The 72,089-nt window shown below is 42.6% G+C and overlaps 3 protein-coding genes across 3 annotated transcripts in view; all 3 read right to left on the bottom strand.

Moving 5' to 3' along the window:
* Positions 1-20,062, bottom strand: part of LOC306966785 (uncharacterized protein) — a gene marked incomplete at both ends in the record, with an annotated part of 30,899 nt that extends 10,837 nt beyond the window's left edge. The window contains 12 exon segments of the mRNA XM_079561602.1: positions 1-20; positions 2,301-2,441; positions 2,927-3,061; positions 10,389-10,971; positions 11,094-11,140; positions 11,240-11,407; positions 11,475-11,642; positions 14,370-16,212; positions 16,305-16,497; positions 16,593-16,632; positions 17,387-17,457; positions 20,003-20,062. The exon segment at positions 1-20 is cut by the window's left edge and continues 20 nt beyond it. Of these exon segments, the coding sequence (XP_079417728.1) occupies positions 1-20; positions 2,301-2,441; positions 2,927-3,061; positions 10,389-10,971; positions 11,094-11,140; positions 11,240-11,407; positions 11,475-11,642; positions 14,370-16,212; positions 16,305-16,497; positions 16,593-16,632; positions 17,387-17,457; positions 20,003-20,062 (3,469 nt within the window).
* Positions 20,063-40,452: 20,390 nt separating this feature from the next.
* On the bottom strand, positions 40,453-61,747 carry LOC306966784 (NACHT, LRR and PYD domains-containing protein 3-like; the record flags this gene model as incomplete). Its single annotated transcript, XM_079561601.1, has 9 exons — positions 61,595-61,747; positions 46,923-47,063; positions 44,523-44,562; positions 44,235-44,427; positions 41,876-43,832; positions 41,640-41,807; positions 41,405-41,572; positions 41,262-41,308; positions 40,453-41,030 (listed from the first exon to the last, which is right to left on the bottom strand). The coding sequence occupies exons 1-9, from the start codon at positions 61,723-61,725 to the stop codon at positions 40,453-40,455; spliced, it is 3,423 nt and encodes a 1,140-aa protein (XP_079417727.1). The 5' UTR covers positions 61,726-61,747.
* Positions 51,345-58,684, bottom strand: LOC306966660 (protein NLRC3-like; the record flags this gene model as incomplete). The annotated part of the gene is made up of 5 exons (XM_079561476.1): positions 51,345-51,348; positions 53,194-54,063; positions 55,008-55,030; positions 55,096-55,165; positions 58,542-58,684. 5 exons carry the CDS (start codon positions 58,682-58,684, stop codon positions 51,345-51,347), a joined length of 1,110 nt encoding a protein of 369 aa, XP_079417602.1.
* Positions 61,748-72,089: the final 10,342 nt, after the last annotated feature.

The raw sequence follows: 72,089 nt of genomic DNA, 5'->3' as shown, positions 1-72,089 counted from the left end.
GCTCCTTTGGGCCTGGCTCCCTGTGAACCAACAAACAGAAACATTAGAGACTGAGCAGAGACCACTGCAGCCGCCTTTGGACTTACTTAAACCCAACGCACAGAACGCTGCGCGCTGCGGCACGTCAACTGACGCACGTCCATGTGGGATTTCAACCCACACTGGAGCACGCTGCATCACGGACTGCACTTCAGAGGCTTTTCTCAAACTGTGCGGGGCTTTAAACATGTGATTTATACATTTATCATAAATCCACTGCATTCCAAATTATTATGCAAATTGTATTTTTGTCAAAAAGGTAAAAAAAAAATAGAAATGAATGAAACTCATGGATGGTATCGTGTCTTGGGGCTCTATGAATCACTGACATTAATCTCAGAGACCTGGGATGATTAGTTTTCAGGTTAAGCCCAGTTAAGGGAAAAACTACTGAAAAAGGGTGTTCCACTTTATTCAGCAGATCATCATTTTCAAGCAATATGGTAAAGAAAAAGGGTCTCTCTGCTGATGAAAAGTGTAAAATAGTTGAATGCCTTGGTTTAGGTATGAAAAGCGTAATCATCATGATAAGAGATTTGTGGCTGATTCAGAGGGTTTGTGCAGATAAAGGCACAATATGGACGGTTTCTGCCAGACAAACACATCAGATTAAGAGAACAGCTGCTAAAGAACAGCAGACAGGTATTTGAAGCTGCTGGTGCCTCTGGAGTCTCCCGAACATCAAGGTGTAGGACCCTCCAGAGGCTGCAGTTGTGCATAAACCTTCTATCTGGCTGCAGTGGCTCAGAAATACATGAAGACTCATTTTCAAACAGTCTTGTTCACTGATGAGGCCGTGTGACCCTGGATGGTCAGATGGATGGAGTAGTGGATGGTTGGTGAATGGCCACAATGTCCCAACAAGGCTGTGACGTCAGTAAGGAGGGGGTGGGGTTATGTTTTGGGCCAGAATCATGGGGAGAGAGCTGGTTGGCACTTTTAGGCCCTTTTAGGCTCCCTGAAGGTGTGAAAATGACCTTTGAAAAATATGTGGTTTCTGACTGACCACTGTCTTCTATGCTACAAAAAGAAGAGCCGTGCTTTCCCGAACAAAATCCTCTTCATGCATGACAACGCACCATGTCCTGCTGTAATGAATATCTCTGCATCACTGGCTGCTATGGGCATAAAAGGAGAGAAATTCATGATGTGGACCCCCTCCTCCCCTGACCTCAACCCTGTTGAGAACCTTTGGAGCCTCAACAAAAAAAACTTCTATGAGGGTGGGAGGCAGTTTTCATCCAAACAGCAGCTCTGGGAGGCTATTCTAACATCCTGCAAAGAAATCCAAGCAGAAACTGTCCAAAAACTCACAAGTTTAATGGATTTAAGAATTTTGAAGCTGCTCTCACACAAGGGCTCCTATGGTCAAATATATTTTCAATATCAATGTCAATATTTTTTTGATTGAAATAGCTTTTGATTTCAGTAAATATGACCTCCTAATGCTACAAATTCAACAAGTGACCATTTTCAGTTCATTACAAGCTTTAAAATGTATTGAAATGATGAGTTGCATAATAATTTGGAACAGTAGATTTTGAGGTATATATATATACACTATATTTATTTTTGAAAAAGATACTGTTATCACTGGGAGATTTTTTTCAACCACATTTAAATACTCCTCTACCAGTTAAAATTATGCTGACTCTCATTTGAGTTGACAATTTAGAAAATCTTAGAAAATGTCTTTTGCATAATAATTTGGAACGCAGTGTAATTGAAGGCACGTAGGTCCGTGTAGTAAGAGAGAGAGCAATCGTTGCTCTGTTTCGCAGGTTAGTAACGAGTTGGCGACAGACACGAGTTTAACATGTTTCCCCTGATGCCTGAGCCCTGACGATGGTTTCTCTGTCTCCACGGCTTCTCTCGTCCCTCCCAACAAAGTTTACGGCGGTCTCCCTGTCTGTCACAGGCCAGACCCGCCTGTGTCCCGCTGCAGGAGGTTTAAAGCCTGTGTTTTCCTCCGCGGCGCCGCCTCTGGATTCAGCAGATCTGAATCGTGGTGCGGGGTCCAGCGTCACTGCAACTTTGGTGTGTGTTCTCTCATAGAAAATAAAGGAGGCGGCTCTTTTGTCGCGTGTCAAAGTGTTTCGGTTTGCGTTGGCCTTAGACTCACAAGAAGCACCTCCTCCTGAGGACTCACCATCTACAGCTCACACCAGGACTAAACCAGCTCTGACTCTGAACCAGGACTAAACCAGGACTAAAGGATGATTCTGAGGGGACCCTAGTGATGTCCTGAGAACATGCCTTACCTCTGGTCTTCAGGAGGAGGTTCTCTAAAGTCAGGAGGTTTGCGTTTAGATCGGTCACTTTTCAGAGACACAGAGCTGGGAGTAGGTTTAGGTCTTGGTTTAGACCCAGGTCCAGGTCCAGGTGGATCCATGTCATAGGTGCTGAGAATCAGAAGGTCAGAATTTAGGTTTCATATTTGTATGTTAATGCTGAGCCCACAGCTTCGAACTCTTTACCTACTAAACTAAAATTGAGTTAATTGGTTAGGGTTAAGAATAAAATGCATCTAAAAGTCTCCATAGGGAAATGTATTCTCTGCATTTGGCCCATCCTGAGAAGCACTGGAGCGACAGCAGTGCAGTCTTTATTGGATTTTAGACTGTGAGATTCTGGTGAGCAGTGTTTTGATGTGTAAATTGTTAGCTGATGTTCCTAATGTAACTTACAATGGTTTGAAATTTGCTGCTGAGCTCTTGGCCAGGTCATCCATAGAAATTAGACAATAATCTTCAAGAGTTATATCTGATTAAATAAAGGTTAGTTTTTTCGTACATACTTGACTTGTATATTGTTTGATTGAGGGGCAGCTGACACATCCTACAATGACACTCACATTTGGTCACATTATTTTAACAACGTGCTTTACCTCTTTTCTTCAGAAGGAGGCGCTTTAAAATGAAGAGGTTCGCCTTTAGAGTGGTCACTTCTCAGAGACACAGAGCTGGGAGCAGGTTTAGGTCTGGGTTTGGACCCGGGGACAGGTCCAGGTGGGTCCATGTTGCTGAGAATCAGAAGTTCATTTGAGCAGAACATACAGTTATGTAGACCGTTGTTTTTGATAGAAATTTAATTTTAAAGACATTGCTCAACAGTAGAAGGACACCACTTGCCTGGTTTCCCTACATGTACATCTGGGTCTGATATCTGCATTTGCTGGGTGTAGTTTGGCAACGGCGGTGGATACAAAAATATCCAGAAATGAAAATTGCAACCCTGGAATGCGCAAGGAATGCCCTCAATGATAGTTGCTTCACTCACTCGGGCGCATTACATACGTCACGACCAAACGCTGGCGAAAATCAGGTCCAGTCGTTTCAAAGGATTTCACCCCTTTCACCCGATAACGTGAAGATCCAGACCCTTGTACGAAACGAAATGAGTACGAGAATATGATAAAACCAGGCTAGGACACCACCATCACGCGCTGATTACCTCTTCCAACGTTAGTATTTATTTCAGTTTCATAAAACTGCATTTCCCTTCATTTTATAATTCCTGTAAAGTTAAAACCTTCCGAGTCAGGATTATGATACAGCCCAAAAACAGGAAGATAATCCAGGGCTACACTTGGTCTGAGTCTGGACAAATCCATGATTAAACCGATAACAAACCAGGTGTAAATCCAGTCCTAAACCAGGAAATTGAGCGAATTGGTTTGGGTTAAGATCAATGTGTACTTTATTGTCTACAGGGAAATGTCTACAGTAGGCGACCGCAGTGCAGTGATGTCAATTGTTGATAAGTAATTTTATCCAAATTCTGAAAACATGTCCCAACAGCAGAAGGACACCACCGTCACGGGCTGGAGACCTCTTCCAACTTTGGTATTTGAGTATTTTTTTGCTCATGACTTTTAAGAAGGACTGGATTTCACGGTTCCCCTCGTGCTTGTGAGGGTCTCTGTGCAGCTATTTTAGAAAAAAGTGGTTTGCAAACAGCATAATTCCTGTAAAGTAAAACCTTCTGAGTCAGGATTATGAAACACTTGGTCTGAGTCTGGACAAATCCATGATTAAACCGAAGATAAACCAGGTGTAAATCCAGTCCTAAACCAGGATTTCACTCCAGTAAAAAACAATGCAAACAATCTGAGCTCAACCCAGGCCTAAACCCAAACTGCTCCAGTTCTGGACTAAAACATATTTCCATTTGGACACAATTAGATGAAATAATGTGACAGTTTTAAACATTGGAATCATAAAAACAAACTTACTGCGTCAGCGTCGTCTCTAAATGCTTTCCCTCTCTCACCAGTCAGACCTGTTCCACCTGGAGTCATGTGACCGCTCCACCTATTCTATTTCAGGCATTTATGTAATTAAACTTAGCTCCCTGTGTCTCTTCTGACTGAGCTTTTGTGGCTCTGAGGACGAGTCTGACTCCCTGATTTATATTATTATATAGTTATACTTAATATTTACATTTTAGCTTCATAAATGAAAGGGATCGTCTGCTCGGTGTCTGAAAACAGACACTTCTTTGTAGAGAAAAAGTGTCTGAACCTTCTGCACTGCCTCCCAGCAAGAAGGTCCTGGGTTCGACTCCTAGACTGTGACTTCTTCTCCTTGTGTCTGGGCAGTTTTCTCTGTCACTTAAAAACATGCACATAATTGGGAGTTTGAGTAATCCTGCATATTTATCCACCAGAGGGCGCTCCAACACAGTGAAAAGATGCTTTAACTCTGACACTACACTTCATCTGTGAATGCTGAAGAATAAGGAGCAGATTTATCGTATAAGTTATTTGGTGTGAGTGGGGATTATGCAGACGAGAGGTTCAGATGGAGCAGAAGAGATGAAGATGCTGTGAAACATTGGGAGTCTGTAATTGAGCATATTTTTTTAAGACTATACTTCCTTCACCACCTTGTCTATTGTGTATGTGACCCTGAACCAGGACTAAACCATGTTAATACTGAGCCCACAGTTTAGAACTCTTCCCATACTGAACTACAAGCTATTGAATCAGTTTGTGTTAAGATGAATGTTTACTTTATTGTCTCCGTAGGGAAATGAATTATCTGGATTTGACCCATCCTTTGAAGCAGTGGGCGACCACAGTGCAGCTTGTAGTGGATTTTAAAAGACAAACGGTGAGATTCTGGTGAGCGGTATTATGATAATGTACATCGACTCATAAAAACACAAAAGAAGAGACAAAAACATGTGAGCTTCAGTGACAGTTTGAAACAGCCTCATATCACTTTGGCAGTCGATATTTATATTTTTTTCTTCGCTAGCGCAAACTAGTGTATGCTTTAATGTTGCCGGGCAGTAATGTGAATCTTACCATGTGATACAAATGGACGAATCAGGAGCGAGTTACAGCACAAACAAACAAACTTATGGCGGAAACAATCAAAAAAACAATCCCGGCTAAATCTCCACGGTCCATCATTGAAACCCACGGCCAAAGCAGGTCTGGGCTTTGCAGAGGCCAGTAGTACTCCAATAATATAGTTACAATGTTTGAAAGAAGTATCCGTGCTCTTATTCCACAGTGAGTAAATCTTTAAGTGGCAAAGGCTTCATGTGACACCTAAAATAGATGCAGTTCATTCTTCAGAAAAACTGTTTTTGTTTATTTTCTGGCATTTGTGTTTTGTTTCTCATCATTGATGTCACGACTGAACAGGCCCGGTTCTTCAGGGTGCCAAAGGGTGCATTAAAAGGTTTCCCCCCTCAATTTTGGTTGCATTATAAATTATTTTAATGCAGAGAATCTCAATTTTCACCCTTTTGTGCCCTCAGTCATTTTGTTGAGGAGCCGGCCCTGCTGCTGAATCTTAAATCAGACTTTTACACAGTTTATCAGCAGCAGAAACGGGTAATACTCACATGTACGCAACATGTACTTGAGTAATGTTTTGAAGAAATTGTACCTCTTAGTTTTATCATTCAATACTTTTTACATCTTCTTGAATAAAATTATAATGCAGTGTCAGTTTCTTACATGAGTAAAAATAATTGTTACTTTTTCCACTGTGAGTAAATTATCTAAGCAGAGAATGCTTTATTTCGATTGATAAAATATAATTATTTTTGTTTTTCTGTATTTTTTGGGAATATCACGGTTTCCACATGATTTTATGTTTATTTATAAATCAGTTTTTTTCCGCTCAGTTACTCAATGCTCACAGTACTCAAGCAACCTTTCTCCGAGTACTTTGACTTGAGTAAAATTATTTAAAAGTAATGTTGCTACTGAGTAAATATTTCGGCCGCTCTACAGCTCTGGTGCTTTGTCCATGTGGAGAAGAAACATGAGGCACAGATACGTGTTTGAAAACAATTATATTTGTATTTTTCTTTGACTGGGGCTACTGTAAAACAATGCCTGAAGACAGTCCTATAAAGTATTTTATCTGCATTCAAATGTAATATCCTAGTGACTATATTGATTTTTTTTAGGGAATGATTTGATCTGCCAACTTGTGACTTTCAACATACTCTTTGTATGAATTGTGCTTTGCAAATAAACCCGCATAAAACTAATTGTCATCAACGTAGAGAAAACATATTGAGAATGTGTTACTTCAAATCACGTGAACTGAGAATATGGCGTCAGAGCGGCCCCTGCTGGTTGGATAATTGTGCACACAAAACTTTTTTATTCTTGACGTTTGTACGAGGATTTAGCAAATCAACTGACTAACAAGAAGATATTTAATAATTAAAAATAAATAGTTTGAATAAAAATTAAAAGTTCAACAGTGACGCAGTGTAACGTGCACGTAGACCAGCAGTGCACGAGCTCAAGCAGCGCGAGGTAAGAATCTCGAGATAAAAAACCCCCCGCTATTTTTAGTGATTTACACGAATAAAATGTCAAGAAAGTAACATTTATAACAACTACAAATATTTCTTCTTTATTGTGAAAATGCTGAACAGGTACGTGATGATATGAATGTATTTAACGTGCTCTCATAGCGCTTTCTTTGACGCTTATTTTAACGAGTAGCTCAATTATAAGCTTTCTAATTCTACATAAATATCTGTATTCAACAGCTTCCTCAGGACCTCAGCATCATGAGACTGTGGAGCGGCTCACCAGACTTTCACCGCTGATCAGAAACAGGTACATTTGATCTGGAGTCGAGATGAGATTTTTGTCCTGCTTTTAAAATGTGTTGAGCTGAACGCTTTTAGCTTTTTATGTGATTATGTGCTTTGTTTCCTCCAGGGGGTGCTGTAGCAAAGCCAGACCACAGGACCACAGAAAAGGCTCTACAGACCTTCAGACCTGGCTGGCTCTGTCTGGGGAAACCTTGCGGTGATAACGACCGGTCAGAGTTTGCCAGGAGGTGAGTACAGCTCTCATAAATGAAACAGAGGAGTGTCAGTTTCTCCAAATGGCAGAAGTTTGACTTCATGTCTTGTTCATTTATTTATTTATTGACCTTTATTTAACCAGGATAGTCCCACTAAGATTAAGAATCTCTTTTTCATAACTTTCATGTGTTAAATTAAGGATGTGTTTAATAGACCACAAGACTTCGTCATTAGCTTTAAATCTTTGAGACGCTTTATTAAAGGAATCGGCCACCGTTTTTCCATACTGAGATATGTTCTTACCTTAGCTTTGACGAGTTCTTTAGGACCTGTCTGGTCTTCACCCGTGCCTTCAGTCACGTAAACACAGCGCAGACGGCGTTAGCATTTAGCCTCTCTCCTCTATAGCTCCAAAACAGGTCAAGATAGAAGCTACCAAGCTCTTCCACGTTTTCCCTATTTAAATATGGTTACGTGAAGTGTTACACTACAAGTATAAATACACAAAATTAAACAATGTGGATTTTCTAAGCGGATAAAAGGGGGAACTATATTGTAAGGCGTAATAATACCAGGAGTAGTTCGAAATCCGCGCAGTAATCTTCACTATTTAGCTTATTAAAAAAATTCTGCGGCTATTCTGAGGCATTGGAACGAGGAGTGGAGCAGAACGTAGCAGCAGGTGCAAGTCTGTCTTTTTAATAATTATACTAATAATAATATCATAATAATTATAATGCTTTGGTTTTATATAGCGCTTTTCTGGACACTCAAAGACCCTTTACATTGCATAATTCATTCACTCCGTACTTGGTGGTGGTGTGCTGAACGTTTCCCAAACGGTCTCCCATCCAAGTACTTATCTTCTGACAGGATCCGGCAGGGATCTTAAAATGCCCGTCTAAGTAAATTCTCCTTTGCGTGACAGGGCTCGAAATTGCCATCATTTTAGTCCCATATGCTCGCAAATTTAAGCCTTTGCGAAAATAGAATCACTCCCATGTTTCAGACCAGCGTAAATGCTCCGGTCCACCTTAAAAGAATGCCTTCTCGGGTTACCTTAAAAAAAACTAGCATCATAGTTTTCATAAACGCTGCCTGTCAACAGCAAACTTTCTGTTCAATAATAGTTCGAGAGCATATCATAAACTAGATCTCTCCTCTCTTTTTGCTCAGCTCCGCTGTCAGTCCTTTCAGTCACACGCGCTGGGCCAACCATGTTCTCTATGCCTACGTATAAGTTCTTGTGCGTCGCTCTCATTTATCAGTCCACTTTCACTGAATGTGCCAATGACTTTACGCAACTGTAGTCTCTCTGATTAAACAGGGAGTATTTATCATTCATGAACTTATTGGACTGGGGGCATCTCTCAAATGACGCCCGAAACTTCACTCCCGCTCACAACCTCGTGCAGCGCTGAAAGTGAATCATTGTCGCGCTCGCAAAATACAAAACATAAAGTAACAAATACAATGTCAAACACGTCTTCAAAGGTCCTGGCAAAGGAGTTTGCAGCTTGTAGCACGTGTTATGAAGCTGTCTCCACAGCACCGAATGAGGAGAGTGAAGGTGCAGAGTGAAGAGACGATGTGCAGGGAGTGCAGTGAAGCAGGGGGCGGAGGGTGGAGCAGAGAAAGTCGGGGGTAGGTAGCATTGCAATGAGCAAGAATGTATTACAATAACGATTACATTTCAGAATTAGGAGCACACGCGCTACCAAGAAAAAAAGTTAATTTCGAGCCATGGCGTTAGAACTGTGCGCAACTTGATCAGTGTTTACAGTGATAAGAGTTGTCTGATAAGGGGTTGTGGGGAGGATCACTGCAGTTAGACCGGTGCGTCCCAGAAAAAATAATAAGTCACACCAATCACATTTTTAGGCCTATATGCGACCAAATTGGACGCAGTTTTGTCCCAGCAGAATGAAGGGAATGCCCCCTTTTTATAGAATAAAGGGGTGTATGGACCCCAAGAGATGAGTGAAGCAGTCAGTTCTTTTATCGTCTCAGGTTGTTGTGTAGCCTAAAGGAAAGCACTTAAGTAGAACAACTGCCAACAATGCTCAAACCTGTGCGTTAAGTAATACAATAATATCAGTCATATTGTGCAGCTTTATGGACCTTTAGCAAATGTAAAAAGGACCAGAAATGTTGATGAGTTTATTTATTTCATTTGAGGTTCTTTGATTGAAAAGGAAACTAAGAAAATCACAGATTTTCATTGGGAGCTTGGATCTAGTCCTCACAGTAAACAAAATGATTCAGAAATTAATAGTTAATCGTTTTTGTCTCCAGCACTCACTTTTCATCTGGTTTTTAGTCTCAAATATGGAATCATTGACAGAGTAAGTGCTAGTGAGACTGAGATGTGAACCGTCGACCTCGCGGTAACAGGGCGACGGCTCCACCTGTATCTGTCAGAGCCTCAAACACACAAGTTATGATTTAATAAAGACGTGTTTTATTTCAACAGTGAATCAGTGATTACAGGCGGAGCCAGCTGTGATTGGTCCTTACAGCTGTCAATCAAATGTGTGTCATAAAAGAGTTCAGTCACAGAGGTCCACCAGGGGGCGCTTTCCTCAGATCTACCACAGACACAGGCTGTTTCTCAATTGCCAGGATCCGTCCTCCGTTTGGCCACTTCGTTGACGTCCTCGGTGGACACTCCTCCAAAACGGAGCGGAGTGTCCTCTCAGCGCGGCCTTTGAGCTCAAATGGAACGGCCTCCGGGGTGAGCGGCTGCGTCATGTCACGTGTCAAATCATATAATCAAATGTCAATCTATGCTTACAAAAGTAACTGCTTTATGAAAAACAGAGGCCAGGAAACTGTTTATGTGGAACAAAACGTTTTTAAAGTGAATTCAAACTGATAGTTTTGCGAGAAAAGAAAAAAGAAACTATGTTGCAGTGCATCATGGGTAATTTCAGCTCGCCGAGGCAGCGGAGGATCCACACGTGTACCCTTCGTAAATGAGCCAAACGGAGGAGTCGAGCGGCGAGGGGGCGAGTGGTCCAGGTGAAATGGAACACCACTATGATGACGTGAATGACGTCCGAATTGATCGAGACGCCGAGGATCCTGGCAATTGGGAAACAGCCACAGAGTTACCTTCATCCCTCAGCCCAAACCCAGGAAACAGAGGCTCAGTGAAGGAGGAGGTGAAGGTGTAAATGTAGAACAGTTTTCCACCAGAGCCGACCTCATAGAAGGACAGAGCTCCAGCCTCAGAGTCCAGGAACACGCCCACTACAGCTGAGAAAGAGCGAGAGGAGGAGGGGGGGGAGAAGAGGTGTGTTGTTCTCTTGTTGTGACAAACAAAGTAATATCCGCCAAAGATCCTCAGACTCCAGGACTGATCATTGTTTCCAAACTCACTCTCCTCTCTGTGTCCTCTCTGTCTGATTCCTCTGTAACTCACTGCTATATCAACTCTCCTCCACCCGCTCCACTCCACCTCCCAGTAACAGCGCCCCCTCAGGCCAGTGGAGCTCAGGACCTGAGGCCAGTCCATGAACCTGTCCTTATGACGTGGATACTGCTGCTCCTCTCTCACTCTGGTCACAGTCCGTTTGTCCTCAGACAGAAGGAGGTTCCTCTGAGCTGTGTTTGGATCCAGAGAAAACTCACAGGAATCTGAGGAAAGAAACGCAACTCATAAAAGGCTGTAATAAGTACGAGCGTAAACAAACTTTGAAGATATAACATTAAAAAAAAGTTCAAGTTGTGTACATAAAATTAATAAAACACAGACTCACATTTCCTCAGACCTGGGACCATCCACTGTTCTCCAGCAGGATCCAGCCTGAAACACACAAGTCCAGTTTACTGTAGACCAGACCAGACCTGGACCAACCATGGACCAGAGACAAGACCCTGAGAGAGTCCAGGGGGGGGGACTCACCTGAGAGAGTGCAGGGGCCCCTGAGGGGCCCGTAGAGCGGTCAGGAGCTCGGCGGAGGGTCCTGTATGGTTGTAGCTCAGGTCTAACTCTCTCAGGTGGGAGGGGGCGGAGCTCAGAGCTGAGGCCAGAGAAGCCCCGCCCCTCTCTGAGACCAGACATCCAGACAGACTAAAGACACACAGCATTAGCCTCTAATGTGGACACAGAGACAGAGTGCATCATGGGAGCGTCTCACCTGAGGGTGTGCAGTCTGCAGGGGGCGCTCTTCAGTCCAGAACACAGCAGCTCCACTCCTGAGTCCTGGAGGTCGTTGTTACTGAGATCCAGGTGAGACAGACTGGAGGAGCTGAGGACTGAGGCCAGAGGAGCACAGCTGAGAGGAGACAGGCCACAGCCGCTCAGACTGAGGACAGAGAGGACAATTAGAGACGAGAGCATGGGTGCCAAGGTGGGGCCCGCGGAACAATTGTGTTGGCCCGTGCCTCATTTTCCATAAAAATATAGATTTTTTTTTGGCATAATTGCGCCAATTTGCATGAAGCTTTGCAACCCGTAACCTGCCAGAGCGGCCCAAATAGGTGGCGTTCACTATTTAGAATGTGATGATGTCATAATATCAGATGGAGGGCGGGGCCAACTCTATGGGAGAAACGCAGTTTTTGTAAGAAATCTCCAAGACGAAAACTGAGAAATCTTTTGCCTCTTCAGTATCTGATCGTGATTGGATTCACAAACCTGTGATATTATTTTTATGTCTGAAAGTCCTTTCTGTTGGACAACATCACGCTCATGTTTTCGTATTTTGTCACCACTTGGACGCGTGTCTTCCAAAACAAATAGTTGGAAAATACTGTACTTCAAAGGTTTATTTGGCATACCTCACAGCCATTGACAAATACACAGGAGTTTCCAACAGTAGACACGGTCAAAAAGATGTATGCCTCCATACTGCAACACCTGAGTGCACCTTCCTCACCGCTTATATAGGGCAGGTAATTATGTAAACACCATGTCAGGAGGATCAAAAACGTGGCTGAAATGGTCCAACAAAAGCCAATAGATAGCTATTATTTTTCCCAATTTCCAAGACATTATAACTTCTTATAATGAAACAGACAAAAACTTGACAAAAACCTTTTTAATTTTCTTTTGACTAAAATGTGACTAAATCATCAAATTTTGAAATTACTAAAATGTGACTAAACCTAAAAGCATTTTGGTCCATGAGACTAAGACTTAAAAGGGCTGCCAAAAACAACACTGATTTGTTGCTTTTGCAGCATTAGGAGGTCATATTTACTGAAATCAAATCATATTAACAGGTCAAGTTATATTTTAATTTAGGAGCCCTTCTTTGAGCAGCTTCAAAATTCCATTTAAATGGAATTTGGTTTTTTTTTTAAATGGATTTTTAAATTAAATCCATTAAATTTGTGAGTTTGTGTAGAGTCTGCTTGGATTTGTTTGCAGGATGTTAGAATAGCCTCCCAGAGCTGCTGTTTGGATGAAAACTGCCTCCCTCCCACATATATGTTTTGCTTGAGGCTCCAAAGGTTCTCAACAGGGTTGAGGTCAGGGGAGGAAGGGGTCCACATCATATGTTTCTCTCCTTTTATGCCCATAGCAGCCAGTGATGCAGAGGTTTTCTTTACAGTAGGACATGGTGCATTGTCATGATGAAGATGATCTTGTTCCGGAAAACACGGCTCTTCTTTTTGTACCATAGAAGAAAGTGGTCAGTCAGAAAGAGATCATTTTCACACCTTCAGGGAGCCTAAAAGGGCCTAAAGGGGCCGACCAGCTCTCTCCCCATGATTCTGGCCCAAAACATGACTCCGCCCCCTCCTTACTGACGTCACAGCCTTGTTGGGACATGGTGGCCATTCACCAACCATCCATTACTCCATTGATTTGACCATCCAGGGCTACACGGCCTCATCAGTGAACAAGACTGTTGGAAAATGAGTCTTCATGTATATCTGTTCATCAGCTTTAATAAATAGAAGGTTTATGCACAACTGCAGCCTCTGGAGAGTCCTACAGCTTGATGTTCGGGAGACTCCAGAGGCACCAGCAGCTTCAAATACCTGTCTGCTGCTTGGTAGCTGTTCTCTTAATCTGATGTATCATCATTTGATAATAATGATGTAATCATGTAAATCAAATGTGAGGAATCACATTTAATTTACATACATCAAATGTAAACTTTTGGTTTTGTAAAAAGTAACAAAAGCATTGTGTAGAAAATTTTATCTCTCATTCTTCTGGAATTTGACAATTATAAATAATGTAAATTAGAGGCAGAGTGTTCGCTGGATTACCGTATTAGGAAGGAAAGTAAATGCTGAGGTAGCATTTACAAATGATCAGGTGCTCCTCAAACTAGGTGGGCCAAACATTCTTAGATAAAAAAGAGGATGAGTTGAGGCACTTTGGATTTGCAGAAAATCGTATTATTATGGTAATAATAGTAATAAATATCCTCCTCTTTAAGATATCAATGTTTTTTTTTAAATTCTAATGGACCTAAAAACATCACTCTGAACTTCAGGGCGGCACGGTAGCGCAGCGGTTAGCGCCTCCGCTTCACAGCTAGAAGGTCCCGGGTTCGATTCCCACCAGGACGGGGCCTTTCTGTGTGGAGTTTGCATGTTTTTCCCGTTTTTGCGTAGGTTTCTTCCGGGTACTCCGGTACTCCGGTGTCCCCTACCACTAAAAACATGCCAGGTGATTCTGACCATCAGCCTGGCTCCACATCATGGAGATGGGTCCCCAAGCGCGGCACTGCCGTCGACCACTGCTCCTTATGGGCTGCCCCAGCGGCATCGAAGGATGGGTTAAATGCAGAGGACAAATTTCCCTACGGGGACAATAAAGTAAACAAACAATTAAGCTAATTCTGGTAGTGGTTTCATGTCAGACAGTGAGAAAAAATGCAAATGTATCTTTTTATAAAGTAATAATGTAAACATTTTGTTCATGCTGTATACTGTATGTGTTTCACGCTTGAAATCGCTGTGTTTGGCCTGTGGCCCACAGGCACATTTTCATTTTGGCCTTCGGAGAGGAAAGGTTTGGGCACCCCTGGACTAGAGCATGACAGAAGTGTTTAAATACAGTCTGGACTCACATGGCTTTGGTGGAGACTTTGATGACCGGCAGCAGCTTCAGGAGAGCTGTCTCTGAGGAACAGTATTTCCTGAGGTCGAACTCCTCCAGGTCTGAGTCTGAGGACAGTAAGAGGAAGGACAGAGCAGACCACAGAGCAGGAGAACGTAACCAGGAGAGACGTCCTTTTCTCATGTAACTCTGTATCTCCTTCATCAGACTGCGGTCGTTCAGTTCGTTCAGACAGTGGAGCAGGTTCAGGCTCCTCTCTGCAGACAGACCCTTTTCATCCAGCTTCTGTTTGATGTACTTTACTGTCTCCTGATTGGTCAAGTCACTTCCTGTGTGAGTCAGCTGACCTGGCAGCAGGCTCTGATTGGTCGGCAGAGACAGCCCCAGGAGGAAGCGCAGGAACAGGTCCAGGTGTCCGTTTGGACTCTGTAAGGCCCGGTCCACAGCAGAGCGGTAGAAGGTCTCAGGGCTCTCAGAGGAGTGTGGTGAGGACAGCAGGTTCTCCTCGGGGTCAGGGCTCTCAGAGGAGTGTGGTGAGGACAGCAGGTTCTCCCCAGAGCTGAAGAAGGTCTGGTGGACGTGAAGAGCAGCCAGAAACTCCTGCACAGTCAGATGGATGAAGCAGTAGACCTTGTCCTGGTACAGGCCTGGCTCCTCTCTAAAGACCTGTGTGAAGACTCCGGAGTACACTGAGGCGGCTGCAGCGTCCAGCCCACACTCTCTCAGGTCACTCTCGTAGAAGATCAGGTTTCCTTTCTGCAGCTGCTCAAAGGCCAGTTTCCCCAGAGACCGCACCATCTCCCAGGTCTCTGGAGTCCAGTGAAGGTCTGTCCCAGATCCCTCATGATACTTGATGTTCTTGACTTTGGCCTGGACCACCAGGAGGTGGATGTACATCTGGGTGAGGGTGCGGGGCAGCTCTCCTCTCTCTCTGGTCTCCATCAGATGGAGCAGGACAGTGGAGAGGATCCAGCAGAAGACTGGGATGTGGCACATGATGTACAGGCTGTGGATGCTCTTGATGTGGGAGATGATGTCTGTGGCCTGCTGCTCGTCTCTGAACCTCTTCCTGAAGTACTGCTCCTTCTGTGGGTCATTAAACCCTTGCACCTCTGTCACCATGGAGACGCACTCGGCAGGGATCTGATTGGCCGCCGCGGGGCGTGTGGTTATCCAGAGGCGAGCGGAGGGAAGCAGGCTCCCCCTGATGAGGTTCACCAGCAGCTCCTCCACTGAGGCGCTCTCTGTGGGCTCCGTCAGGACCCGGGTCCGGCTGAAGTCCAGAGGAAGTCTGCACTCGTCCAGACCGTCAAAGATGAAGAGCACCTGGAGCTGCTGAAAGCTGCAGAGACCTTTGGTTTGACTGAAGAAGTGGTGCAGCAGCTCCACCAGGCTGTACTCTGTGTCTCTGAGCACATTGAGCTCTCTGAAAGTGAAGGGGAACAGCAGCTGGACGTCCTGGTGGGCTCTGCCTTCAGCCCAGTCCAGACTCAACTTCTGAGTCAGCACTGTTTTCCCCACGCCGGCCACGCCCTTCGTCAGCACCGTCCTGATTGGTCCCTCCTCTGTCAGCTCTGCTCTGATTGGCTGCTGTCTGTGGGCGGGGCCTTTAAACAGGTCTTCACATGTGATGCTGGTCTCTGTAGCGGCTGGTTTCCTGGACGCCGTCTCAATCTGTCTGACCTCATGTTCCTGGTTGACCTCTGAGGCCCCTCCCTCTGTGATGTAGAGCTCTGTGTAGATCTGGTGCAGGGGGGCGGAGTTTCCTGCTTTAGCCACGCCCTCAAACACAAAGCTAAACCTCTGCTGCAGATGACTCTTCAGTTTATCTCTGCAAACTCCAACAGAACTCCCTGAATAAAGACAGAGACAACAGTGAACTCTTCACTGGACACAAACTCAAATATAAGTTATTAAAGTTATGTAGATGTGGAAGAGTTCTTACTGGAGCTCAGACGCTCGGCCAGCTGCTCCTGCTTCATCCTCCTCAGGAAGTCCAGGGTGATGTTCAGCACAGCCTCTCTGCTGCTCTGCTCCTCCTCACTCTCTGAGCTACTCTCTGGGTACTCTGAGACCAGGAGCCTGTGGAGCCTCTGCAGCTGCTCTTTGACAAACGTCAGGATGTCCTCCTCCAGACGCTGGAATAGAATCAGATTTAAAGAGTTTCAGTCAAAGAGAGGACCTGAGGAGCCCCACAGAGAACCCCACACATGCTGCAGTTGTGGCTACTCACCGTGAATATGGCGTCCAGCTGCTCCTTTGGGCCTGGCTCCCTGTGAACCAACAAACAGAAACATTAGAGACTGAGCAGAGACCACTGCAGCCGCCTTTGGACTCATTTAGACTCACAAGAAGCTCCTCCACAGACCTCCTGAGGACTCACCATCTACAGTGCTGGTTGTCAAACTTTTTTGGACAATATTGACTGGATTGGCAGGTTGATTTTTATTTGCTGTTACAAACATCAGCTCATAGAAATTTCATAGACTGTTACTGATTCATGACACTAACAAGCAAAACAATTCAGGAACAAGCTACCTCAAAACGTGTTCCAACCAGACTTCACCTGACCTGCGTATTTGAGATGAGGCGCTGAATGAGTGACAGAGTTGGGTGAGTGAAAGGCAGAGCGAGGGAGAGAGACAGTGTGCCATGTGGCAGTGTTTGAATGATACATCACGAATAAACTTGTGAATTGTTCAAATATTAAAATATGTCTTTATGTATTAATAGTTAATAGACGTATGGATTATACTGGACTGGTATGTACAGCAGGCATATTCCCTTTTGCAGAAATAAAGAGACGAGCTGTGTCGAGATGCTGCTTTTAATCAGCAACTCAACACAACCTAACAAAAATCTCATGTGTCCCTAATGTTGAGAATCAGATATCTATAGCACACACCAGGAGTTAACCAGGTCTGACTCTGAGCAAGTTTTAAACCAGTTCTGACATGATTATTCTTAGGGGACCCTTGTGATGTCCTGAGAACATGTCCCAAAGCTCTGGAGCAAACCAAGACTTACCTCTGGTCTTCAGGAGGAAGCTCTCTAAACTCAGGAGGTAAGCTTTTGGAGCGGTCACTTTTCAGAGACACAGAGATGGGAGCAGGGTTGGGTCCAGGTTTAGGTCTGTGTTTACACTCAGGGCCAGGGCCATGTGGTTCCATGTTGTAGGTGCTGAGAATCAGGAAGAGAGTTTGAACAGAACATACTGTCATGTCGACTGTTGAAAAGTCATTTCAAACTTAATTTGACTGAATTTAAGTTTATAGTCCAGTCGAGCTCAGACGTACACTTTGGTGCCATCAGTCTGTTGGAGTTGCTCCAGTACACGAACTCTCAGAGCCGGTGCTGGCCCTTCTGGGGCCTAGTAGCGTCCCATGGCTATTCGACGAAGAGAGAATCCATTTATGGTCAAAACAGTTCCACTGTTCCAGGGCAGAAGCAGAACAAACAGACCTCAATTCAGGCCCTGCCCCCTGTGTGAGAGCCACTAACCACTAAACCACTGTGAGACTGGAATGACTACTACTATTCTATTTCCCTTTTTAAAATAGTAAATGGTAAATGGTCCCATTCTCTCACCTCTGGTCCCTGACCCACAGATTGGGAACCGCTGATTCAAAACTAACTGAAACCTGCTCCTGACGGTTGTTTCTGTCTTACCGCTGAGAATTAGCCTGTGATTAGCCCAATTCGTTTTAGACTGTGCACATTCAGAGAACCAGAGTTACTGTAAGTTACTGTGCTCATGAGAACCGTGTGGATTCAACTCAACAAAAAGGCCAAGAACAGCTTTTTACTCTCGTCTACTCGCCAAACTACTGTCCTGATGCTCTAGACTCACCAGACACAATAAGAAGAGAGTTTAAATGAGAGTGAGGCCCAGAGCTGCAGCCCAGAGTCCGCGCAGAGAGAGCAGCGCTCGGGACACGGGGACGTGATGCAGCCGCGGAGGAGCCGCGCATGAGGCGAAGCACCGGGAGACAGACGGCCGAGCGGGGACACGAGTGGAGAAGCTCTCGCGCTTTGGAAGAGTCAGGGGGAAGGTGGTCGGTCTCTCCTGCTCATTCACTTGCAGACTGCTCCGTTTTGGTGTATATGGTCTTATATGTGGCGAAGTAGGCGGAGAGTGAGTGCGCGCTGGAAGAGCCTGTCCCGTAACAACGCGTTGATTAATCAGTGAAACAACACCGTAGTTTGACTGAGATGCGGGGCCCTTGCGGCTGCGGGGGCCATACGCACCTTGCGTAGTTTGCGTATAGGAAGAACCGGCTCTGCGAACTCTACTCTCTCCAGACCAACTTTTAGCTCTCATTTGATCAATTTAAAATAACAGTCTCTAGATGAATATTTTTGAAAACCTTTACTTAATCTAACACTTCTGGATAAGTAAGGCTGCATCTAAAAAGTGGCAACATATTGTAGCTTCTTTCTCCTTTTCCTTAACCTTTGATGCGACGTCGTGAGGTCGACTTTGAGGAACATTTTGCAGTTAAGATCAGGAGCTTCAGCTGCTCCCTCTGCCCATTAGGACAGTCTGAACCTTCCTAACTCTGCGGAGGGAACAACCAGGAAGTTAGATCGTCCAATATACAGGTGCTCGTCATATAATTAGGATATCATGAAAAAGTGCATTCACTTCTGAAAATGGACTGTAAAACATAATCATCAAAATGATAACAAACAAAGGCTTGACATACAGTATGTCACTTAGCATGTTATGAGTCTATCATATATTAGTTTCACATTTTAAGTTGAATAACAGAAATAAATGAACTTTTTCATGATATTCTAATTATATGACGAGCACCTGTATGCTCCATATCCTCCTGCAGTGCAATTAATTTACTGTTATTAGTATTGCCAACAAAATCCGTGCAACTGCACAAATGTCAAAATGATGTGTTAAATAAACAACTCTTAATAAACATCACTGTTCAATTTTCACGGATTTTCACCTTTTTTTTTAATGTAACTTCCAGATGTTGCTGCGGCTCTAACTTTGCCTGACCTGATTTATACTTTCATACATTTAGGACATAGGTAATGTTTTTGTTTCAATGTCATGCAGCAAAACTGTCTATCATTTCACACTCATGTGGAGATCATCTGAGTTCGTAAACTTTCGGGACAGGAGGTAGCAGTGGCTTGTGGGATTGTTCTTAGCTCCTTATGATGAGGAACATCTTGGGGTTCCTAAGCAATAGGAGGTACTATTGGAACCATGCCACTCCTTTCCCGCACGGCCGGGTCAATGATAAGGGGAAGGAGCTTCTTAAGCTTATTTACACCTGTTAGATGCAGCCTTAGAGCGTAGGCCCTCACGGTTTCCCATTCAGATGCTGACTCTCCCGAGGCATTGTGGTTTATTTTGACCTTTCTGTGATCATCCATGCTCACTACTTATCTAGGATCTAGGTGCACTGGATAGTTATAAGTGCACTACATTTCCTCTGGACATTCAGACTCTGACCACATATAGTGATCTGTGTAGAGAACTATTCGGACATGGCCATTGTATGGTATTGTATAAGTGACAAGAAATACTAAATGAAGCCGGTCTTACCTCTGGTGCTCAGGAGGAGTATCTCCAAACTCAGGAGGCAAACTTTTGGACCTGTCACTTTTTAGAGACACAGAGCTGGGAGCAGGTTTTGGTCTGGGTTTAGACCCGGGGCCAGGTCCAGGTGGGTCCATGTTATAGCTGCTGGGAATCAGAAGAAGAGTAAAACAGATGTCGACTGTTATTTTAATTGATTTACTTAAAGAACAACTAACCCCAAAATCAACTTTTTTTTCTAGCTAAGTTGTATAAATGGGTATCTTATAGTGTTGTCTACGTGTATCTGTCACTATTTTAACAATTTAGTGCAAATTTGTTGAAATCCTGTCTTTGTGTCCCAAACCGTCTGTGTGGCGCCATCTGCAGCGAACTGTCGGTACTGCATTTGATTTTTTGAATTCGGCACCCAATTAGCGGAGGGGAGAGAGATGATGTCAGGAGGCGAGAGATGATGTCACGGGCCCTGCCGCTCTGGGCTATAAAAAGGCTCAGTCTCGCTCACGCCCCCGTAGCGAGTTGGTGTTGGAATAACGAGAGAATATTTTCATCGATTGTCAGGTTTGCGATTAGTTGTCATAGCATTTAGGTAGATTTTATTAGGATAGCTTGTTTATTATAGATAATTGTATAGTTTTAGTAGTGTTAGTTGTTGAATATTGTAGTTGTAGTCACTAGTTGCTTTTATTGTTAGATTAGTTCGCTCAATTTAGCTTAGGGCGTTTGTTAGTATTGCTTTTAGTGGTCTATCGTGTATAATTTAATTGTTAGTTGTTAATTGTACTGTGTTAGGATGGGGAGGAAGTGTAGCGTAGTGGGGCTGGAGTTTGCAAAGACCATTTTACGTGCTGATTCCTTCGCCAACTTCACCGAGGTTGAACTGGGCTATGCTAGTCTTCTCCGTTTGAAGAGCGAGGCCGTCCCCGTCGACACTGCTGCCCCGCCAACAATGTGAGGTGAGTGAGAAAAATAATGATTTACCCATTTTGGGTTTGGTAGTAATTGCATTGATTGTAGCTGCTGTAAAAAGAGGCACTTGGTTCACTCTGTCCCGGTCATTTCTGTCAGTAGAAGCTACTTTGCTCACAGATTGAGTCATGTACAGTATATAGAATGTTTATGTGCACGTCAGAATAGATCGTTATTGTCGTGTCTCAAACAAATTCGCCGTTTTGGCCTCTGATAATACCAATCACATGAGTCGTGTAGATCTGTTGAAAAAATATGGCGTGTAAATAGACTCTGCAGCCTTCAGCTCCAGGCGATGTGTCCCGCACTCGCTCACTGTGGCTGAGGAACAGCAGCCACCGGTTATAAGCGCGTCTACTCGCTGCCCGGGGCAGCCTGCTAATGCATCAGTCTGCAAAGTTACGCCAACACTGTGCGCAAATGTGCACGAGTCTGAGCACCAAACTAATCTAAGTTTTACATGACTGTAGCTTTTGACAGTAGCTACAAGCTAGCCTGTAAAGCTAACGTATAGCTAGCCTGTAAAGCTAACGTATAGCTAGCCTGTAAAGCTAACGTATAGCTAGAACGTACTGTGTGTCGGAGGCTAAACTGACCCGCTCCGTGCGCGCTCTGCTCCCGTTTGATGCTCGATTGCGGTCAGTGAGGAGAGGGCTGACCACTCCAGGTGGACCGTGCGGTCAGTGAGGAGAGGGCTGACCGCTCCAGGTGGACCGTGCGGTCAGTGAGGAGAGGGCTGACCGCTCCAGGTGGACCGTGCGGTCAGTGAGGAGAGGGCTGACCGCTCCAGGTGGACCGTGCGGTCAGTGAGGAGAGGGCTGACCACTCCAGGTGGACCATGTGGTCATTGGGCTCTCACAGATGTGAGCTGTTCTTACGTGCTTTCAGAATCAGTATAGTTGTTATTGCCATTGTTGTTGAACAGGTTCACAAAGTAGGATAAATTCTGATAATTATGTTCATGTTGACAAGTTTTCTGAAGTGAACCAAAGTTTACACCTATTTGGACGCAGCTTTTCAAAATGCCAAACCATTTGGAAGTTTTTAGTAGCCGACTGTAGCCAGAATTAACCTGATACAAATATTTGGTTGATCTGCTATAGGGGGCATATTCTAAAGTATATCGTAGGTTGTATTCCTATAAATCATCAATACAAACAATGTGTTTGCATGTCACTTGTGTGTGCACTTTATAAATATTATTTATTGTTATGTTTTCAGCCAAAAGTGAGCAGAGAGAAATGTCCAAACTGATCCAGTCCTTATAAGGCATGCAGGTGTCCAGGCCAATGTGAAGCTGAGCAGGCGACGCAAAGGTGAAATCTATTTATCCTTTATACAGTACTGTCATTTTATGTATAAAACAGTCTACACTTTTGTTTTTTTATATACTGTAGTTAGACACAAGTTGTGTAATTACTGCCATTTTAAACGTGTTTATTTTGTTTGTGTTTTGTACAGCTACTCAAGCCTGGACCGCTTACACAAGCGTCGGTTGTGGGACAGGGGACCTGATGGAAATCCCTCTTCCTGACAGTCCCAGAGCAGCCTCTACATCTTTAAAAAGGAGAAGGTGTGAGGTGTCAGCGTCTGACCCCAGCTTCCACATCGATGACAGTGCCAGCACTGTGAACTGTTCAAGGTACAAAGAAAATCTAGAGTTTTAATTGAAAAAATATATACAGCGTCCTGGTTTTTTGAGGGATGAAATATCCTTTATTTTATATAGCATTCCTGCTGAAGTCCCTCCACACAAGGACAAAGAACATATTGTTCTTGAGGACCAACTGCTGGAGCTGTTTAGGCGATGTCCTGTCTGCACTGGTCGCTGTGCTGTGGACACCATCACCATCGGCACACTGCTTCGGGTCACTCAACAGTGTCCTCGCTGTGAGTTCTCCAGTCAGTGGTCCAGTCAGCCCATGGTGAACAACATCCCAGCTGGAAACCTACAGCTCTGTGCTGTTCACCGGCTCATCCTTTAGCCAGATTTCAAAGGTACTGCAAAAACATTTTATTTTTCCATATATTATCCGATGATAACAGATGTTTTAATTTTATAGTTCTTGGGGGCCTTCAATATTCAGGGACTGTCAGAGCAGTGCTTCTACAGGCATCAGGCAAAGCTCCTCATCCCTACGGTCAACTGGCAGTGGAAGTTGGAGCAGGATGACCTCATCAGAGAGGCTCTTGAAAGCGGCTCTGTTACACTGGGTGGGGACATGCGGGCAGATTCACCTGGTAAATACATTTCATAAACATTTATCTGAAGTATTAATAAAAGTCAGCTAATGTATAACTTGCATTCATGTAGGACATTCAGCCAAGTATGGCAGCTACACCATGATGAATCTAACGAGTAACAAAGTCATTGACATCCAGCTAGTCCAGGTAAAACATTACAATACAAACATAAATATGTAACTTGGGATAACTGTGCATTATGATAGAACTCATATTCTTATTTTTTTGTCTTATTAGAGCAATGAGGTTGGAAACAGTGTGCGCATGGAGAAGGAGGGGTTTGTGTTTTGTGTCCCAGAGATTGGAAAAAAATGATGCGCTGGGCCAGAAAAGGTGAACGGAGGAAATGACGAGGTGGAAGAAAAGCATTGTGAACTATCTATATGAATCATCTCTACTGGTCACCATCAAAGGCTCAGATTCAGAATGTCCACGGAAAACCCCCTGTCCCCTCGCTGTCTTCACAGGCCTTTGGTTGGGGATGATGCAAGAGTGTGGCCAAAATCAAGTATGTGTAATTACAACTACTCCCAATATCTAATCTATATTGATGTATTTACACTTCACATATCAATTTATTATTCTTTGTAATTCTTTATAATTCTTTGTAGGCACAGCAGCATGCGAGAGACTCTTACTCTTTTGTTAACACCACGTATTTTGAAAGATTAAGCTAAAATAAGCCCACAATACCACACTTCAAATATTGAGGCATCCATAGTCTGATTCTCTCACAATAGTCTGGGCCTCTTATCCAAAGGAATGCTGGCCAGGTAATGATTCCTAAAGGTTCAACAAATATTCACTAGTTATTTTATCACTTTGAAATGTTTAGAAAATAATACATAGATACTGCATATTAATGTTTATTTGTGAAATTTTAGGGTGCAGGTTGGTGCCTTGAATTATGATTAAAAAAGGCAAATCGTCATATGCTGCTGTATGTCATAGTGTATCCAAAATTCAAGCGTGGAGACTACACAGTGAGAGCCATGAAGACCAGAGCTACCTCAGGTATGTCACATTAAAAACAACACAACCAATGCTTTTACAAGGACAAATGTTTTGTGCTTTGTTTACAGTCTACTTTGACCAACTAATGGCCCTGCTGTTTGAAAGTGTGGTCGAGGATCCTCTCCCATATCAGGAGCACACAAAGTACCTGTGCCTGAACCACTCTGTGCCCATTGGACAACGTAATAGATTAAAATCAATGTTTCATGCAAGATTTAATTGTGGGCAGTAAAAAAAAAATGAAGCCTGTATATGTTCTGTCAGATATGTCACAGGAAGGTATATGCAGCACCACTTTCTGTTTCTAGAAGCTGAAAACTTACTGCATGTATAATTATTACAGTTGGTATTGTATAACATAACCAGTCAACTTTGTCTGTTCAATTTGTTTATTGCACACATCTATGTAGACCAAGTGAGTGGCACATGCAGCTCAACCTCAAGTGAAATGTGAGCTGTAAGTTTGTAGTAAGTTTTACCAAAGAAATTGTGCTATAATTTGGAAATTGCACTGTTGTAAGAGCCAGAAGTGCAGAATCAAGTACTGGTACAAAACAAGATCTATAATTTTCATTAATATTTCAATATTCAACTAAAAAAGCATACATATAAATACTTCATTATAGCCGTTACTCTACAGTGTCATCATTCAGTGGTAGTTTTGTGTATGTTACGTTGGTTAAACCTTTTAGTTCACTAAATTTAGTAATAGAAATTAGTTCAGGCTATTTACTTAGGGCTAACTGGCTCTTTGGGTTCACAATGTTACAGTCAAGCCTTTAGAGAAACATAACCTGAATGATTCTGTCTCACATCTTCAATGGCAAACCAAAAACAATTTCAAAAAGACAGTGTTCCTGCTCTATAATACAGGCCTACATTTATTTATTTGATATGTTTTGTGCACTTTGCTGTAAGAAAAATAATAAAAATCTTTGTAACACAAATAGCCACGTCTCTATATCACACACTCTGCTGAGGACACTGAGATACATCTCCCATGTTCACGTAGACCACAGCAAAAGTCTACATCTAAAATAGATCGGTAAATTCTGAAGCAGCCAGGACAGTTACGTCCCTTAGCTGCGATGCTAACGTCGATCGAGCTCAATGCTAAGCCGCTAGCTTTGTAAATGACAGAGGAATAAATGAGCCAGCGCCTCAGGTACAAGGCCGCTGTCTGCCACGATGCCCCCCCCCCCTGTGTAGAGAACGCTGTAGACCTGTCCCAGTGGAACAAGTTGCTAAATAAGTTAGCTCGCTGGAACTCCATGCTCCCATGGTCGGACTTTGTTTACGAGGAGCGCTGCAGGTGCAGCGTCAAGTCAGAAGCCTCAAGCCCCTCCCACCCCTCACCCCTCCCGCGTGCCCCTTAGTCCTCCAGGCAACGCCCCCTTTCTGTTGAGATTTTCAAATCTGAGGCTCTGAGATTGAGGCTCTGGAAGGAGGGGTTAGTAGCTCTTTAAAGGGGGCCTATTATGCAAAATCGACTTTTTCAAGCTTTACATCATGTTATTAAGTCATTCCCTCATTAAAACCATGCCTGAAGTGTTGCCTTGGCACATTCACGTATTTTCGAGTAATCTGTAGAAACTCTGATGGCGGCCATTTTAGGGATAAAACGCCTGATTCCTTCAGGAAACGCCCTCGACCTCCAGGATACGCCTCCGACCTTTCGTCACCAGCCGAGTAACCAACCACTGCTCCTCAGCAGAACCCCCTCCCCGCAGTGTCTAGCCCTAAGATGTAAACAGAGTCATCATGGAGGATTAGCTTCATGTGTTGTGAACCGGAGCCACAGCAGACTTTTACAAAGACACACATCAGTGTTTCTGTTACCGAAACACCCAGGATTAAAACCGGTGACAAGAACACTTATTTCAGTGTCTGGTTCTGCGCTGGGCCTTGATGATGCGCAGAGCCTCCGGAGAAAGCTAATGCTAAGCTAAACCTCGAGTCATCACGTGAAAACGAGAAATATGCACAAATAAAGTCAATAAAACCACCACACACATAAAGAACCGTTTAACAATGATCACACACGGAGCCAGGCTTGTTGATTTGGAAGTTTATTGCTCACATTTCATCTACAATGGGTCATAGCCGAGTGGTTTTCTCCCGGAGCTAACAAGCTAGCCGCGACAAGCTAACGGGAAAATTCACTGAATACAAGCATATTATGCATTGAAAACGTCACTAAAACAGGCAACTGCTTGAAGCAGCCTTTATGATGATCACACACGGAGCCTGGCTTGTTGATTGTGTAGTTTATTGCTCACATTTCATCTACAGTGAGTCGTAGCCGAGTGGTTTCTCTCGGAGCTAAGGCACTATTAGCTGCGACAAGCTAACAACCTTCACCTTCACAACATTCATTGAAAACAGGCAGCATATTATGCACAAATAACGTCAATAAAGCCGGCAACTACTCGAAGCAGCCTTTACGATGATCACACAATGAGCCTGGCTTTACACATTTGTGGTTTATTACAGACTTTTCATCAACAATGAGCTGTAGTCGATTATAACAAGCTAACGGGTAACCTCGAAAAACCATTGTCCACCTGCACAGATAATGTCCGTCTTTTGAATCGTATGGGCTCCTGCAGATCCTGGTGTCGTCCATGGGGGTATAGTTAGAGATCCATAGGGCATGGCAGATGCAAAGAGATAGCCTCCAAACAGCAGTTATTTTTCAGGCAAGAGCCCCTTCCAAGCGTCCGGTGTGGAAGGTTTGTTTCCAAATAATATCCTGTGTGGCCATTGTTCACAAAGTGATAAACAGTAGGTCCTTTCCAACAATAAAAATTAAAATGCACCGATCGTAGTTTCAATACTTGAGACAACGAGCGGAGTGTTGTTGTGATGCCACAGACAGCGTGTGGAGGGGGCGTGTCGGAAAGGGTCAGAGGTTCTTAAAGAGACAGAGGCCTATTTCAAGTCATTTGCTAACGCCATTTTGAAAGAGCAATTTTATACAAGGCAGTTATTCTAATTTACTGCATTGACAGACCAACAGAAGGTTTCGTCATCATTGTAGTGTCCTATAGACTGGTGCTATGTGGCTGAAAAAAGCATAATACCCCCTCTTTAAAGAAAGTCTGGTCCATGATGTGGTCTGTGCCTCCCTCTGCTGGTCACCTGCATCAACTACACTTTATAATTCCTATAAAGTAAAACTTTCTGAGTCAGGGTTATGAAACAGCCATCAGGTCAAAAACAGGAAGCTAATCCAGGGCTACACTTGGTCTGAGTCTGGACAAATCCATGATTAAACCGAAGATAAACCAGGTGTAAATCCAGTCCTAAACCAGGATTTCACTCCAGCACAAAATGATCTGCAACAATCTGAGATCAATCCAGGCCTGAACCCAAACTGACACAACATCATTTCATTTAAACACAATTAGATTAAATATTGTGACAGTTTTAAACATTGGAATCATAAAAACAAACTCACTGCGTCAGCGTCGTCTCTAAATCCTTTCCCTCTCTCACCGGTCAGACCTGTTCCACCTGGAGTCATGTGACCGCTCCTCCTATTCTATTTCAGACAGTATATAATTAAACTGAGCTCTCTGTGTCTCTTCTGACTGAGCTGCTGTGGCTCTGAGGACGAGTCTGACTCCCTGATTTATATTATTATATTTGTATATAATATTTGCATTTTAGCCTCATAAATGAAAGGCATCGTCTGCTTTGTGTCTGAAAACAGTCACTTCTTTGTTGTGGGTTCACAGTGAAAAAGTGTCTGAACCTTCTGCACTGCCTCCCAGCAAGAAGGTCCTGGGTTCGACTCCTAGACTGTGACTTCTTCTCCTTGTGTCTGGGCAGTTTTCTCTGTCACTTAAAAACATGCACATAATTGGGAGTTTGAGTAATCCTGCATATTTATCCACCAGAGGGCGCTCCAACACAGTGAAAAGATGCTTTAACTTTGGCACTACACTTCATCTGTGAATGCTGAAGAATAAGGAGCAGATTTATCGTATAAGTTATTTGGTGTGAGTGGGGATTATGCAGACGAGAGGTTCAGATGGAGCCGAGGAGATGAAGATGCTGTGAAACATTGGGAGTCTGTAATTGAGCCCAGACGATGCATTTCATTTTCAAAGCATATTTGTTTAAGACTATACTTCCTTCACCACCTTGTCTGTTGTGTATGTGACCCTGAACCAGGACTAAACCATGTTAATACTGAGCCCACAGTTTAGAACTCTTTCCATACTGAACTACAAGCTATTGAATCAGTTTGTGTTGAGATGAATGTTTACTTTATACTTATGTCTCCGTAGGGAAATGAATTCTCTGGATTTGACCCATCCTTTGAAGCAGTGGGCGACCACAGTGCAGCTTTTAGTGGATTTTAAAAGACAAATGGTGAGATTCTGGTGAGCGGTGTTATGATAATGTACCTCGACTCATAAAAACATAAAAGAAGAGACTAAAAACGTGAGCTTCAGTGACAGTTTGAAACAGCCTCATATCACTTTGGCAGTCGATATTTATATTTGCTTCGCTAGCGCAAACTAGTGTATCCTTTAATGTTGCCGGGCAGTAATGTGAATCTTACCATGTGATACAAATGGACGAATCAGGAGCGAGTTACAGCACAAACAAACAAACTTATGGCGAAAACAATTAAAAAACAATCTCCACGGTCTATCATTGAAACCCACGGCCAAAGCAGGTCTGTGCTTTGCAGAGGCCAGTAGTACTAGTTTGAAAGAAGTATCTGTGCTCTTATTTTGATTTTTTTTTTTAAGTTACTCATTCCACAGTGAAATCTTTAAGTGGCAAAGGCTTAGTGGCAACTGCCTAAAATAGATGCAGTTCATGCTTCAGAAAAAATATTATTTATTTTTCTGGCATTTGTGTTTTGTTTCTCATCATTGATGTCACGACTGAACAGGCCCGGTTCTTCAGGGTGCCAAAGGGTGCATTGCCTCATTAAAAGGTTTCCCTCCTCAATTTTGGTTGCATTCTAAATTATTTTAATGCAGAGAATCTCAATTTTCACCCTTTTGTGCCCTCAGTCATTCTGTTGTGGAGCCGGCCCTGCTGCTGAATCTTAAATCAGACTTTTACAGTTTGTCAGCAGCAGAGGCGGGTAATACTCACATGTACTCAACATGTACTTGAGTAACTTTTTGAAGAAATTGTACTTCTTAGTTTTATCATACAATATTTTTTATTTCTTCTTGAATAAAATTATAATGCAGTGTCGGTTTCTTACTTGAGTAAAAAATGATTGTTACTTTTTCCACTGTGAGTAAATAATCTAAGCAGAAAATGCTTCATTTCGATTGATAAAATAGAACCTTGTTCTTTAGAATTATTTTTGTTTTTCTGTATTTTTTGGGAATATCACGGTTTCCACATGATTTTATGTTTATTTGTAAATCAGTTTTTTTCCGCTCAGTTACTCAATACTCACAGTGCTCAAGCAACATTTCTCCGAGTGCTTTGACTTGAGTAAAATTATTTAAAAGTAACGTTGCTACTGAGTAAATATTTCAGCCGCTCTACAGCTCTGGTGCTTTGTCCATGTGGAGAAGAAACATGAGGCACAGATACGTGTTTGAAAACAATAATCTTTTTATTTTTCTTTGACTGGGGCTACTGCTATTTTACAATAGTAAAACAATGCCTGAAGACATATATAAATATATAAGTATTTTATCTGCATTCAAATGTAATATCCTAGTGACTATATTGATGCGACTTTATGTAACTGTGAAGCTCTTTGTATGAATTGTGCTTTGCAAATAAACCTGCCTAAAACTACGTAGAGAAAACCTGTTGAGGATAGGTGTGTTTAAGATGCGAGGCGCCTCGCCTCGATTCCAGACGAGACCAGGCGGTGGCGTCAGAGGGCGGAGAAAGGCGCCTCTAATCAAGGCAGACACATCTCAGCCCCGAGAACAGAGAGGAGCCTCAGATCACGCATCGTCTCGCGTTTGTTAGAAAGAGTTTGGGAATAAAACTATTTTAAAAGTTTGTGAACACATTTCTGCTTCTCCCACACACCAGCCAGACCCATCACTACAGCAAAAATAACAGACTCTCCACTTACAGTTTAGGATTAGAATAATAAGCTTATGCTTATTTAAATGTAGGCCATATGTTGAACACACGGGCACTTTCTGTCATAAATGAAGACTCTGAAGCATTTCTGCAGATCAAAGTAGATCTCTGTGGTGAGAAAAATGAGGCAGGAGCTGCGGAGCGTCAGGGCAACACGTCTCCGATCTAAACACAACTCATATCCAATCATCTGTCAGTCCTCTGTAAGCAAACGTGTTTACGGCACTTCATTTCCCACAATCCCTTTGGCTTTTGTAGTTCAGCCAGCCGAGCGAGGCGGAGAAAAGCAACTTCGCTCGCCTACCCAAGGCGCTCCAGCCGCCTCGGTCTCACGAGAACACGAGCACCGTCGCACAGGTGGCGTCAGAGCGATTCTGACCGGCATGCACCGCTCGCCTGCAGCCGCCTGCAGCGCCTCGCTCATCTTAAACACACCTAATGTATTACTTCAAATCACGTGAACTGAGAATATGGAGTCAGAGCGGCCCCTGCTGGTTGGATAAATGTACACACAAAACTTTTTTTCTTGACGTTTGTACGAGGATTTAGCAAATCAACTGACTAGCAAGAAGATAAATAATAAAAAATAAATAGTTTAAATAAAAATTAAAAGTTCAACAGTGACGTAGTGTAACGTGCACGTAGACCAGCAGTGCACAAGCTCAAGCAGCGCGAGGTAAGAATCTCAAGATTAAAAAAAACAACGTCTTTATTGTGAAAATGTTGAACACGAGTTTTGCGTAAATGTTCGTACTTTTATTGTGTATTTTTGTGAAACTGAAGTTGCTAACCTAACGTTTTTAAGCTAACATAACGTTCACATTTGCGGTTCTGTGAGAGGTCGTTTAGGTTGATTTTCTGTTATTTTTCTGTGTAAAAGGAGCTGGTTTGGAGGAGAGTGAGCAGAGAATCCACCTTTTAACATCTCCAACAGGTACGTGATGATATGAATGTATTTAACGTGCTCTCATAGCGCTTTTCTTTGACGCTTATTTTAACGAGTAGCTTAATTATAAGCCCGTGAACTGCTTTTGGTAAAAAAAAAATGAAATCTTTTTTGCCTGCTTAGCCAGTCTATTTTTTTTTTTCTAATTCCACATAAATATCTGTTTTCGACAGCTTCCTCAGGACCTCAGCATCATGTGACTATGGAGCGACTCACCAGACTTTCACCACTGATCAGAAACAGGTACATTTGATCTGGAGTCGAGATGAGATTTTTGTCCGGCTCCGCTTTTACCTTTTTATGTGATTATGTGCTTTATGTTTCCTCCAGGGCAGAACACAGAAGAGAGGACCAGAGAAAAGGCTCTACAAACCTTCAGACCTGGCTGGCTCTGTCTGGGGAAACCTTGCGGTGATAACAACCGGTCAGAGTTTGCCAGGAGGTGAGTACAGCTCTCATATATGAAACAGAGGAGTTTCAGTTTCTCCAAATGGTAGAAGTTTGAGTTCTTGTCTTGTTCATTTATTTATTTATTGACCTTTATTTAACCAGGATAGTCCCACTAAGATTCTCTCTTCTCTTCTCTTCTCTTCTCTTCTCTTCTCTTCTCTTCTCTTCTCTTCTCTTCTCTTCTCTTCTCTTCTCTTCTCTTCTCTTCTCTTCTCTTCTCTTCTCTTCTCTTCTCTTTTTCATAACTTTCATGTATTAAATTAAGGATGTCCTTCAGGCTGCGTTTAGTAGAGTTCGGGAATATCCACAGTTACCATGGAGATCCGCCATCTTTGCAGCTGTTAGCATACATTTGCATAGACTAACTAGCTATAAACAGTATAAAAAGTGGAGAAAAAACCAGTGGAAAGACTCCGTTAGCTGCTGAGTTACTACTGGTAAATACATCTAGCACACTGTGGTCTCCAAATGTTTTAATGTGAACAATAACTCCAGTATTTTAACTTTTAAAATCTCCATTAGTTTACAATGGCTGCTAATCCCATAATGCTTAGCGATATGACGTCACATTCCCGAACTCTTAAGACTACAAGACTTCGTTATTAGCTTTAAATCTTTGAGACGCTTTATTAAGTAAGGAATTAAATCTATCATCAATGCAGTTTACTTGAAACCATTTGGTCTCATGTAACAGTCCAGTCAAAAAGGAAAGAGAAATCAGCTGATTCATTTACAGTAGCTTCACTTTTGGGCTAGTCACAGTGGGAGCAGCGCGTTGTGGTCATTTTCTTTAAAGTCTCTTCCTGGACAATTTACTGTATGTTTTAGCCATAGAAATAAGATTATACCTGGACATTTTAGCCATAGAAATAAGATTATACCTGGACGTGGACATGAAGATGAGAGATTACAGCAAGGACTATTTCTGTATTTGTCCTGACGCATCATTCTGGTCGCCTTTGGGCCAACTCTGAACTGACACACGTCCACTTCATTCTTTTTCTGGGGGACATAAGTTGTAGCTCTTCTTTTCAAGTCTACCTACACGACTGGTAAGTGTCTTCTCTACACTCAGACACGCAGCAGCCGCCGCTAAAGCGCCGCTGCAGCCTGTGAGGTACAGCAGGTTCATACGTTTCAAAACACGTTTAATTATCTGAACGCCACGTTTTGTGATCATTTTATAACTGTGATTGCCTCATTGCAAAACTTGGTTTAATTTAGTATCCCTACCAAAACTACTTCAATAGCCAGAAAAGCCAATGTAAAAGGTTATAGCCTAATATTTAGCTTATTAAAATATTCTGCGGCTGTTCTGAGGCTTTGGAACGAGGAGTGGAGCAGAACGTAGCAGCAGCTGCAAGTCTGTCTTTTTAATTATTGTAGTAATAATAATATTATAATAATTATAATGCTTTGGTTTTATACAGTGCTTTTCTGGACACTCAAAGACCCTTTACATTGCATAATTCATTCACTCCGTACTTGGTGGTGGTGTGCTGAACGTTTCCCAAACGGTCTCCCATCCAAGTACTTATCTTCGTGACAGGATCCGGCAGTGATATTAAAATGCCCGTCTAAGTAAATTCTCCTTTGCGTTACAGGGCTCGAAATTGCGATCATTTTAGTCCCATATGCTCCCAAATTTAAGCCTTTGCGATCTAAAAATAGAATCACTCCCATGTTTCAGACCAGCGTAAATGCTCCGGTCCACCTTAAAAGAATGCCTTCTCGGGTTACCTTAAAAAAAAACTAGCATCATTGTTTTCACAAACGCTGCCTGTCAACAGCAAACTTTCTGTTCAATAATAGTTCGAGAGCATATCATAAACTAGATCTTTCCTCTCTTTTTGCTCAGCTCCCCTGTCAGTCCTTTCAGTCACACGCGCTGGGCCGACCTGCACCAGCCCAGTGCATGTTCTCTATGCCTACGTATAAGTTCTTGTGCGTCGCTCTTATTTATCAGTCCACTTTCACTGAATGTGCCAATGACTTTACGCAACTGTAATCTCTCTGATTAAACAGGGAGTATTTATCATTCATGAACTTATTTGGACTGGGGGCATCTCTCAAATGACGCCCGAAACTTCACTCCCGCTCACAACCTCGTGCAGCGCTGAAAGTGAATCATTGTCGCGCTCACAAAATACAAAACATAAAGTAACAAATACAATGTGAAACACGTCTTCAAAGGTCCTGGCAAAGGAGTTTGCAGCTTGTAGCACGTGTTATGAAGCTGTCTCCACAGCACAGAATGAGGAGAGTGAAGGTGCAGAGTGAAGAGACGACGTGCAGGGAGTGCAGTGAAGCAGGGGGGCCGCCACGTTCTATGGTTAAGTTTCTAAGCTTCAAGATCACAAAAACAAATACTCGGCAAATCATGGCAGAAGAAAGGATTTACTTGGAAAGGTAAACACATATCACTGGACAACGATTACCCTCCTCTGATCCTTAAGAAACGAAAGGAATACGCAGAAGTACGCAAGATTTTGAAAACAAAACAGATACCCTTTCAAACCCTCTACCCAGCACGACTGAAGGTGAAGTACACGGATGGAGAAATAACCTACGCCTCTGCATCAGAAGCAACTGAGGATATGTCCCGGAGAGGCTACGCGGTCAAGATGATCAAACTTCCCGAAACAATCCTGGAGCAACTGAAGCAGTGGACCTGGACCAGAGTCACCAGAGGAAGAGGTAGCGGTGCAGAGCAACCGGAACAAGAACCAGGCTACAAGGACAAGCTCCGTGCCTTCAGGAGAACAGCATCCACTTCTTCAGGATCTTGAGGTTTCACTTTGACTCTTATCAAGACGTTTTCACATATCTAAATCTACTTACACTGACTGAATATTATAAATATGTCTTTGGGTGTTAACTTTTTAAATTAATATGGTTCTGAGGGATTATTCCCCACAGCAAAGCCACAGCCAATAAGGGCCCACATCGTTGCTGATGTGGAAGTTGCCTTTGGAGGCTTCACAGGGTCTGTTTAAAGGACCCCAGCCTTGAAGGTTCATGTTACTTAAGTTCGTTCGCAGTTGTATTTGTTTTTTTTATTTTTTCATTTGTTATGTGTTTAGTGTTCACTATTGAGAGTGGGGTACCAATTCATGTGTTTGTAGCTATAAGTACAATATAAATGAATGGCAAATATGTAAAACTTGTAACAATTAATATCAATGGCTTGCATAGTCCAATTAAAAGGTGGAAAGCCCTACCCAAGTTGAAACGAGATAAAGCAAAAGTTGCCTTGATGCAGGAAACACATCTCACAGATGAAGAGCATTTAAAATTGAACAAATTGGGATTTAAACATGTATTTTTTTCTTCTCACAGTTCAGGACGGCGAAGAGGAGTGGCAATTTTGATTTCTGGCGCTCTAAATTACGAGCATGTATCGGAGCATAAAGACAAGGAAGGCAGATACGTAATGATAATGGGTAAGATAGAGGGTACTCTAACAACCTTGCTAAACGTGTATGCACCTCCTGGCAGCGACTGGTCCTTTTATAAACATATATTAGAATTAATGACAACCGAAAGTCAAGGAATTTTAATATGTGATGGAGATTTCAATATTACATTAAACGCAAAGTTAGATGCTTCAAATGGGAAAGGCAGCCTAAAAAATGTAAGGAAAAAAATGACACATTTTATGGAGGATTCAGGTGTTTTTGACGTATGGAGAAACATCAACCCAACTAAAAGGGAACTATTCCCATGCCCATAATGTCTACTCTCGTTTAGATTATGTTTTCATGTACAAAAGTGACTTGTTTAGGGTACAAAACTGTGAAATCGGGCCTTGCACAGTTTCTGATCATAGCCCTGTCTATGTTCATGTTTTCCTTGCAAAAAAACAAAAGATCTACTCTTTGGAGGTTAAACACAAGCATTTTGAATTACTCAAATATTAAAGAAAGCTTGACTGTTGCTATTGGGGAATATTTTGAACATAATGATAACGAGGAGGTTGATCCTGGAATAGTTCGGGACGCCTTTAAGGCAGTAATTAGGGAGAAAATAAGTATCTCTTCCCATAAAAAAAAACAACTCTTAACAAAATTGTCAACTTAGAACATAAACTACTAAAACTTCAACAAGAACACTCTTCACATGACAGCCGAGATCAAATCTGAAATAAAACAATTAAAAAAGAAATAGACGACATCAATACACTGAATATACAAAAAAAACTAATTTTTACTAAACAGCAATACTATGAAGCAAGCGGGAGATCTCTAAAACTTCTCTCCTATAAACTCGGGAAACAACAAGCTGAGAGAACCATTCATAAAATTAAGAATCCCTTTAACAATAAAACTGAAAACGAACAAGATAAAATTAACTGGTGCTTTCAAAACTACTATTTAAAGCTTTACTCTCAAATCCATGTAGATAATGATCAAGATGTAGATGCTTTCCTCTAACAAATGAATTTACCAACACTGACAGATGAACAAAATAACAGACTCCTTTCCCCAATAACCAAAGAGGATATCCAACTAGCAATCAAAAAACTGAAAAAAGGAAAGATGGCAGGAGCAGATGGATTTGGCCCTGAATGGTATAAAACAATGGAGAGTTGCCTAACCCCAAACCTATTGAAAACATTTAACTGGGTGATGCAAAAGAAAACAATTCCTCCTTCATGGAATGAGTCAATAATCTCCATCATCCCCAAGGAAGGGAAAGACAGACTAGAATGTAGTACTTATCGGCCGCTTAGTGTCCTAAATATAGATTACAAATTGTTTGCGTCTATCATATCAAGGAGATTGGAAATAATATTGCCACACTTAATACACAACGATCAGACTGGATTCATTAAACAAAGACAGACACAGGACAGCATAAGGAGAGTGCTGCATAATGTTGTACAGAAAATACAAGAAACCTTGGTGATGAGTTTGGACGCAGAAAAGGCGTTTGACTTGGTGAGTTGGTCCTTCTTATTTAAGGTTTTCAGTAAGTTTGGCTTTCATAAATCTATTATTGAAATGATTGCAGGGTTATATAACAAGCCAGTGGCTAGAATTAAGATCAATGGAGACCTTACTGAGTCAATTGCATTGGAAAGAGGGGTGAGACAGGGATGTTATTTATCTGCCCTTTTCTTTGCTTTGTACATTCATCAACCCTTTATTGCAGACTCGAGGTCCAGTTAAAACGAAAAAACAAACACACATTGAACCGCTTGGTCAATGGATCAGGCAAAGACAAGATATTGTAGGGGTAACTGTCGCAGGAAAGGAACAGAAAATGGCCCTATTCGCTGACGATCTATTGCTGACCATATCTAATCCTACCCTGACGTTACCAAAAGCTATAAAGATGTTTGAGGACTATGGTACCTTTTCAGGATACAAAATTAATGTAAACAAAACTCAAGTATTGACCCTAAATTATAATCCTCTCCAAAACATTAGAGACCATTATAAATGGAAATGGGACACAGAATCGATTAAATATCTTGTAATTTTCATACATAGGGATTTCACAAAAATGTATGTTGTTAATTATGGACCCCTAAACACAAAGATGAAATCTGACATTGAAAGGTTGAATACCATACCATTCTTAGATTTATATTCTCGGATTGACTCTATTAAGATGAACATCCTTCCTTGTTTTGGGGAGAGCTAATTTGACTGGTTTTATTATGTTGTGACCACCAGGGGGCATCGGCAAGAATGCAAGGAGATGATTCAGAGTTTTTCTTTATTAACTATTTACAGGGTGTCCTTTTGTGTGTGGTTCTGTAACACAAATAAATATATGTATAAATTATCAGGTGAAAATATAAACAAACATAACAATCAAACAAGCGAGATATATTTACCAACATGTGCTAATATAGACTATAGACGAGCTACTATAGACGGGCCGCAAGGCTGCTAGCCCTCGCCTTAGCATAGTTAGCTGCTAGCCCTCGCCTTAGCCTCATTAGCTGCTAGCCCTCGTATTGTAATCAGGGCTAAATTGGCCCAAAGCAAGGTATTATCCGGCAAGTACAATATACACAATACTAAACAACTATATGACAAACTTGCAGGGGGTGTGCTCTTGTTTATAACCAATACTCACGGTTTTGTCTTTAACGCACACGGACACAACCACGAGGTCCGCTCCACACCTAATAATAATAATAAGAATAACTAACGCAGACGTAGCGCTTACAACCAAACATGCTACATCCTAAACCGTGATTGGCCACGCGAACTGTCCATCAAAGTAAAGATCCGCATGCATCCAGTCCTTCGTCACATTCCTCGAATCTTATATTTGTTTCAATGTCTGCCGTTTTCCATACCCCAAAAACAATTTATAGAATGGGACCAAATTATATCAAAGTTTATATGGAAGGGTAAAAAACCCAGAATTTGGTTCAAAACGTTACAAATTAAGAAAGAAAAAGGGGGTATGGGCCTCCCATGTTTACGAGAATATTTTTATGCTGCCCAGTTGAGGCCCCTGGTTTGTTTGTGCGCTCCGGTCTACACAGCTGGATGGAAGGATATAGAGGGGACTATGATTAAAGGAATACCACTTAAAGCACTAATAGCAGATTCTAAATTGCAGTCCAAAATCAATCTTTCAACTGAACACATATCATTCACAACAATTACAGCCTGGAATGAAATAATCAAAATATGTGGTTTACAGGAGGAATCTAAAATCCTGCGATGGTGTGCATATGACTCAGAATTTACTCCTAATAATTATGATAACAGATTTAAAACATGGATTTTGAAAGGATTAACCAACTGTAATTCATTTGTCCACAAGGGAGCTCTGCAAACATTTGATGCTTTGAGGCAAAAACATGGGTTGGGCCCTGAAGACTTTTTCAGGTACCTGCAAGTCAGGCACTATTCAATCAGAATATTAAAATACTTTCACCTGACCAAGGGCTCTTACAAACATTTATGTCATTAACAAAATCCTTGTCCCTTACCAAAATTATTTCCAAACTATGTAACAGCATCCTGCGGAGTAAAGGGGAGAGCACCTACTACGTGATATAAAAATGGGAAAGAGAAGGGCATTTTAGAGTAACTGAAGAGAAATGGGATCACATTTGTGAAATTCAGTGGGTCTGAACTGGGTCAAATACATGGCGTCAATTCTGCTGGAAAAACACAATGCGTTTTTTCATTACACCAGCACAAAAAAGATACCAGGGAAAAGGAAATGCATGTTGGAGATTTGGTGTTGCAGGGGCAAATCCTTTCCATGTTTTCTGGAGCTGCCAAATTATTCAAGAATATTGGGTAGAGATTCATCAACATATACAAAATGTATTTGCAATTGTTTTCCCTTTATCATTCAAAGCAGGGGTCACCAACGTGGTGCCCGCGGGCACCCAGGGGCCCTTTGGGGCATGTCCAGTAGCCCTTGGGACTTTTTCTAAAGTGTAAAACACTTCATTTTCTTGAATCTAATTCTTAAAATTAGTTATTTCGGTTCTTGTGACTCAGTATGAGTTTAAAATAAAGCTATTTTAATATAATATGGGGTCAATATCCTATAAGTGAACAGTGTAAGTTTAAGTCTTTAGGATTTGTTTTTAACTGGTAGCCCTCAAACAACTTAATGCTCTTAAAGTAGCCCTCAGCTGAAATAAGGTTGGTGACCCCTGATTCAAAGCAACCTATTTTGGTGACATAGAACTAGATGGTCTTAACAATGGAGACAAGAAACTACTTTATATTCTCTTAGCGGCAAGTAAAAAGGCCATCACCAGAAGATGGCTCAAGCCTGGAAAACCAACAAACGAGGATGGGATCAACATTATTCACGACATCTACATCATGGAAACAATTTCATCTCAGTTGAAACTGCAAATGGACTCATTTTACAGGATTTGGTCAAAATGGACAGAATATGTCAAGCCGATAAGATCTGATTTCATGTAAAGTTGAAATATAAATACTGCTGATTGCTATTGTTGACAATGCTATGCAAACCAAAAGGGTACCCCACCTCTCTGTTGTTCATTTGTGCGAGTTCCATATGTAAAAATGGAAGAGCAAAATCGCATTACTACTTTTTTTTTTAAAGAAAATATGTAAAATTTTATTATTTGTCTCTTCAATAAAAAATAAATGTGAAAAAAAAAGAGTAGAAAGTATAATAATAAGGAAGTCTGAGTAAATATTTAGCCAAAAACAAAATTACATTTCACTCATTGTATTAGATCTTTTTAATATTTTTCTTATAAAAATGATTCTTTGTTCCATCATAGTGTGTGAGACGGTGTGTCCCAGACACAAGCATTGTATTGTTTATTTTCCTATAGTGGAACGATAATTTGCGAACTTTACAACATTTGAGTGAGCGTTTCTATTGATTTTTAACGTGAAAATGAATTTCGGCAAATATCGGATATTGGCCACAGCAGCGAGGCAAATATCAGATATCAATATTGGCAGAAAATGTTCATATCGGACAATCCCTAGTTTTTTTTTTGGGGGGGGAGGGGTCACGTCTTGTCATTTTATGGTGATAGTGGTGGGTCCCGATACTGATTGAGAACCAGAGTGCTTCATGCTATAAGGATGTGAAGGAAGTGCTTTTTGTTGAGTGCTTCTTTTTTTACTTGTGTTATTTCCTTGAGAACTCATTTGGATGTTCAGTTTTTCTGTTTCTGTGAGACTGAGATGTGAACCATCAACCTCACGGTAACGGGGCGACGGCTCCACCTGTATCTGTCAGAGCCGAAAACACACAAGTGATGATTTAATAAAGACGTGTTTTATTTCAACAGTGAATCAGTGATTACAGGCGGAGGCAGCTGTGATTAATCCTGTGTCATAAAAGAGTTCCATGTCCACCAGAGGGCGCTCTCCTCAGATCTACTACAGATACAGAGTCGCCTTCAGCCCCCAGCCCAAACCCAGGAAACAGAAGCTCAGTGAAGGAGGAGGTGAAGGTGTATATGTGGGACAGTTTTCCACCAGAGCGAACCTCATAGAAGGACAGAGCTCCAGCCTCAGAGTCCAGGAACACGCCCACTACACCTGAGCGAGAGCGAGAGGAGAAGAGGCGTTTTTCTCTCTTGTTGTGACAGATGTAGTAAACTCCATCATAGATCCTCAGACTCCAGGACTGATCATTGTTTCCAAACCTACTCTCCCCTCTGTCTCCTCTCCGTCTGATTCCTCTGTAACTCACAGCTATATCAACCCCCCTCCTCCCGCTCCACTGCACCTCCCAGTAACAGCGCCCCCTCAGGCCAGTGGAGCTCAAGACCTGAGGCAGGTCCATGAACCTGTCCTTATGACGTGGATACTGCTGCTCCTCTCTCACTCTGGTCACAGTCCGTTTGTCCTCAGACAGAAGGAGGTTCCTCTGAGCTGTGTTTGGATCCAGAGAAAACTCACAGGAATCTGAGGAAACAAACACAACTCATGACATCACTTCCTGTTCCTGTGTCTGAAGAGTTCTTTTATGTGTAATAAGCTGTAATAAGTCTGACACATATATTCAGAAGAGCATGGATTTGGTGCATAATTTGTTAATTAAATCTATCACTTTGCAGATTTTTCCTCTAGAAACAGATAATGTAAACCTGATGAAGTTCAAGTTATTTCCATGAAATGAATAAAACACAGACTCACATTTCCTCAAACCTGGGACCATCCACTGTTCTCCAGCAGGATCCAGCCTGAAACACACAAGTCCAGTTTACTGTAGACCAGACCAGACCTGGACCAACCATGGACCAGAGACAAGACCCTGAGAGAGTCCAGGGGGGGCTCACCTGAGAGAGTGCAAGGGCCCCTGAGGGGCCCGTAGAGCGGTCAGAAGCTCGGCGGAGGGTCCTGGATGGTTGTAGCTCAGGTCTAACTCTCTCAGGTGGGAGGGGGCGGAGCTCAGAGCTGAGGCCAGAGAAGCTCCGCCCCTCTCTGAGACCAGACATCCAGACAGACTAAAGACACACAGCATTAGCCTCTATTGTGGACACAGAGACAGAGTGCATCATGGGAGCGTCTCACCTGAGGGTGTGCAGTCTGCAGGGGGCGCTCTTCAGTCCAGAACACAGCAGCTCCACTCCTGAGTCCTGGAGGTCGTTGTTACTGAGATCCAGGTGAGTCAGACTGGAGGAGCTGAGGACTGAGGCCAGAGGAGCACAGCTGAGAGGAGACAGGCCACAGCCGCTCAGACTGAGGACAGAGAGGACGATTAGAGACGAGAGCCAAGACACAAGTGTTTAAATACAGTCTGGACTCACATGGCTTTGGTGGAGGCTTTGACGACCGGCAGCAGCTTCAGGAGAACTGTCTCTGAGCGCTGGTATTTCCTGAGGTCGAACTCCTCCAGGTCTGAGTCTGAGGACAGTAAGAGGAAGGACACAGCAGACCACTGAGCAGGAGAATAAAACCAGGAGAGACCTCCTTCTCTCATGTAATACTGTATAATCTCCACCAGACGGCGGTCGTTGAGTTCGTTCAGACAGTGGAGCAGGTTCAGGCTCCTCTCTGCAGACAGACCCTCTTCATTCAGCTTCTGTCTGATGTACTTTACTGTCTCCTGATTGGTCGAGTCACTTCTTTTGTGAGTCAGCTGACCTGGCAGCAGGCTCTGATTGGTCGGCAGAGACAGCCCCAGGAGGAAGCGCAGGAACAGGTCCAGGTGTCCGTTTGGACTCTGTAAGGCCCGGTCCACAGCAGAGCGGTAGAAGGACTCAGGGCTCTTAGAGGAGTGTGGTGAGGACAGCAGGTTCTCCTCGGGGTCAGGGCTCTCAGAGGAGTGTGGTGTGGACAGCAGGTTCTCCCCAGAGCTGAAGAAGGTCTGATGGACGTGAAGAGCAGCCAGAAACTCCTGCACAGTCAGATGGATGAAGCAGTAGACCTTGTCCTGGTACAGGCCTGGCTCCTCTCTAAAGACCTGTGTGAAGACTCCGGAGTACACTGAGGCGGCTGCAGCGTCCAGCCCACACTCGCTCAGGTCACTCTCGTAGAAGATCAGGTTTCCTTTCTGCAGCTGCTCAAAGGCCAGTTTCCCCAGAGACCGCACCATCTCCCAGGTCTCTGGAGTCCAGTGAAGGTCTGTCCCAGATCCCTCATGATACTTGATGTTCTTGACTTTGGCCTGGACCACCAGGAGGTGGATGTACATCTGGGTGAGGGTGCGGGGCAGCTCTCCTCTCCCTCTGGTCTCCATCAGATGGAGCAGGACTGTGGAGAGGATCCAGCAGAAGACTGGGATGTGGCACATGATGTACAGGCTGTGGATGCTCTTGATGTGGGAGATGATGTCTGTGGCCTGCTGCTCGTCTCTGAACCTCTTCCTGAAGTACTGCTCCTTCTGTGGGTCGCTGAACCCTCGCACCTCTGTCACCATGGAGACGCACTCAGCAGGGATATGATTGGCCGCCGCGGGACGTGTGGTAATCCAGAGGCGAGCGGAGGGAAGCAGGCTCCCCCTGATGAGGTTCACCAGCAGCTCCTCCACTGAGGCGCTCTCTGTGGGCTCCGTCAGGACCCGGGTCCGGCTGAAGTCCAGAGGAAGTCTGCACTCGTCCAGACCGTCAAAGATGAATAGCACCTGGAGCTGCTGAAAGCTGCAGAGACCTTTGGTTTGACTGAAGAAGTGGTGCAGCAGCTCCACCAGGCTGTACTCTGTGTCTCTGAGCACATTGAGCTCTCTGAAAGTGAAGGGGAACAGCAGCTGGACGTCCTGGTGGGCTCTGCCTTCAGCCCAGTCCAGACTCAACTTCTGAGTCAGCACTGTTTTCCCCACGCCGGCCACGCCCTTCGTCAGCACCGTCCTGATTGGTCCCTCCTCTGTCAGCTCTGCTCTGATTGGCTCCATTGTCTGGTCTATTCTCTTTAGTTTCTTTGGTTTTGTGAACTCTGTTGTCATTGGCCTTTTTCTTTTTGTTTGTGTTCCTTGTTCCTCTGTCTGCTCTGTTCTGATTGGCTGCTGTCTGTGGGCGGGGTCTTTAAACAGGTCTTCACATGTGATGCTGGTCTCTGTAGCGGCTGGTTTCCTGGACGCCGTCTCGATGTGTCTGACCTCATGTTCCTGGTTGACCTCTGAGGCCCCTCCCTCTGTGATGTAGAGCTCTGTGTAGATCTGGTGCAGGGGGGCGGAGTTTCCTGCTTTAGCCACGCCCTCAAACACACAGCTGAACCTCTGCTGCAGATGAGTCTTCAGTTTATCTCTGCAAACTCCAACAGGACTCCCTGAATAAAGACAGAGACAACAGTGAACTCTTCACCGGAAACAAACTCAAATATAATTTTTTTTTAACGTTTTTTTTACGTCTATGTTCAAGAATATCTTTTCACCACTAAATGTTTAGACATTCACAGAACACTAGAGAGCAGTATAGTGTTCCTCATAGGGGCAGACGTTCAGTAAAATAATGACTCTGTTAAACTGTGACATTTCTTAGTGTCATGAGCCGTGGTTCAGAACTAAAGCCCCAGAGCCCAGTTTTAACCAGGACCATAATCCTCTGTGACTAAAACTCCATGTGGAGAGTGACTGAAGAGCTGAGCTGAAATGACTGTTCATTCTGAAGTGAAACAGGTCAGATCCAGGTGTGAGCTGCTCCTCTGATGGACTGTAGACAGAGTTCTTACTGGAGCTCAGACGCTCGGCCAGCTGCTCCTGCTTCATCCTCCTCAGGAAGTCCAGGGTGATGTTCAGCACAGCCTCTCTGCTGCTCTGCTCCTCCTCACTCTCTGAGCTACTCTCTGGGTACTCTGAGACCAGGAGCCTGTGGAGCCTCTGCAGCTGCTCTTTGACAAACGTCAGGATGTCCTCCTCCAGACGCTGGAATAGAATCAGATTTAAAGAGTTTCAGTCAAAGAGAGGACCTGAGGAGCCCCATAGAGAACCCCACACATGCTGCAGTCGTGGCTACTCACCGTGAATATGGCGTCCAGCTGCTCCTTTGGGCCTGGCTCCCTGTGAACCAACAAACAGAAACATTACAGACTGAGCAGAGACCACTGCAGCCGCCTTTGGACTCATTTAGACTCACAAGAAGCTCCTCCACAGACCTCCTGAGGACTCACCATCTACAGTGCTGGTTGTCAAACTTTTTTGAACAATATTGACTGGATTGGCAGGTTGATTTTTATTTGCTGTTACAAACATCAGCTCATAGAAATTTCATACACTGTTACTGATTCATGACACTAACAAGCAAAACAATTCAGGAACAAGCTACCTCAAAACGTGTTCCAACCAGACTTCACCTGACCTGTGTGTTTGAGATGAGGCGCTGAATGAGCGACAGAGTTGGGTGAGTGAAAGGCAGAGCGAGGGAGAGAGACAGTGTGCCCCGCTGCAGTGTCTGAATGATACATCACGAATAAACTTGTGAATTGTTCAAATATTAAAATATGTCTTTATGTGTTAATAGTTAACAGACGTATGGATTATACTGGACTGGTATGTACAGCAGGCATATTCCCTTTTGCAGAAATAAAGAGACGAGCTGTGTCGAGATGCTGCTTTTAATCAGCAACTCAACACAACCCTAACAAAAATCTCATGTGTCCCTAATGTTGAGAATCAGATATCTATAGCACACACCAGGAGTTAACCAGGTCTGACTCTGAGCAAGTTTTAAACCAGTTCTGACATGATTATTCTTAGGGGACCCTTGTGATGTCCTGAGAACATGTCCCAAAGCTCTGGAGCAAACCAAGACTTACCTCTGGTCTTCAGGAGGAAGCTCTCTAAACTCAGGAGGTAAGCTTTTGGAGCGGTCACTTTTCAGAGACACAGAGATGGGAGCAGGGTTGGGTCCAGGTTTAGGTCTGTGTTTACACTCAGGGCCAGGGCCATGTGGTTCCATGTTGTAGGTGCTGAGAATCAGGAAGAGAGTTTGAACAGAACATACTGTCATGTCGACTGTTGAGAAGTAATTTCAAACTTGACAAATTTGACTGAAATTGAGTTTATAGTCCAGTCGAGCTCAGACGTGCACTTTGGTGCCATCAGTCTGTTGGATTTGCTCCAGTACACGAACTCTACTCTCTCCAGACCAACTTTTAGCTCTCATTTGATCAATTTAAAATAACAGTCTCTAGATTAATATTTTTAAAACCTTTACTTAATCTAACACTTCTGGATAAGTAAGGCTGCATCTAAAAAGTGGCAACATATTGTAGCTTCTTTCTCCTTTTCCTTAACCTTTGATGCGACGTCATGAGGTCGACTTTGAGAAATATTTTGCAGTTAAGATCAGGAGCTTCAGCTTCTCCCTCTGCCCATTAGGACAGTCTGAACCTTCCTAACTCTGCGGAGGGAACAACCAGGAAGTTAGATCGTCCAATATACAGGTGCTCGTCATATAATTAGGATATCATGAAAAAGTGCATTCACTTCTGAAAATGGACTGTAAAACATAATCATCAAAATGATAACAAACAAAGGCTTGACATACAGTATGTCACTTTGCATGTTATGAGTCTATCATATATTAGTTTCACATTTTAAGTTGAATAACAGAAATAAATGAACTTTTTCATGATATTCTAATTATATGACGAGCACCTGTATGCTCCATATCCTCCTGCAGTGCAATTAATTTACTGTTATTAGTATTACCAACAAAATCCGTGCAACTGCACAAATGTCAAAATTATGTGTTAAATAAACAACTCTTAATAAACATCACTGTTCAATTTTCACGGATTTTCACCTTTAAAAAAAAATGTAACTTCCAGATGTTGCTGCGGCTCTAACTTTGCCTGACCTGATTTATACTTTCATACATTTAGGACATAGGTAATGTTTTTGTTTCAATGTCATGCAGCAAAACTGTCTATAATTTCACACTCATGTGGAGATCATCTGAGTTCGTAAACCTTCAGGACTGGAGGCAGCAGTGGCTTGTGGGATTGTTCTTAGCTCCTTATGATGAGGAACATCTTGGGGTTCCTAAGCAATAGGAGGTACTATAGGAACCATGCCACTCCTTTCCCGCACGGCCGGGTCAATGATAAGGGGAAGGAGCTTCCTAAGCTTATTTACACCTGTTAGATGCAGCCTTAGAGCGTAGGCCCTCACGGTTTCCCATTCAGATGCTGACTCTCCCTCGGCATTGTGGTTTATTTTGACCTTTCTGTGATCATCCATGCTCACTACTTATCTAGAATCAAGGTGCACTGGATAGTTATAAGTGCACTACATTTCTTTCCTCTGGACATTCAGACTCTGACCACATATAGTGATCTGTGTAGAGAACTATTCGGACATGGCCATTGTATGTTATTGTATAAGTGACAAGAAATACTAAATGAAGCCGATCTTACCTCTGGTGCTCAGGAGGAGTATCTCCAAACTCAGGAGGCAAACTTTTGGACCTGTCACTTTTTAGAGACACAGAGCTGGGAGCAGGTTTTGGTCTTGGTTTAGACCCGGGGCCAGGTCCAGGTGGGTCCATGTTATAGCTGCTGGGAATCAGAAGAAGAGTAAAACAGATGTCGACTGTTATTTTAATTGATTTACTTAAAAAAAGTCTGGTCCATGATGTGGTCTGGCCTCCCTCTGCTGGTCACCTGCATCAACTACACTTTATAATTCCTATAAAGTAAAACTTTCTGAGTCAGGGTTATGAAACAGCCATCAGGTCAAAAACAGGAAGCTAATCCAGGGCTACACTTGGTCTGAGTCTGGACAAATCCATGATTAAACCGAAGATAAACCAGGTGTAAATCCAGTCCTAAACCAGGATTTCACTCCAGCACAAAATGATCTGCAACAATCTGAGATCAATCCAGGCCTGAACCCAAACTGACACATCATTTCATTTAAACACAATTAGTTGAAATATTGTGACAGTTTTAAACATTGGAATCATAAAAACAAACTTACTTCGTCAGCGTCGTCTCTAAATCCTTTCCCTCTCTCACCGGTCAGACCTGTTCCACCTGGAGTCATGTGACCACTCCTCCTATTCTATTTCAGACAGTATATAATTAAACTGAGCTCCCTGTGTCTCTTCTGACTGAGCTGTTGTGGCTCTGAGGACGAGTCTGACTCCCTGATTTATATTATTATATTTATATTTAATATTTGCATTTTAGCCTCATAAATGAAAGGGATCGTCTGCTTTGTGTCTGAAAACAGTCACTTCTTTGTTGTGGGTTCACAGTGAAAAAGTGTCTGAACCTTCTGCACTGCCTCCCAGCAAGAACGTCCTGGGTTCGACTCCTAGACTGTGACTTCTCCTCCTGTGTCGGGGCAGGTTTCTCTGTCACTTAAAAACATGCACATAATTGGGAGTTTGAGTAATCCTGCATGTTTATCCACCAGAGGGCGCTCCAACACAGTGAAAAGATGCTTTAACTTTGACACTACACTTCATCTGTGAATGCTGAAGAAGAATAAGCAGCAGATTTATCGTATAAGTTATTTGGTGTGAGTGGGGATTATGCAGACGAGAGGTTCAGATGGAGCCGAGGAGATGAAGATGCTGTGAAACAATAGGAGTCTGTAATTGAGCCCAGACGATGCATTTAATTATCAAGCATATTTTTTTAAGACGATACTTCCTTCACCACCTTGTCTATTGTGTATGTGACCCTGAACCAGGACTGAACCATGTTAATACTGAGCACACAGTTTAGAACTCTTTCCATACTGAACTACAAGCTATTGAATCAGTTTGTGTTGAGATGAATGTTTACTTTATTGTCTCCGTAGGGAAATGAATTATCTGGATTTGACCCATCCTTTGAAGCAGTGGGCGACCACAGTGCAGCTTTTAGTGGATTTTAAAAGACAAACAGTGAGACTCTGGTGAGCGGTGTTATGATAATGTACCTCGACTCATAAATACACAAAAGAAGAGACTAAAAACATGTGAGCTTCAGTGACAGTTTGAAAGAGCCACATATCACTTTGGCAGTCGATATTTATATTTGCTTCGCTCGCGCAAACAAGTGTATGCTTTAATGTTGCCGGGCAGTAATGTGAATCTTACCATGTGATACAAATGGACGAATCAGGAGCGAGTTACAGCACAAACAAACAAACTTATGGCGAAAACAATTAAAAAAATATCCCGGCTAAATCTCCACGGTCCATCATTGAAACCCACGGCCAAAGCAGGTCTGGGCTTTGCAGAGGCCAGTAGTACTAGTTTGAAAGAAATATCTGTGCTCTTATTTGGATTTTTTTTTTTTAAGTTACTCATTCCACAGTGAAATCTTTAAGTGGCAAAGGCTTCATGTGACGCCTAAAATAGATGCAGTTCATGCTTCAGAAAAAATATTAGTTATTTTTCTGGCATTTGTGTTTTGTTTCTCATCATTGATGTCACGACTGAGCAGGCCCGGTTCTTCAGGGTGCCAAAGGGTGCATTGCCTCATTAAAAGGTTTCCCCCCTCAATTTTGGTTGCATTATAAATTATTTTAATGCAGAGAATCTCAATTTTCACCCTTTTGTGCCCTCAGTCATTTTGTTGAGGAGCCGGCCCTGCTGCTGAATCTTAAATCAGACTTTTACACAGTTTATCAGCAGCAGAAACGGGTAATATTTACTCAACATGTACTTGAGTAATGTTTTGAAGAAATTGTATTTCTTAGTTTTATCATACAGTACTTTTTATTTCTTCTTGAATAAAATTATAATGCAGTGTCGGTTTCTTACTTGAGTAAAAATGATTGTTACTTTTTCCACTGTGAGTAAATTATCTATCATTTCGATTGATAAAATAGAATTATTTTTGTTTTTCTGTATTTTTTGGGAATATCACGGTTTCCACATGATTTTATGTTTATTTATGAATCCGTTTTTTTCCACTCAGTTGCTCAATGCTCACAGTACTCAAGTACTCATTTCTCCGAGTACTTTGACTTGAGTAAAATTATTTAAAAGTAACGTTGCTACTGAGTAAATATTTCGGCCGCTCTACAGCTCTGTGCCTCATGTTTCTTCTCCACATGGACAAAGCACCAGATACGTGTTTGAAAACAATAATCTTTTTATTTTTCTTTGACTGGGGCTACTACTATTTTACAATAGTAAAAAAATGCCTGAAGACAGTCCTATAAAGTATTTTATCTGCATTCAAATGTAATATCCTAGTGACTGTATTGATTTTTTTTAGGGAATGATTTGATCTGCCAACTTGTGACTTTATGTAACTGTGAAGCTCTTTGTATGAATTGTGCTTTGCAAATAAACCTGCCTAAAACTAATTGTCATCAACGTAGAGAAAACATATTGAGAATGTGTTACTTCATATCACGTGAACTGAGAATATGGAGTCAGAGCGGCCCCTGCTGGTTGGATAAATGTACACACAAAACATTTTTTTTCTTGACGTTTGTACAAGGATTTAGCAAATCAACTGACTAACAAGAAGATAAATAATGATTAAAAAATAACTAGTTTAAATAATAATTAAAAGTTCAACAGTGACGCAGTGTAACGTGCACGTAGACGAGCAGTGCACGAGCTCAAGCAGCGCGAGGTAAGAATCTCGAGATAAAAAACCCCCCCGCTATTTTTAGTGATTTACACGAATAAAATGTCAAGAAAGTAACATTTACAACAACTACAAATATTTCTTCTTTATTGTGAAAACGCTGAACACGAGTTTTGTGTAAATGTTCGTACTTTTATTGTGTATTTTTGTGAAACTGAAGTTGCTAACCTAACGTTTTTAAGCTAACATAACGTTACATTTGCGGTTCTGTAAGAGGTCATTTAGGTTGATTTTCTTTTATTTTTCTGTGTAAAAGGAGCTGGTTTGGAGGAGAGTGAGCAGAGAATCCACCTTTTAACATCTCCAACAGGTACGTGTTGATATGAATGTATTTAACGTGCTCTCATAGCGCTTTTCTTTGACGCTTATTGTAACGAGTAGCTCAATTATAAGCTCGTGAACTGCTTTTGGTAAAAAAAAAATGGGGAAATATTTTTTGCCTGCTAAGCCAGTCTATTTTTTTTTTTCTAATTCTACATAAATACCTGTATTCGACAGCTTCCTCAGGACCTCAGCGTCATGAGACTATGGAGCGGCTCACCAGACTTTCACCGCTGATCAGAAACAGGTACATTCGATCTGGAGTCGAGATGAGATTTTTGTCCGGCTTTTAAAATGTGTTGAGCTGAACGCTGTTACCTTTTTATGTGATTATGTGCTTTGTTTCCTCCAGGGGGCGCTGTAGCAAAGCCAGACCACAGGACCACAGAAAAGGCTCTACAGACCTTCAGACCTGGCTGGCTCTGTCTGGGGAAACCTTGCGGTGATAACGACCGGTCAGAGTTTGCCAGGAGGTGAGTACAGCTCTCATATATGAAACAGAGGAGTGTCAGTTTCTCCAAATGGCAGAAGTTTGAGTTCATGTCTTGTTCATTTATTTATTTATTGACCTTTATTTAACCAGGATAGTCCCACTAAGATTAAGAATCTCTTTTTCATAACTTTCATGTATTAAATTAAGGATGCTTTTAATAGACCACAAGACTTCGTTATTAGCTTTAAATCTTTGAGACGCTTTATTAAGTAAGGAATTAACTTCTATCATCAATGCAGTTTACTTGAAACCATTTGGTCTCATGTAACAGTCCAGTCAAAAAGGAAAGTTAAATCAGCTGATTCATGCACTGGCAGTAGCTTCACTTTTGGACTAGTCACAGTGGGAGCAGCGCGTTGTGGTCATTTTCTTTTAAGCCTCTTCCTGGACAATTTACTGTATGTTTTAACCAGAGAAATAAGATTTTACCTGGACGTGGACATGGAGATGAGAGATTACAGCAAGGACTATTTCTATTACTTTCCTAAGTCCTGACGCATCATTCTGGTCGCCTTTGGGCCAACTCTGAACTGACACACGTCCACTTCATTCATAAGGACATAAGTTGTAGCTCTTCCTTTCAAGTCTACCTACACGACTGTGAGTCTCTTCTCCACACTCAGACACGCAGCAGCCGCCGCTGAAGCGCTGCTGCAGCCCGTGAGGCACAGCAGGTTCATGGGTTACAAAACACGTCTAGTTATCTGACCGCCACGTTTTGTGATCATTTTATAACTGTGATTGCCTCATTGCAAAACTTGGTTTGATTTAGTATCCCCACCAAAACTACTTCAATAGTCAGAAAAGCCTATGGGAAATGGTAAATTGAGAAAAGCCAATGTAAAAGGTTATAGCCTAATATTTAGCTCATTAAAAAATTGGTTCTGGAGAATTGGAACGAGGAGTGGAGCAGAACGTAGCAGCAGCTGCAAGTCTGTCTTTTTAATAATTGTAATAATAATAATAATAATAATAATATAGTGCTTTTCTGGACACTCAAAGACCCTTTACATTGCATTATTCATTCACTCCGTACTTGGTGGTGGTCTGCTGAACGTGTTTCCCAAACGGTCTCCCATCCAAGTACTTATCCTGCTTCGCTCCCGAGATCTGACAGAGTCGGGCAGTGATCTTAAAATGCCCGTAAAAAATTGTCCTTTGTGTTAGAGCTGTGCGCAACTTGATCAGTGTTTACAGTGATAAGAGTTGTCTGATAAGGGGTTCTTTATTCATTATTCTTTATTCTTTATTAGGATCCCCATTAGCGCCCACAAGTGGTTGCTCGTCTTCCTGGGGTCCTCACACAATATAAAATTACAAAACAGTTAAAATAGAATACATGAATGTTACACATTTCATATAATCATACAACCTTACAGGACACATATAACACACGGTGACTATGCTCACATGTACTGAGCTAATTGACCTTTTACTTTCAGCTTAAAGTGTGGTTTACTCTTAGTGTTTCTGATGTTAAAAGGAAACGCGTTCCAGGCGTTTGCTCCTCTGTACAGAACAGTTCTTTTGGGTTGTGGTGAGGATCACTGCAGTCCGACCGGTGCGTCCCAGAAAAAATAATAAGTCACACCAATCAAATTTTTAGGCCTTTATGCGACCAAATTGGATGCAGTTTTGTCCCAGCAGAATGAAAGGAATGCCCCCTTTTATAGAATAAAGGGGTGTATGGACCCCAAGAGATGTAAAAAGGACCAGAAATGTTGATGAGTTAATTTGTTTCATTTGAGGTTCTTTGATTGAAAAGGAAACTAAAAAAATCACAGATTTTCATTGGGAGCTTGGATCTAGTCCTCACAGTAAACAAAATAATTCCAAAATTAATGGTTCATCATTTTTGTCGCCAGCGCTCACTTTTCATCTGGTTTTTAGTCTCAAATATGGAATAATTTACAGAGTAAGTGCAGGTGAGACTGAGACTCCACCTGTGTCTGTCAGAGCCTCAAACACACAAGTTATGATTTAATAAAGACGTGTTTTATTTAAAACAGTGAATCAGTGATTACAGACGGGGCCATTTGTGATTGGTCCTTACAGCTGTCAGTCAGATGTTTATGTCATAAAAGAGTTCAGTCACAGAGGTCCACCAGGGGGCGCTCTCCTCAGATCTACCACAGACGCAGAGGTACCTTCTCTCCACAGCCCAAACCCAGGAAACGCAGGAACAGGTCCAGGTGTCCGTTTGGACTCTGTAAGGCCCGGTCCACAGCAGAGCGGTAGAAGGCCTCAGGGCTCTCAGAGGAGTGAGGTGAGGACAGCAGGTTCTCCCCAGGGTCCGGGCTCTCAGAGGAGTGTGGTGTGGACAGCAGGTTCTCCCCGGAGCTGAAGAAGGTCTGATGGACGTGAAGAGCAGCCAGAAACTCCTGCACAGTCAGATGGATGAAGCAGTAGACCTTGTCCTGGTACAGGCCTGGCTCCTCTCTAAAGACCTGTGTGAAGACTCCGGAGTACACTGAGGCGGCTGCAGCGTCCAGCCCACACTCGCTCAGGTCACTCTCGTAGAAGATCAGGTTTCCTTTCTGCAGCTGCTCAAAGGCCAGTTTTCCCAGAGACCGCACCATCTCCCAGGTCTCTGGAGTCCAGTGAAGGTCTGTCCCAGATCCCTCATGATACTTGATGTTCTTGACTTTGGCCTGGACCACCAGGAGGTGGATGTACATCTGGGTGAGGGTGCGGGGCAGCTCTCCTCTCTCTCTGGTCTCCATCAGATGGAGCAGGACTGTGGAGAGGATCCAGCAGAAGACTGGGATGTGGCACATGATGTACAGGCTGTGGATGCTCTTGATGTGGGAGATGATGTCTGTGGCCTGCTGCTCGTCTCTGAACCTCTTCCTGAAGTACTGCTCCTTCTGTGGGTCGCTGAACCCTCGCACCTCTGTCACCATGGAGACGCACTCAGCAGGGATCTGATTGGCCGCCGCGGGGCGTGTGGTTATCCAGAGGCGAGCGGAGGGAAGCAGGCTCCCCCTGATGAGGTTCACCAGCAGCTCCTCCACTGAGGCGCTCTCTGTGGGCTCCGTCAGGACCCGGGTCCGGCTGAAGTCCAGAGGAAGTCTGCACTCGTCCAGACCGTCAAAGATGAAGAGCACCTGGAGCTGCTGAAAGCTGCAGAGACCTTTGGTTTGACTGAAGAAGTGGTGCAGCAGCTCCACCAGGCTGTACTCTGTGTCTCTGAGCACATTGAGCTCTCTGAAAGTGAAGGGGAACAGCAGCTGGACGTCCTGGTGGGCTCTGCCTTCAGCCCAGTCCAGACTCAACTTCTGAGTCAGCACTGTTTTCCCCACGCCGGCCACGCCCTTAGTCAGCACCGTCCTGATTGGTTTCTCCTCTGTCAGCTCTGCTCTGATTGGCTGCTGTCTGTGGGCGGGGCCTTTAAACAGGTCTTCACATGTGATGCTGGTCTCTGTAGCAGCTGGTTTCTTGGACGCCGTCTCGATGTGTCTGACCTCATGTTCCTGGTTGACCTCTGAGGCCCCTCCCTCTGTGATGTAGAGCTCTGTGTAGATCTGGTGCAGGGGGGCGGAGTGTCCTGCTTTAGCCACGCCCTCAAACACACAGCTGAACCTCTGCTGCAGATGACTCTTCAGTTTATCTCTGCAAACTCCAACAGAACTCCCTGAATAAAGACAGAGACAACAGTGAACTCTACTCTGGGCAGTAACACCACATCATGTTTATGAACACTAGAGGGCAGTATAGTGTTCATCATAGGAGTCGTCCATCAGTAAAAGACTGATTCTGTTAAACTGTGGTATTTCTCAGTGCCATGATCTCTGGGTCAGAACTAATAATCCTCTGTGACTGAAGTCTGAGCTGAAATGACTCTGTTCATTCAGAAGTGAAACAGGTCAGATCCAGGTGTGAGCTGCTCCTCTGATGGACTGTAGACAGAGTTCTTACTGGAGCTCAGACACTTGGCCAGCTGCTCCTGCTTCATCCTCCTCAGGAAGTCCAGGGTGATGTTCAGCACAGCCTCTCTGCTGCTCTGCTCCTCCTCACTCTCTGAGCTACTCTCTGGGTACTCTGAGACCAGGAGCCTGTGGAGCCTCTGCAGCTGCTCTTTGACAAACGTCAGGATGTCCTCCTCCAGACGCTGGAATAGAATCAGATTTAAAGAGTTTCAGTCAAAGAGAGGACCTGAGGAGCCCCACAGAGAACCCCACACATGCTGCAGTCGTGGCTACTCGCCGTGAATATGGCGTCCAGCTGCTCCTTTGGGCCTGGCTCCCTGAGAACCAACAAACAGAAACATTAGAGACTGAGCAGAGACCACTGCAGCCGCCTTTGGACTCATTTAGACTCACAAGAAACTCCTCCACAGACCTCCTGAGGACTCACCATCTACAGTGCTGGTTGTCAAACTTTTTTGGACAGTATTGACTGGATTGCCAGTCTTAAAAGCTAGTTTGAAAAGATGTGTCTTCAAACTAGACTTAAAGAGGGACAGCTCAGTGAGAACACGCAGACTGAGGGGCAGGCTGTTCCACAGTTTTGGCGCTACAACCCTGAAAGAACGATCGCCCCACTGTTTGTACCGGGACCTGGGCACGTCCAGAACCATTTGATCGGCAGACCGGAGAGTTCTGCTGGGGCGATGTACGGTCACCAACTCAGTCAGATATAACGGAGCGAGACCATGAAGGGCTTTAAAAACAAACATTAAAATTTTGAAATCAATCCGAAAACGGACCGGGAGCCAGTGCAGGGAGGAGAGGACGGGAGTGATGTGGCTGTGTCTGGATGAACCGGTGAGAAGACGGGCTGCTGCATTCTGCACTAACTGTAACCGGTGGAGTGACGACTGTGGAAGGCCAGAGTAGAGAGTGTTGCAATAGTCCAACCGAGAACTGATAAACGCGTGCATTGCCTTCTCCAGGTCTTGGCGCGAGAGAAAGGGTTTAACTTTCCTCAAAAGGCGCAGCTGGAAAAAACTGGCTCTGACAACAGCATTTATTTGTTGTTTAAAATTCAGCTCGCGGTCAAAGATGACTCCCAGGTTCCGAACTGCATCGCGAACTGGACCCATGACCCTGGAATGAAATTGAAGGACATCCCCGGAACCAAAAAGAACAAGTTCAGATTTTGCTTCGTTCAGGTGGAGAAAGTTCTGAGCAAGCCATAGTTTAATGTCCAAAAGGCAGCTATGGAGTGATTCAAGAGCAGAGGCAGTGTTGGGGAGTACCGGTAAATAGATCTGGACGTCATCAGCATAAAGGTGGAAGGACAAATTATGTTTAGAAATGATGGACCCGAGCGGAAGCATGTACAGTGAGAATAGGACCGGGCCAAGGATGGAACCCTGTGGCACCCCAGATGACAGCGGGGCAGAAGAGGAGGAATAATCGTCGACCATCACAGCAAAGCTCCGGTCAGTCAGGTAGGACCTGAACCACTGCAGGGCCGTGCCCTGAACACCAACATGCTCCGCCAGAACTCAAAACTACTGTAGGCTTTGGTGGGCAGTAAGCGACACGTGTATGTATGTTTATACACAGTAGCCAGGCCACCACCACGGCCGGAGACCCGCGGTGTACTGAGGTATAAATATCCAGGTGGGAGGAGCTCAGTGAAGGCGCTGTTATCGCCACATTTCTGCCAGGTTTCCGTCAGAAAGCAAAAATCCAGATCGTTCGTAGTAATGAAGTCGTTTACGATGAAAGTCTTGTTAGAGAGTGAACGCACGTTAAGAAGCGCTGCAGAGACAGATCCACAACTGTCAGGCTCCGAGACAGCACGCACCAGCGGGCGGAGATTCTCCTGCGCGCACCGCCGACTCCGGATCCTGGCGGGCCGGCAACACGGAGGGGAGTGCCCGGTGTCAGGGCTAGCTGGACGTAGCCACCGATAGCAAAGCTGGAGGGGACGCTGGATGCCGAGGCTGCGAGGGTCCGCTGTCCAGTTGCAAAAGTGTCTAGGATTATCCGTACCGGTGGAGGCAAGGTAAGCCTTGGTTCTGACAGAGATCCCGCCTCTCTTTCCTCGTTTTCTGCGCCTCTTGTTGCGAGGCAACCCGCTCACAGGACGCTGCAGAAAGGGTGGGACAGACTCGAGGACAGGTGGCGGTGTCTTGGAATGTCCATCAAAGGCTTGAACGGGCAGATTGTTTGCAGAATCCCGGATCTTTAACAGTGTTAGGCGATCATAGACCAACAGTGATGTAACATTTTCAAAGAAAAGCGCTAAAATCAGCAGAAAAGTCAACAGACTTAGCAGGGACTGACGGCGAACCATACACAGTGGCGCCATCTTACGTAAGTTACGTAAGTTACTGGAACAGAGCGGTGCCTAAAAACCCATGTATTATCTTCGTATTTCTGATCAAATAAACACAATAGCCCCGCGATTGAAGCACTGTGAACGAGATAAGTTTTACATTGATGAAATGAGCCACGCTGCACGTGTTTTTTTTTTTTACCACACGAGGCACAAATGCATAAATGAGCTCAATGCAGGAGAGCGTCTTGTTTTTGTGCTGTAGTATCTTATTATTAGTCAAACTTGAATCTGTCACAGACACAGATTTGACATCACTTCTCTCTCATGTCAGAGACGCCTCTAGACTCAGTGAAATACTATAATACTGTCTATATTCCAGTATTGTAAATAAGAATTAATTAGTGTGATGTCAACAAAAATGATGAGCAGAGACAGACCTGCTCAGATGATGGAACTGTAAAAAAACAGAGCTTTAGAAAAAGGTGGAGACCCAAACCCAAAGTAAAACTCATTATTTGATTTATATTTATACACTTGTATATTGCTTGGTAGAGTTAATACATTTTGGACAGAACTGTGAACTGTTCCATTGAGTTCTTGTCACAAAATAAAGTGCAAATATATATATACATAATTATCGGTGTCATTATTGGTTATCGGTATCGGGACATGCGGAATCATCGGTTATCGGTTCAAATTGGCATTATCGTGCATCACTACCTGTAATACGATGAGGGCAACAAGTTGGTCTATGAACTGCGACAGTATTGACTGGATTGCCAGCATAAGCTGTTGATTGATGTTGATTTTTATCTGCTGTACGAACATCAGCCCATAGAAATTTCATAGACTGTTATTGTTTCATGGCACTAACAAGCAAAACAATTCAGGAACAAGCTACCTCAAAACGTGTTCCAACCAGACTTCACCTGACCTGTGTGTTTGAGATGAGGCGCTGAATGAGCGACAGAGTTGGTTGAGTGACAGGCAGAGCGAGAGAGACAGTGTGCCAAGTGGCAGTGTTTGAATGGTACATCACTTGAATAAACTTGTGAATTATTCAAATATTAAAATATGTCTTTATGTGTTAATAGTTAATAGACGTATGGATTATACTGGACTGGTATGTACAGCAGGCATATTCCCTTTTGCAGAAATAAAGAGACGAGCTGTGTCGAGATCCTGCTTTTAATCAGCAACTCAACACAACCTAACAAAAATCTCATGTGTCCCTAATGTTGAGAATCAGATATCTATAGCACACACCAGGAGTTAACCAGGTCTGACTCTGAGCAAGTTTTAAACCAGGTCTGACATGATTATTCTTAGGGGACACTTGTGATGTCCTGGGAACATGTCCCAAAGCTCTTGAGCAAACCAAGTCTTACCTCTGGTCTTCAGGAGGAAGCTCTCTAAACTCAGGAGGTAAGCTTTTGGAGCGGTCACTTTTCAGAGACACAGAGATGGGAGCAGGGTTGGGTCCAGGTTTAGGTCTCTGTTTACACTCAGGGCCAGGGCCATGTGGTTCCATGTTGTAGGTACTGAGAATCAGGAAGAGAGTTTGAACAGAACATACTGTCATGTCGACTGTTGAGAAGTTATTTCAAACTTAATTTGACTGAATTTAAGTTTATAGTCCAGTCGAGCTCAGACGTACACTTTGGTGCCATCAGTCTGTTGGAGTTGCTCCAGTACACGAACTCTCAGAGCCGGTGCTGGCCCTTCTGGGGCCTAGTAGCGTCCCATGGCTATTCGACGAAGAGAGAATCCATTTATGGTCAAAACAGTTCCACTGTTCCAGGGCAGAAGCAGAACAAACAGACCTCAATTCAGGCCCTGCCCCCTGTGTGAGAGCCACTAACCACTAAACCACTGTGAGACTGGAATGACTACTACTATTCTATTTCCCTTTTTAAAATAGTAAATGGTAAATGGTCCCATTCTCTCACCTCTGGTCCCTGACCCACAGATTGGGAACCGCTGATTCAAAACTAACTGAAACCTGCTCCTGACGGTTGTTTCTGTCTTACCGCTGAGAATTAGCCTGTGATTAGCCCAATTCGTTTTAGACTGTGCACATTCAGAGAACCAGAGTTACTGTAAGTTACTGTGCTCATGAGAACCGTGTGGATTCAACTCAACAAAAAGGCCAAGAACAGCTTTTTACTCTCGTCTACTCGCCAAACTACTGTCCTGATGCTCTAGACTCACCAGACACAATAAGAAGAGAGTTTAAATGAGAGTGAGGCCCAGAGCTGCAGCCCAGAGTCCGCGCAGAGAGAGCAGCGCTCGGGACACGGGGACGTGATGCAGCCGCGGAGGAGCCGCGCATGAGGCGAAGCACCGGGAGACAGACGGCCGAGCGGGGACACGAGTGGAGAAGCTCTCGCGCTTTGGAAGAGTCAGGGGGAAGGTGGTCGGTCTCTCCTGCTCATTCACTTGCAGACTGCTCCGTTTTGGTGTATATGGTCTTATATGTGGCGAAGTAGGCGGAGAGTGAGTGCGCGCTGGAAGAGCCTGTCCCGTAACAACGCGTTGATTAATCAGTGAAACAACACCGTAGTTTGACTGAGATGCGGGGCCCTTGCGGCTGCGGGGGCCATACGCACCTTGCGTAGTTTGCGTATAGGAAGAACCGGCTCTGCGAACTCTACTCTCTCCAGACCAACTTTTAGCTCTCATTTGATCAATTGAAAATAACAGTCTCTAGATGAATATTTTTTGAAAACCTTTACTTAATCTAAACACTTCTGGATAAGTAAGGCTGCATCTAAAAAGTGGCAACATATTGTAGCTTCTTTCTCCTTTTCCTTAACCTTTGATGCGACGTCGTGAGGTCGACTTTGAGGAACATTTTGCAGTTAAGATCAGGAGCTTCAGCTGCTCCCTCTGCCCATTAGGACAGTCTGAACCTTCCTAACTCTGCGGAGGGAACAACCAGGAAGTTAGATCGTCCAATATACAGGTGCTTATCAAGAAAAAGTGCATTCACTTCTGTTATTCAACATAAAGTGTGAAACTAATATATGACAGACTCATTACATGCAAAGTGAGATGAGTGAAATGTATTCACCTTATTCCGCCCCGCCCACTTTTGCCACTTTTTGCTTTGTCTCGACACTTCCAGTCGAGCGCGAAGCCCGTTCATTTAAACGGAGAACGAGGGAAAATATTCTCCGCTCAAATCTGATGTTTAGTCGATTGATTTGTGTAAAATGGCCGATGTTCATTTGCACCAACATGTCAACACTGCAGCGTTTCTCTGCACAGCCTGAAAACGGCTTGGTTTTGGTGTAGTGACTGATTTTATTTGGACTTCTCCAGTCCCATGTTAACACATAGGAGAAAAGGGGCGGGCACAATTCATGGTGGTGCCCACGCGAGCCTCCGGAATAAGGTGAATAGCCTTTATTTGTTATCATTTTGATTATTATGGCTCAGCTTATAATTACCCCAAATTAAAATCTCATAAAATTTAAATATTTGAGTATTGAATATTTGAAAAAACATAATCATCAAAATGACAACAAACAAAGGCTTGACATATGTCACTTTGAATCTAATGAGTCTATATCATATATTAGCTTCACATTTTAAGTTTAAGAAGTTTTTAAGTTTTAGAATAACAGAAATGAATTAACTTTTTCATGATATTCTCATTGTATGACGAGCACCTGGATGCTCCATATCCTCCTGCAGTGCAATTAATTTAATGTTATTACCAACATAATCTGCGCAACTGCACAAATGTCAAAATTATGTGTTAAATAAACAACTCTTAATAAACATCACTGTTCAATTTTCACGGATTTTCACCAAATCCTTCATTCTTTTTTTTTTAATGTAACTTCCAGATGTTGCTGTGGCTCTAACTTTGCCTGACCTGATTTATACTTTCATACATTTAGGACATAGGTAATGTTTTTGTTTCAATGTCATGCAGCAAAACTGTATCATTTCACACTCATGTGGAGATCATCTGAGTTCGTAAACCTTCAGGACAGGAGGCAGCAGTGGCTTGTGAGATTGTTCTTAGCTCCTTATGATGAGGAACATCTTGGGGTTCCTAAGCAATAGGAGTTACTATTGGAACCATGCCACTCCTTTCTCGCACGGCCAGGTCAATGATAAGGGGAAGGAGCTTCCTAAGCTTATTTACACTTGTTAGCTGCAGCCTTAGAGGGTAGGCCCTCACGGTTTCCCATTCAGATGCTGACTCTCCCGAGGCATTGTGGTTTATTTTGACCTTTCTGTGATGATCATCCATGCTCACTACTTATCTAGAATCTAGGTGCACTGGATAGTTATAAGTGCACTACATTTCTTTCCTCTGGACATTCAGACTCTGACCAGATATAGTGATCTGTGTAGAGAACTATTCGGACATGGCCATTGTATGGTATTGTAAAAGTGAAGAAATACTAAATGAAGCCGGTCTTACCTGTGGTCCTCAGGAGGAGTATCTCCAAACTCAGGAGGCAAACTTTTGGACCGGTCACTTTTTAGAGACACAGAGCTGGGAGCAGGTTTAGGTCCTGGTTTAGACCCGGGGCCAGGTCCAGGTGGGTCCATGTTATAGCTGCTGGGAATCAGAAGAAGAGTAAAACAGATGACGACTGTTATTTTAATTGATTTACTTAAAGAAAATCTGGTCCATGATGTGGTCTGGCCTCCCTCTGCTGGTCACCTGCATCAACTACACTTATCTGCATTTCCTTTTATTTTATAATTCCTATAAAGTAAAACCCTCTGAGTCAGGGTTATGAACCACTTGGTCTGAGTCTGGACAAATCCATGATTAAACCGAAGATAAACCAGGTGTAAATCAAATTTCACTCCAGTACAAAATGATCTGCAACAATCTGAGTTCAATCCAGGCCTGAACCCAAACTGACATGACCTCATTTCATTTAAACACAATCAGATGAAATACTGTGACAGTTTTAAACATTGGATTCATAAAAACAAACTCACTTCGTCAGCGTCGTCTCTAAATCCTTTCCCTCTCTCACCGGTCAGACCTGTTCCACCTGGAGTCATGTGACCGCTCCTCCTGTTCTATTTCCGGCATTATGTCATTAAACTGAGCTTGTGGGTTCACAGTGAAAAAGTGTCTGAACCTTCTGCACCGCCTCCCAGCAAGAAGGTCCTGGGTTCGACTCCTAGACTGTGGCTTCTTCCTGTGTCCGGGCAGGTTTTCTAAGTGAGTTTGAGTAATCCTGCATATTTATCCACCAGAGGGCGCTCCAACACCGTGAGAAGATGCTCTAACTCTGACTCTGCACTTCATCTGTGAATGCTGAAGAATAAGGAGCAGATTTATCGTAGTGAAAGAGGACATGAGGTTGGTGTGAGGAGATGATGCAGAGGAGAGGTTCAGATGGAGCAGAGGACAAAGAATCCCATGAATTTATAAAGCGTGAATTAATGCAGACTTTAAAATGCAACAACACATTTTGAAGATGAGCTTGGTGTGAGCTGTAACGAGTTCATTTAGTTTTAGTCCTGACAAGCCATTTTTTTTTAGCGCAGTTAATATTTCTCTAATAATTATTCTCATAAAACACTCAAATAGGTAGCGTTCACGTGACATCACAACATTCTAAAGAGCCTATAGTTTAACATTGAGGTGGAGGTCAACTGACGGTAACTATGGTAACGGTGGTAACTGACAAAATGCATATTTTTATGTCTTTGTTTTTTGGCTCATATCTCAGTCATGACTGGAGGAATCCACATGAAACAAAAACTGTCACAAAGTTCATCGTCTCCACTGTCAGCACATATGAGCTAATGTCCAATTATTTTCTACAATATGCGAAAACATGACCATGATGTTGTCCAATAGAAAGGACTTTCAGACATAAAAATAATATCACAGGTTTGTGAATCCAATCACGATCAAATACTGAAGAGGAAAAACATTTGTCAATTTTCGTTTTGGAGATTTCTTCCAAAAACTGCATTTCTCCCATAGAGTTGTATTGGCCCTGCCCTCCATCTGACATTATGACATCATCACATTCGAAATCATGAACTATTTAAGGAATTTGCTCACATTTCATAAAACCAGATATTCACAGTTTATTAATTCTATTGGAAAACCCCGGCCCAAGGCTGTTACATATCTACACTCGCTTCATAATCACATTTTAGAGACATTTTGAACAAAATCAGCAGACTTTTAGGTACATAGAGTGAAGTATTAGGAGAAATTAAACGTAATTTTCATTGAAATAACATCATCAAGTCTCTTTGATGCAGAAGTAGCTCTGTCGCTTTTGTGACATAAAAGTAGCTCATCATGTGAGAGGGTTGGAGACCCCTGGCTCACAATATGCAGTTAATGCAAGTGTAATGTGTGGCTCAGATACAGGAGTGTGTTTGGTAAAAACATATCATGCAATTAATGGCGAATTTTTTCGACTAATCGTGAGTTAACCTCTTACTACCCGCCCAAACCAAATGCATGCTGTCCTCTTTGGCTATCATATAGCCCTGTGTAACACCTCATTTGAAAGCTAAGACCCAAAAAACGGATCTTTTCCTCACGTTGTTGCTGTGTTGTCTCACCTTCTTTTTTGTCACATTTTTGTTGAATTTTTCTCACATTTTTGTCACTTCTTTGTTGCGTTTACATCCTTGTTTTCTCTTGTTTTGTTTTTTTGTGGCTGTTTTGGTGCTTTTTTCCCAAGAAGCTTTTTGATTAGGGTAAAGCCAAACTGGATCCGTTCAGGCGGGAGTTAAGAGGTTAAAGGAACAGGCCATCTTTTTTCCATACTGAGATCTGTTCTTACCTGAGTTTAGACAAGTTGATGTGTACCTGTCTGGTCTTTGTTTGTGCGCTCAGTCACACAAAAAGACCAAAGATGTTGTTAGCATTTGGCCTCTCCCAGTATATTCCTATGGCTCCAAACGGGGTGAAGTTAGAAGCGACCACGCTCTTCCACAAAGACCAGACAGGTACGGATCAACTCGTCTAAGCTCAGGTCAGAACATATCTCAGTCTGGAAAAACAATGGTCTGTTCCTTTAAAGCTTTAACTTTGAGCCCTAATGGTTTTTTAAAGCAAACAATATACTTCGAAACATACTTCCTTCACCACCTCGTTTATCCTGTGCTTGAGTGAAGGACTGTGGTGAAAATCAGAAGGCCTGATGGCACAGATTGATAGCCTCGCTTCCATCAGTCAGCCCCAGGGCAGCTATATCTACTATAGATTCTTACCTTGACTGAATGATTATGATCCACGGCATAATTTAGAGAAGTTTGTAAAGCGCAATACAAATCAAGGCCATTAAAAGTATTAATGCAGCTAGCATCGAGACTATCGTGTTCAAGTTCATGTTTGTGTAATCCTAAAGTCTATGTCGTCTTTAATTTTTAGGGTTAGGGATACAGTTACACATATTCTCTTCAAAAACATAGCCTTGAGTAATTCAGGAAGCTCCTCTGAGTTTTTAACTCCCACCTGAACCAAGCATATTTTCTCCAGTTTGGCTTTACCCCAGTCCAAAAGCTTCTGGAAAAAAAGCTGTGAAAATAGCAATAAAACTGAGACGAAAACAATGATGGAAATGTGACAAAAAAGTGATGAAAAAATGATAAAAACGTGACAAAAATATGTGACAAAAATGACAAAATTGTGACCAAAAAAAATACAAAAAATGACAAAAATGTGATAAAAATGTGACGAAAAATTGATGAAAAAGTGGCAAAAATCTCACAAAAATGTCACAAGAAATTGACAAAAAATTGAAGAAAAAATAACAAAAATGTGACAAACAAATTACAAAAAAATGTGACAAAAAAATTACAAAAAAATTACAAAAATGTGGTAAAAATGTGACAAAAAAATTACAAAAATTACCCCCAAAAAAGACAAAAATGTGACTAATGTGACAATAATGTGATAAAAAAAAAGACAAAAAAGTTACAAAAATGAGTAGAATACCCCACAAAAAAATGATGGAAAAAAAATCTGATGACGTGAGGAAAAAGATCCTCTTGGTTCAGGCGGGAGTTAAGCGGTTAACTTTGGATACTTATTTTGCCAGTTTTTGGCTTTACCCCAATCCAAAAGCTTCTGGAAAAAAAGCTGTGAAAATAGCAACAAAACTGAGACGAAAACAATGATGGAAATGTGACAAAAAAGTGATGAAAAAATGATAACGTGACAAAAAAATGTGACAAAAATGACAAAATTGTGACCAAAAAAAAATTACAAAAAATTACAAAAATGTGATAGAAAATGGACGGAAAAGTGACAAAAATGTGACAAAAAAATGACAAAAATGTGATAAAAGATTGACAAAAAAATTGAAGAAAAAATGACAAAAATGTGACAAACAAATTACAAAAAAATGTGATAAAAATGTGAAAAAAATGACAAAAATGTGATAAAAATGTGACAAAAAAATTACAAAAAAATTACAAAAATGTGATAAAAATGTGACAAAAAAATTACAAAAATTACCCCAAAAAAAGACAAAAATGTGACAATAATGTGACAATAATGTGATAAAAAAAAGACAAAAAGTTACAAAAATGAGTAGAATACCCAACAAAAAAAATGATGGAAAAAAAATCTGATGACGTGAGGAAAAAAATCCTCTTGGTTCAGGCGGGAGTTACGGGGTTAACTTTGGATACTTATTTTGCCAGTTTTGTTCTGAGCCTGTCTGTTACCAAATTTTCTCCTAGATGCTGATCGGTATTTTAGCCGGTAGTTATCATTTGTTCAAGACGTCCTATTTCACTAGAGGAAGGTCTGCACCCTCTGCTGCAGACGCTTTCGTCCAAGGGGTATTTTAGAAACATGCATAATTTGAACTTATATGAAAGAAACAAACACAAAGGCTAAAGTTTCAAATTTTTCCACAGTGGAAAGCGCTTTATCGGCTCGTATTAATATGTGTTATTGTGAATAAACCACACAGTCCGCCACACAGAACAACTGTCCCACTGCTGCGTCTGAACTGATGAATGTCTGGTTTACAGTCTGGATCTAAACTGGGCCCTGGATCGATGCGGCGTCTCCAGCTCTGACTGCACAGACTTATATCAGCCGTAAATATAGAACAAGGAAATGAGGCTTCTGCTGCTGCCAGATTATCGTTATTAATATTATTATTATTTATAGCATTGCCAATAAAGAAGATTAAAGTGGTCTGAAACAGGGAGCGCTGCAAGGGAGATGCGCTCGGACTATATTGCTCACTAAAAATAACAATAAGAAGCGGCTGTGAGGCTATGCAGATCTCCAGATTGGTCCATTATCGATCTGATTCATTATATTAGGCTTCTGCTAAACAACTCTGCTTGTTTAGTGGGGCTGAAAGTGCACCTGATCTACCACATGTTTCAGTTTCATCGTTACATAAAGGAGAAAGCTGTGATGAACGTTCGATAAAACAGTTCAGGCCAGTTCATAAAAGATCCCTCCAGGGGAAACGGAAAGCGGAGGAGTTGGATCTAAAAGGAGGTTTAGAGAATTAAGAGACTCTCCCAAAGATGACTGGACTCATGTTTTTGTGATTCCCCTCGGAGCTGCTGCTGGATGGAGAGAAGGGGAGGGAAGAGGGCCAGGCCAGATGCTCTGAGGTTCAGATACTGTGGGAGAGAGGGTAGGGGGTGAGAGAGTTTGGGTGTTCACTGTTCAGCTGCACAGTTGAGAGATTCATATTCTGACAGAACTGTAAAGTATGTCTGACTCCCTGTTTCAACTGCTGATGTCATGAGGTGGTGGACGTCTGAATATCTGAAATACAGACAGCGTCAATGGACAAAGGACTGGTGCTTCCCTGTTGTGATATTGGACTATACAAAAACAACTTGATTTGACTGATCATTTCAGCTCTCAAAATACCTCCTCTACAAACCCTTTATGAAGAGCAGTCACTTTACCTCACCTGCTGAATACTCGCTCGTCATATACTTAGAATATCATGAAAAAGTGCATTTATTTCTGTAATTCAACTCAAAATGTGAAACTAATATATGAAATAGACTGATTTCATGCAAAGTGACGTAGGTCAAGCCTTTGTTATAATTTTGATGATTATGGCTCACAGTCCATATTTAAAGAGTTCTGCTTTTTTCAGTCACATAGCACCAGTCTATATCTCACTACAATGATGAGCAAACCTTCTGTTGGTCTGTAAATGCAGTAAATTAGAATAACTGCCTTGTATAAAATGTCTCTCTCAAAATGGCTGTAGTGAATGTCTTGAAATAGGCCTCTGTCTCTTTAAGAACCTCTGACTCTTTCCGACACGCCCCCTCCACACGCTGTCTGTGGCATCAGTGGGGAGGGGGCTCTGCTGAGGAGCAGTGGTTGGTTACTCGGCTGGTGACGAAAGCTCGGAGGCGTCTCCAGGAGGTGGGGGCGTTCCTAGGAGGACTCAGGCAAACCTGTCCCTAAAATGGCCGCCATCAGAGTTTTTACAGATTACTCAGAAATACGTGAATGTGCCAAGGCAACACTTCAGGCATGTTTTTAATGAGGGAGTGACATAATAACATGATGGAAAGCTTTAAAAAGTCCATCTTGCAAAACCCCCCTCTTTAACACTTTTTGAAGCACTCCCTTCACTGTTCGGGACTGAACCAAAAGTGGTTTGGGCCGAATACAAAAACGCAGAGACGATGATGAAACACGAGGTATCCTGCTGCACATAAGCCCAAATCTCAAAGCTTCTCGATTGGAGCTTACAACCTATTGGCCAGTGTAGCGCCTCATTTGAAAGCTAAGGCCTACTAAACGGATCTAAGATTTTTCCTCGTGTTGTCGTTACCTCTTCGTCGTATTTTTTGATGCTTTTTCATCACTTTTTTGTTGCTTTTATGTTGCTTTTTCATCGTGTTGAGTTTTTGCTGCTTTTCTATGCTTTTTTTGGTGCGTTCTCAACCTCATTTACATCTCGTTTTTTTCAAGAAGCTTTTAGTGTTAGTTAGTTTAGTTTTAGTTTCACTTTAGCACTGTTTCCCATTTCCCACCGGCATTTTGTATAAATGTGTATTATCCTCTCATGTCCTATATTTGCATGATCTAGAAACTTGAATCATTTTAAAGTTATGCTACAAAAACACCAGGGCTATGGTTTCTGAAACAGTTTAAATAAAGCGTTATATTGGACCTGTAGTAAAAAACGATTATAAATCCATCAGTTTACGAGCCCAGTCCAGCTGCAGCCCGGGGAAAACCTCTTCCTCTTTAGTCCTGGGATAGTCCGTGTCCTGCCAAGAGTCAACACAGTCCAGCTGTGGTCCATTCGCTCAAACATCTGGACCAATCAGGAGGAGGCATGCCCTCTCCGGACCAATCAGACGCCTCGGGTTCAGACAGAACTTTCCCAGAGGGACCACAGTGGTTTGACTGGAGCTGAGGCAGATGTGGACCATTAGTTTCACCCACAGCAGACTTTCAAGATAAGATAGAGATTTATGGATTTCACTGGAGAAATTCCCTTAATAAAGAGCAGATAGTGAGAAAAGTCTGGGTGCAATCAGACCAAGATAAGAACAGAGATGTACGAGATGAAATATAAGAGAAAAAAATATGAGTGAAAATACATCCACATTGTTTAACCTCTTAACTTCTTGGGTATTCACCTCATTTTTGTAACATTTTTGTCATTTTTTTGTCAATTTTTTATCACATTTTTGTCACATTTTTATCACATTTTTGTAACATTTTTGTCATTTTTTCGTCAATTTTTTTATCGAATTTTTGACATTTTTTTGTCACATTTTTGTCAATTATCTATCACATTTTTGTCATTTTTTTGTCAATTTTTTTATCAAATTTTTGTCAATTTTTTTATCAAATTTTTGTCATATTTTTATCACATTTTTGTCATTTTTTTGGTCAATTATTTATCAAATTTTTTTTGTAACTTTTTTATCACATTTTTGTAGCATTTTTGTCACATTTTTGCCACTTTTTCATAAATTTTTCGTCACTGTTTTGTCAATGTTTTCTCACTTTTTTGTCACATCTTCATTGTTTTCGTCTCAGTTTTGTTGTTATTTTCTCACCTTTTTTCTAGAAGCTTTTGGACTGGGGTAAAGCCAAACCGGAGAAAATGTGCTCGGTTCAGGTGGGGGTTAAGAGGTTAAACTTAAATCACAGATAAGGTGATCGTGAGCAATACAATGAAGGCAGATTTTAGTTTTTTGTTGAAAGAAGACATAGGGTGAAATATCATTCATGCTATGGTGTCCTCCTCCGCTTGATCATGTTTGTGCTCAAATTGCCTTCACTACAGTGCATCTGTAATGACCATAGTGAGTGTTTCAGTGATTGGGAGCGTTAGTTCACGGGTTCAAAAGTCGACAGTTTGAGTCCTGCTCTGACATTACTTTATTTGCAAAACATAAAGTGTGAATTTCATAATGTTCTCAATTCACTCTAGGTTGGCAATGTCAGGGTTAGGGTTAAATCTGGCCCCTCGAGGTATTTTGAGAAATATGATTTCACAGAACAGAGATTTAATCACTGTTAAAATACATACAATATTGTCAGTGTCTTTGAAAACTGTCCTTTGTTTGATTTATGTGAGGAGCAGTATTACTACACAGCAATACTTGAGTTGGGGCCAGCGTTTGGAGGCTGTGACTGAGCAAACCTGCTCTGGTCTGTTTGTAAAATGGGACTCCTCAGAATCTGCATAGCTTAGAAATAAAGAGTATTTACATTATATAAAATACTTCTAATTTATCCTACCCATTGACAGTACATTCTACACCGGGCATGGGCAAACTAAGGCACAGGGGCCAGATGCGGCCCACCTAACTCTTCAATCTGGCCCTCAAAACATAATCTAGCCCGATGTACCCTGCCTAAAAATGGGGAAAAACACCAATGTTTTCATTGACATAAAGGAAGATAAGGCGTAAGTGCTGCTGTTTTGTTGCTCCCTTAATGTGTTTAGGCGATTACAGTCTATTTGAGAATTGTAAATGTTTGAAACAGTCAAATTCGCGGCTGGTCTGGCCTCGTGCTGAGTTCAAAAACCCAATGTGGCCCTCGTGTCACAAACTTTGTCCATATCTGTTCTATATCAATAGCACTGAAGGAAACAGGTTCTTGTGACACTAAGAACATTCTCTATTTGATTTCCATATCAGATCAGCCCCATTTCCAGTGAAGTTTGCTGTGATTTGATTTGGACATAAGTATTTTAAGAGGCAGATCTCAGCTGGATCGACACAGCAGCATTTCTTAAACCAGTAAATCCACCTGAGCCTCATTGCAGCGGGTCACAGTGCGGAGGTCAGAGGTCAGATGACACATACTCTGATGCTGAAAACGCTCCAGGCCAAAACCAAGGATCCTCTGCTCCATCTTATCTCTCCTCTACATCTGGAGACACGTCTTAGAGCTTTACTTCAGTCTTTTAAATACTTGTGTTCTTGCTCATTTCACATATTTCAGATTTTTGGACGTCGTAGCTCGACATCTGTCACTTAAAGAATTTGCTTCTGACAACTGTTTCCTGACAACTCTCTCCAAACGTCGTTCAGAGCTTCACTTCAGAGCAGGAGGGCAGGTTCAGAGTCCACACAGGAGCAGAATTGTTCCTCAGATCGTCAGTTCACTGTGGAGTCACTGCTTAGGGCCTGAGGCGGGGTCAAAGGCCGAGCTCAGTCACAGAAATGACGAGCTTTATGATGGATTAGGAGTTTTGTTTGGTTAAAAGTGCACTCAGAAGAAAACTAAAGCCTCCTGGGTTTGTGTGTCAAAACAGCTACAAAAAAGTTACTACCAGTTTTACAGGTCTTAGATACACTGGCCCAGAGATTCTACGCTCCAGTCGAGAAGCTTTCAACCTCTTACTCGGCTTTACCCAAATCTAAAAGCTTCTCAACTGGAGAGCAACAATGTAACGCCTCATTTGAAAGAAAACTGAATGTAACTTTCATGTTGGTGCAGTTTCTTTAAGTCCTCTTTCATTAGGCAATTAATTAGTATTTAATTATTTATACATTATAGATTTCTTTAGGATTGTTTTAACCTCTTACCACCCGCCATTGTCGTCACTTTTTATTTCCCTTATGTGTTTTTGTCACTTTTTATTACTTTTTTGCTGTTCTTTTGTCACTGTTATGCTGGATTTTTCTGTCTTTTTTTTGCTGGATTTTTGTCTTTTTTTTTTTGCTGGATTATTGTCACTTTTTTGCTGTATTTTTGTTATTTTTTTCTGGATTTATGTCATTTTTTTCTGGATTTTTGTCTTTTTTTTCTGGATTTTTGCCATGTTTTGCTGGATTATTGTCACTTTTTTGCTGGATTTTGCCATTTTTTTGCTGGATTATTTTTTTTGCTGGATTTTTGTCGTTTTTTTGTTGGATTTTTGTCATTTTTTGCTGGATTTTTGTCCTTTTTTGGCTGGATTTTTGTCATTTTTTGCTGGATTTTTGTCATTTTTTTGCTGGATTTTTGTCTTTTTTTTGGCTGGATTTTTGTCCTTTTTTGGCTGGATTTTTGTATTTTATTTTTTGTCACCTTTTTGTTGAGTTTTTGTCATTTTTGTCGCTTTTTTGGTCACTTTAACTTTTTGTTGTGTTTACATCCTCATCTTTTTTTCTTTTTTATCACTGTTTTGATGAAGCTTTTAGATTTGGAGAACAGGAGAGAACATGTTCAGGTGGGAGTTAAGAGGTTAATGGTAACGTGTGAACGATGCTCAGATAAATGAAGACGATCTCTACAATCTCTACAAACGTGTCCTGATGGAGGAAACGGGGGGAGAAGCGAAGACTCTGAGCTGTTGTCGTGAAGCATGACATTGTTTTTGCATAAATTAATATCAATGATCTTACAGTGAGACAAACGCAGGAAGTGGGAGGGGCTTACATTTGTATTAACGAGGAGATTAAAAAACACGCTTCTGATTTCACGCTTCAGTCTCGATTAAAAGTGACAGGACTTT

The sequence above is a fragment of the Gobius niger genome, assembly GCF_951799975.1.
Source record: "Gobius niger genome assembly, chromosome: 8".
Lineage (NCBI taxonomy): Eukaryota > Metazoa > Chordata > Actinopteri > Gobiiformes > Gobiidae > Gobius > Gobius niger.
The sequence above is the reverse complement of the archived record's forward strand: the minus strand, read 5'-3'. Positions and strand labels throughout refer to the sequence as shown.